This window comes from Chionomys nivalis, chromosome 21 (assembly GCF_950005125.1).
Source record: "Chionomys nivalis chromosome 21, mChiNiv1.1, whole genome shotgun sequence".
NCBI lineage: Eukaryota > Metazoa > Chordata > Mammalia > Rodentia > Cricetidae > Chionomys > Chionomys nivalis.
In genome coordinates this window covers 23,349,854-23,421,942 of record NC_080106.1, presented here as the reverse complement: position 1 = coordinate 23,421,942, position 72,089 = coordinate 23,349,854, and the positions used below count along the sequence as shown (strand labels likewise).

The 72,089-nt window shown below is 43.9% G+C and overlaps 1 protein-coding gene across 1 annotated transcript; it reads right to left on the bottom strand.

Annotated features, from left to right (window-relative positions):
- Positions 1 to 33,547: 33,547 nt before the first annotated feature.
- LOC130863788 (cytochrome b5 type B) lies at positions 33,548 to 70,600 on the bottom strand. Its single transcript, XM_057754068.1, has 5 exons — positions 70,370 to 70,600; positions 49,945 to 50,073; positions 49,457 to 49,486; positions 42,401 to 42,429; positions 33,548 to 37,615 (listed from the first exon to the last, which is right to left on the bottom strand). The coding sequence occupies exons 1-5, from the start codon at positions 70,529 to 70,531 to the stop codon at positions 37,525 to 37,527; spliced, it is 441 nt and encodes a 146-aa protein (XP_057610051.1). The 5' UTR covers positions 70,532 to 70,600; the 3' UTR covers positions 33,548 to 37,524.
- Between the last annotated feature and the right edge of the window lie 1,489 nt (positions 70,601 to 72,089).

The following is a 72,089-nucleotide window of genomic DNA, read 5'->3' as shown; positions in this document are numbered from 1 at the left end:
CTTCAATAGCTGGGAGCTGGGCAGGTTGGCTCTCTTGTTCTTTGAGTTGGCATTCCGAGCAGTCGGTCACAAGAACACTGGCAGAAGTATTTTCATTTCGAGAACTCCCACGGATGTAAAAGACAAAGGTTGAAGAACAAGTCTCTATTGTGGACGGAGGGCGCTTAGTAACAAAATATAAAGCTTACCCTGGTCAGATGCTGGGCTGGGAAAATAACTGTAAAGGACAACATGGGGAGGCGGTGCAGGGAGACCATTAACTGAGAGTAGCTAATGGGAGTGGAGCAATGTCAAATTCTGCGCTGTGTATAAAAACAGAGCGCACATCTGTTTTCAGGGCATATGCATGAATGCATAATTGTAAGTCGACAATGTAAACTTGAAAAAAATACAGATAAAGCAAGCTTTCTGGGTCTGTGGATTTGGTCACACGTGGGTCAAAATATTAAGACAAAAACCCACATCTGTGATGAAAATGCATAAACCTTAAATGCTTAGTATTTCCCTTTACCAGTACAGTATAATGGGAGTTGGGAAGATGGCCTGGTGGTTCAAGTGTTTCTTTTTTTTTTTTTGGTTTTTCGAGACAGGGTTTCTTTGTGGTTTTGGAGCCTGTCCTGGAACTAGCTCATGTAGACCAGGCTGGTCTCGAACTCACAGAGATCCGCCTGCCTCTGCCTCCCAAGTGCTGGGATTAAAGGCGTGCGCCACCACCGCCCGGCCTGGTTCAAGTGTTTCTGTACAAGCATAAAGACCAGAGCTCAGGCCCCCGGGAGCCAGGAGTCTTAAAGTTACTACTGTTCCTATTGCTGTGATAAGTACTGCGACCAAAAGCAACCTGAGGAGGAAATGGTTTGTTTTTTGTACACTTGCACATCACAGTCCATCCAGGGAAGTTAGGGCAGGAAATCAAGGCAGGAACCTGGAGACCGGAGCTATGCAGAGGCCATGAGGCCATGGAGGGCACTGCTTACTGGCTTGCTCTCCATGGCTTGCTCAGCCTGCTTTCTTATAGAACCCAGGACCACCTGCCCAGGGATGGCACCACCCACAGTGTACTGGGTCCTCCCACATCAATCCCTAATTAAGAAAATGCAAGACAGGCAGTGGTGGCACACACCTTTTTTAGTCCCAGCACTCAGGAGGCAGAGGCAGGCAGATCTCTGTAAGTTCGAGGCCAGCCTGGTCTACAGAGGGAGTTCTGGGACAGCCAGGGCTACATACAGAAATCTATCTTGAAAAACAAATAAACAAACAAAAATGTCCTACAGTCTTGCCCACAACTTGATCAAATGGGTCAAAATATTAGAAAAAACACTGTTTGACCAATAGCTTAGGTGTATTCCTAGCTAGCTCTTACATCTTAAATTAACTCATTTCTATTAATCTGTGTATCACCACAAGGCTGTGGCTTACCAGTAAGGTTCCAGGTGTCTGTCTCCTTCGGCAGCTACATGGCATCTCCTTGACTCTGCCTACTCTTTCTATATATCTCTGTTCGAATTTTCTGCCTGGCTACACACATACTCATAAATTTACTTATGTGTACTTGTGTGAAGTAGGGGAGGAAAGATTTCAAAATCAACAAAATGTCAAGTTGGGTGTGTATGGGAGTTCTTTATATTTGTTGTTTCTGTATAAGCTTGAAATTGTGTCAAAACAAGAGTCCCATAGAAGTCTTCTGTCGAGGACGAGAGAAATTTCTCTCCCTCCTTCACAGCAGGTAAAAACAGAAGCAGTAGTCAGCTGGCTGCCAATCTCCCCTGTGACCAAGCTGCCCCTGTCTCAGTGCTGGATGTGACAAGTGTCTGAATGATAACATCTGCTACCAGATGGTTAGGAGCCCCAGAACCGTCCAAACTTGGAACTGTCCTTGTGTCCTTGTGAGCAAACTTCACGCCTTTCTTATGTCCTTGTGTGAGAACTTTGCATCATCCCTGTTAACCCTCAGAATGAGACCCTAAAAGCTGCCTCAACTTGATTCTGTCCTTGCCTTGGATCTGGGGATATCTCAGTGGCTGAGAAGTGACTTTGCCAGCCTGGAGACTGAGTTCCTTCTGAGCTGGGCCACAAGACAGAAATCTTTCTTAACCCCCGAGATCAAAGGCAAAATTCCCCCACATTTCCAAGAACGTCTCTGAATCAGAGGCTCAATATAACTTAATCTGTGCTGCCCTGGAGTGAGAAACTAACACACAAACACACACACACACACACACACACAATGCCGCTCAGCCCAGGCATCAGACCACTGGAAGAAGGAGGACAGATGGCAGCCCCACAGACTTCAGAAGCAGGCCTTCCAAACAAGGCCGAGAAATGCCCAAGTTAAACACATGGGGCCTCCGGCTTTCAGAACTCACTAACTCTGAACTCTACAGAATAGTTTCAATGCCAGTCCAGCCTGGGTATCACCATCTGCAGGCCAGAGCCAACCCACGGACTTCCAATTAGAAGCAAGAGGAAGTAGAGAGGGGAGGGCACTCAGCCCAGGGCTTCAAAGCATAGGGAGTTCAGGGAGATCCCAGCAAAAGCATCAATCACAGAGCTCCTGGGGAGAGCATCCACAGTGAGGATCTTTCTAGTTCTCACGAAAGCGCTCACTGACTGTGATGGCCCACAGCCCAGATGGCCTCCTCCTGAGGACAAAGATGTCCTCCTTTTATGCACATGGGGGTGAGATCAGCCTGCAGCTGGTCACCATTCACAGATAGCATCCCTGGCTTTCCTGACTACCTGACACAGACCTGCGAAACACAGGCTCAGCACCAAGTGAGGTCTCAGCAAACCCCTTCATCTTGCTTATCAAGTACTGGCCTAAACACTTTATAATTCCTGTAGCAACCCTGTGTGCCAAGTACTTTTGTAATCCTCCCTTGACAGATACAGAAACTGAGGGACAAGTGGCCTGAGCGTCCCACCATAGCAGCAGCGTGTCTGAGATAAACCTTTTACTTTTTTCAATTTAGTATTATTTTTATTTTAAGTAAATTAAGTTGTGCTCACAGCGTTGGAAGCTCCCAGTCAATCTGACCCTGCTGCTTTGGATCTCTTTCAAGGCAGCAGTCATGCAGGGAAATGTGTTGAACCAACTGGCTTACATCATGGTAGCCACAAGGCAGAGAGGAAGAACCCAGCTACCTACAACTCTCTTCAAGAACAAGTGCCCAGTGACCTCAAATGTCTGACCTCTTAAGGGAACCATGCCTTCAGCAGGTGGGCCTTTGGGGAATGTTTGAGGCCAAACTTTTTCCCGTAAAGATTTATCTATCATTTGTGTGTGTGTGTCCACCTGCATAAGTTCAAGTCCACTGTGTGTGCAGGAGCCAGCAGAGACCAGAAGAGGATACTAGATCCCCTGGACCTGAAGTTATGTGGATCCTCGGAACTGAACCCCTGGGTCCTCTGCAAGAGCAGTCGATGCTCTTAACCTCTGAACCATCTCCCCAGCCCCTGATAAAAAAAAAAAAAATCACACTATATTCATACACAACAGCCTCATTTTGAGCGTTCCTCTCATTGATTTGAAGTTTCCCATTTGATTCTTTGTTATTAATTATTCGTTGTTTCCTTTGTAGTGCTGGGAATCGAGCCCTGGGCCTTACACACACATGCTAAGCAAGTGTTTTGCCCCTAAACTACATCTCTATGTTACTATTTCTTCATCCCCAGTGCTAAGGCTCAAACTTCTGGGGCTCCCTTTGGCCCTTCAGCTTTTGGGAGCTAACAACTTCCTGTTATTGCAAGACTCAGGATCCTTTTACTCTGGGCTTCTTTTGTTAATTTTTAGCCCCCAAATAAGTCCTTTTCAATGCACCTTCTGTTTCCTCCTAGAACTAAGAATGTTGTTTAAAAAAGAAATCATGTACAAGGTCTCTATTTGGCATAAGCCAAAAAAATTGAAGCCTTGATCATAGAATTTGGGGCAAAAGACAGTCTGAAGAGAGACGCTATTTTGGAAGGGTGAGGTGTGGGGGTGTCTCTCAATGCCTTAAAATCCAACATCAAGACACATCACATTAATTTGATTTTCTTCAACAGACACTCACTAGGAGCCTGCTGCGTTCCAGAAACACTGCTCTGATTGTGGGAACCCAAAACCATCAAGTGCAGGCCCCAAGTCCCAGAACCTCACTGTCAGGGACACTCAGCCCACGGCAGGATGAAGGTCTTGCAGTGCAATTAAATGTGACAGGCAGCCAAGCAAGGCAAAGCCAGAAAGATAAGGGCCTAATCAGAGGGCAGACAGGACAGCGGGAGAAGGGCAGGCCCAGCCTCTGCTCTATCGCTGGGGATCTGGGAGGACCTTGTGGGGTGAGGGAGGCGGTCACACAGGTCCGTGGGCAGTTCAACTCCAAGCCACAGCAGCCCCTCTCTGTAGCCACCTCTGAAAACCCCAGACGTTGTTTTAGTGCCTGCCCTGGACTGTCATGGGATTTCTTCCCCAATTTGGCTTCTGCTGGCCAGGAACTGAACACACCCACTTCCCAAACATAAATAATAATAATAATAATAATAATAATAATAAAACTTAAAAACTTAAAGTCAGTTTCAGTCAGGCCTGGAGGCACAGGTTTATAATCCCAGTCACCAACAGATCATAAGTTCAAGGCCTACCTGGGTAACTTAATGAGATTCCATTCCAAAAAACAAGAGGTTACCAAAAAAGCAGGCTAAGAGACAATTCAGAGGTACAGTACTTGTACGAGACTCTCTGTTCAACTCACAGTTCTGAAAATAATTAAATAAAAAATTAGCTTGGCATAGCCATCAGTACCCCCAGCACTTCTAGGCTGCGGCAGAGGATTGCAAGTTCAAAGCCAGCTGGGGCTTCACAGAGAGACTCTGTCTTCAAAAAGCCAAAATAATAATTATAACTAAAATTATTATTATTAAAGTCTTCTCCTCAAGGAAAGTAGCAGTTGGGGATATGAAAACATGAATTCGGAGTTTGGTTTCTGGCCTCAAACTCTCTGGTTTCACCGCTACCTGCCTGTGGTTCGTTAGTGTTGACTGTCAGCTCTTGGCGAGTTAGTTTTTCCCCCTGTGAGTGAGGAAGATACCAGGGCCTCCCTTGCTGGCACACCAAAGTTTTACTCGGTGGGAGACTCCATACAGAGTGCTAAGTGTCACTGCTGCCTGGGTGTAGATGCTGCTGTTCTAATCAATTTGATGTCAAGGTGTGTAAGTGCTTGGTGTTCAGCCTGGCAGAATTCTCTATATTCAGTCTTGAACGAGTCCCCTCGGCTGAGCCTCAGCTGCTCAGCCCTAACAGGGAAGGATGGACCAGTGCATGAATGAGAAGCTTGACCGTGTGTGTGTGTGTGTGTGTGCCGCGTGTGTGCATGCGCGTGCACACACGTATGGGCACACGTGGTGGTTCGAGGACAACTCAGGGCTATGTCTCTCCTTCCCCTGTGGGTTCTGGGGCTCAAACTTAGATGGTCAAGCTTGTGAGGTAAGCACTTTTACCACAAAAGCATCTTGCCAGCCCCAAATTAGGATTTTTAAATTTTACTTATTTGTTTAATTTTATGTGTATGTGTGTGTGTGTGCATGTGAGTGCAGTTGTCAATGAGGCCAGAAGAGGGCATCGTATGCCCCAGAGCTGGAGTTGCAGGCAATTATTAGCCATTTGACATGGTGCTGGGATCCAAACTCCAAGCACAGCCAGCATTCTTCACTGCTGAGCTATCTCTCTGGCTCCATAAGTTATGATTTTTAATAGGTTTCTTCTTCTGCAGAACACTTCTGGATTTAGCGAAGAATTTCATAGAGAGCAGTTTCCATGCGCCCCAAGACCAGGGCCTTCTTCTACCATCCTATATTGATATATTTGCTATGAGTGATGCACCCAAGTTGATGTAGGATTCCTATCATTCTAGCCTCCTTTTTGTGTCCTAGAATTCCATCACCCAGGATACCACATTATATTGGATTGTTGTTTTTTTTTTTTCTGCTCTAATATTTATTTTATGTGTGGGGGTGTTTTGCTTGCACGTGTGTCTAAGAGGACACCTGACTATCTGGAACGAGAATTATAAGCAGTTCTGAACCACCTTGTGGGTGCTGGGAATCAAACCCAAGCCCTTTAGAAGGACAGCCAGTGCTCTTAACTGCTGAGCCATCTCCTCAGGCCCCTCGGATAATTTCCATACGTAGGTTAATTAGTAAGCACACCTACCAGGATGTAGGAGTCGTGGTCACAAAGGCACATATTCCTGCCTTTCTTTATGTCCCTCCACAGCACACACGCATAGGTCAGGACCGTGTTGTTCTTCCCAGCAGGCAGCAGGTGAGCACAACTATGGACAGGTAACGAAGATAACTTAAAAGAAATAAACAACCCAGGCCTAAGATGCAGTGCACACACTTCAAGCTCAAGGAGCACACATAGCCAGGGCTAACAGGAACTGGTGACGGAGAAAATACTTCCTTCACCTCAGAAACTGGTCCAGAATAATGTTCGCTTGATGCCAATCATCAAGAGGGTTTGGAGTGGTTTCTGGTTTCCTTTCTGAGCATTTATGGATTGTTGCTTAAAAGCAGCTTTGAGGCCAGGCCGTGGTGGCACACACCTTTAATTCCAGCACTGAGGAGGCAGAGACAGGAGGATCTCTGTGAGTTCAAGGCCAGCCTGGTCTACAGAGTGTGTTCCAGGACAGCCCGGGATACACAGAGAGAAATCCTGTCTCGAAAAACAAAAGGTGCTTTAAAAGCTTGTGTCTTAGCCGGGCGGTGGTGGCGCACACCTTTAATCCCAGCACTTGGGAGGCAGAGGCAGGCGGATCTCTGTGAGTTCGAGACCAGCCTGGTCTACAAGAGCTAGTTCCAGGACAGGCTCCAAAAAACCACAGAGAAACCCTGTCTCGAAAAAGCAAAAAAAAAAAAAAAAAAAAAAAAAAAAAAAAAAAAAAAAAGCTAGTGTCTTATGCCTTCAGCTGTCTGTGGATAAACTAGACTATGGGTTCTTCAGGGTCTGTGCTGCAATTCTGCGTTTGAATCTGATTCTGTATTGAGAACGTCTGTACACAGGGCTGAAGAGAATTGGAGGGAAGGCCTAGCAGTTAAGGGTGCTTGCTGTGCACCCAGCTAAAAAGCCGAATGTGTTCCAGGGCATGCCAGTAACCCCGGCAGTGACAGAAGTGGGGAGGAGAGGATTACTGGGCTTGTTGGCTGTCTGTGGGTTTAGGGAGAGACCCTGTCACAAAGAAACATGAGGATGGCAAAAGAGACACAAGGTGTCTTGCTTCTGTATATAAACAGGCGTGAACACCACACACATACACTATAACCCAGACAGACAGACAGACACACACACACAACAGGCATGAACACCACACACATACACTATAACCTAGAGAGACAGACACACACACACATAGTTATTCAAGCCTGGCATGGTGGTACATGTCAAAACCTTTTTTTGCCGGGGGTGGGGGAGCACTACCACCTGGCAAAGAAGGCGAATATTGAATCCCCTTGGAACTGGAGTTACAAGTGGTTGTGAGCCACCATGTGGGTGCTGGGAATTGAATCTTGGTCTTGGCAAGAACAACCAATACTATTTATTTATTTACTTATACAGTGTTCTTTCTGCATGTATGCCTTCATGCTATGCCAGACAGGGCACCTTGCTGAATGACTTTAATCCCAGCACTTGGGAGGCAGAGCAAACAGATCTCTGTGAGTTTAAGACCAGATTGGTATACAGAATGAAGCCCTGTCCAAAAAAAAAAAAAAAAAAAAAACCCACAAAAATCTATACAGTAGTGAAATATGGCAGTGCAAGTCTGGAATTCCAGCAGCATTTCGGAGACTGAGGCAGGACAGCAAGTCTGACATCAGCCCTGGGTTACATCCTAGCAGTCAAGGCCACCCTGAACTACAGAGGGGAGAGGGGAGGAAGAGGGGGGGAGGAAGAAGGTGGCAGTTGTTGATACAGCTCAGTCGGTAGAGGGCTTGCCTAGCAGTCCTCTGTAATCCACCCTGAGGTTTTATGTTAACACAGGCCTGTAATGTAAGTACAAGGAGGTGAAGACAGGGATGACCAGAAGTTTGAGGCCAGTGCAGGCTCATGAAACCCTGTCTCAAAATAAACAGATAAAAATCTCCACATCGTCTTGGAGTATAGCTGACGCAGCACAATGGTGGAGCACCTCCCAAATATACATGAGGTGCCGGGTTCACTCAAGCACCAGGTAACAAGAACAACCACAAGACAGGGGTCCTTCCGGGCGTGGGACTGTAGCATAGTGGTAGGACTCTTGCCTAGCGTGCGTGAGGCCCTGGGTTTGATCCCCAGCACTTCCTCAAAACAACAATAATATTCTCTGATACACAATAACGTTGACAATAAATAATAATTAAAAACAAAAGTCATGACGAACAGTGAAGCTACAACCCTGAAGGTTGTTGGCAGGAAACCATGAGTCCTTCCAGGTTGACTCTGTCTGTCACAGACAATCACATACCACACCGTCAGTATGCAGCCTAGATCCCAGGCACTATGCTGTCCAGTGGGTTCTAAAATTTTTTGGTTCCGCCGGGCGGTGGTGGCGCACGCCTTTAATCCCAGCACTCGGGAGGCAGAGGCAGGCGGATCTCTGTGAGTTCGAGGCCAGCCTGGTCTACAAGAGCTAGTTCCAGGACAGGAACCAAAAAGCTACGAAGAAACCCTGTCTCGAAAATCCAAAAAAAAAAAAAAAGAAGTTTTAAAATTTTTTGGTTCCATTTTTATTTATTTATTTATGTCATGTTTGAGTGTGTGTGGTGTGAGCACACGGCACAGCATACCTGTAGAAGCTAGAGGACAGTTTGTAGGAATCTGTTCTTTTCTTCCAACATGCGGGTCCCAGGGATTGAACTTGGGACCTCAGACTTGGCAGCAAACGCCTCTACTCTCTGAGCCATCTCACCAGCCCAGGCTTTTATTTCTTTACAGTAACATCTCAGACATTTTATCCTGGTGGTAAGCACTTGTCCTTTTTGTTTTTTTTTTTCTTTTTCCTTTGTTTTGTTAACCGGTTGGTTGGTTTGGTTTGGTTTGGAGAGGCAGATTCTCACCTTGTAGCCCAGCCTAAGCTGGAACTTTCAACAATTCTCCTGCCTCCGCTTGATTGCAGATGTGCCCTACCACACCTGCCTTGCAAGTGCTCTTCCTTTACAGATCAGCAGAGCCCCAACTCCCTTTCTGGTGACCTGGGCTGGGGAAAGAGGCCTCTGAGGCCCCAACACTTTTTTTTTACTCCTCCACGGCTGTTTTGAAACATCTCCTATGACTGTGGCGTTATCCGTCTAGATCGGCCCCACCCACCCTGCCAGTACCGACCTCCACTAGCCAGCTATGAAGACTGCGCGCTGACGAGGTACGGTCAGTTTCTTCTTGCCTTCTGCCTTTCGGGTGCTTCGTTCCAGGCAGTGAGGGTGAACAGGGAAAGGCGCATTTCCAACTGGCAAATTGGAGCCCAGGTTAGGAAGCAGGCAGGGTCAGGCACGCGAGCCACTTCTGGTCACACCCGGGTCCCTCTCTCCTCCGGGCAGTGGGCCACAGCATCTTTGCTGACTCCGTTCCTCCCGCCTCAGTTCCAACCCCACTTCCGGCCCCAACCTTTCAGAACAGCCTTCCTAAATTGTCCTTTGCAGGCTAAGGTGAGTTTGCCACCATGACCTCCATGACCTTGGGAAGTCCGCACCTCGTGGCGGCACCGGGTGCCTTGATGTCACCTTCCACAGGCAGAGGATCCAGATGAGGAGCATCTCCTGAAGACGGAACGAGTCTAGGGTGGGGGTTGGCAGTGATGACACAGGGAGTGAGTCACTTACAGGTGTCTCGCATAGTCTTGGAATTCGCAACCCAGTGCTGGGACCAAACCCAGAAACGCCAGTTCAGGCCTTTGTTGTGGATGGTGGGCGTGTCCATTTGCTTTGAGGCCTAGAGGTAGACTGTCCTCAGAGTCTCTCCCCTTGGACAGGATCAGTGTCTGCCAGGGTGTTTCGTCCTCACCACGACACAATGCCTACGAGAAGCAAAGGATGGGGATGTTTTCTGACTCACAGTTCAGAGGCTACAGATCACTGTAGTGGCGAAGACATAGTCCCAGCAGTCAAAGCTTAAGCAGGCTACCATAGCAGTTGGTAAGCAAAATGTTGAACCCGAATTGGATCGACCTATATATAACCCTCAAGGCCCACCTTTATAGTCCTTGGTCATCTACCGAGGCTGGATATCCAAAAGGCTTCACAATCCCCCAAAACAACGCCACCAACTGGAGGGCCAGTGTTTAATAACATTCAAATCTCTAACAGAGGGGTAGGAATACGGGAGTGGCTACTGATGTGCACACTTCCTTTTTGGAGCAATGGGTGTATGGAATTAGATGGGTGCTTGGCAGGTATTATTGCAAACCACTGAGCCGTCTGCCTTAGAATAGTACATATGGGGGCTGGAGACCTGGATTTGTGCCCCATGCCCTGACTCCTATGGAAGTAGATGCCAGAACTTAGTCCTTGAAAGCCAAATCTGAATGCCTCCACTTCTGTTGCTTGCTTGTTTTTCTTTCTTTTTCTTTTCTTTCTATTTCTCTTTTTTTAAAAAATATTTGTTTATTATGTAGACAATATTCTGTCTGTGTGTATGCCTGCTGGCCAGAAGAAGGCACCAGACCCCATTACAGATGGTTGTGAGCCACCATGTGATTGCTGGGAATTGAACTCAGGACCTTTGGAAGAGCAGGCAATGCTCTTAACCTCTGAGCCATCTCTCAAGCCCCCTCTTTTTTTATTTTGCTTTATTTATTTTGAGACAGGGTTTCTCTCTGTCGCCCTGGATGTCCCGGAACCCACTCTCTAGACCAGGCTGGCCTCGAACTCACAGAGATCCCCCTGTCTCTGCCTCCTGAGTGCTGGGATTAAAGACGTGCACCACCACCACCAGGCGAAGATTTATTTTTCTTGTATGTGTGTGAGTGCTTTGCCTGCATGTGTGCCTGCGCACCAGGAGCATCTCTGGTGCCAAGGAAGCCAGGAGGGGGTGCTGGATCTTCTGGAACTAGAATTACAGAAGGCGGCGACGTGCCATTTTAGTGCTAGGAATTGAAACTGGGTCCTCCGGAAGAGCAGCCGATTCTCTTAACTGCTTAGCTATCTCTTCAGACCAGTCGTTTGCTTTCCAAGCCAAGGTTTCTATGTAGCACAGGCTGTCCTGGGAACTTGCTCTGTATATTAGGCTGGCCTTGAACTCAGAGATCCATCTGTCTCTGCCTCCTTGAACACTAAAGGTGTGCACCACCAGAACACTAAAGGTGTGCACCACCACCGCCTGGCAACCTCCACTTCTTCATAACAGACTTACAACTCCACCTGTGGATGGCTCAGGGTTTGTCAGTCAACCTGACTTCAATCATCCAAACACAGTAAATTTCCCACCCTAAGTAGGAAAGATGATCGTAGTTAAGAGCCTGCTGGATAGCAGCAGGTAAACTCCCTCTCCAGACAGCTCCAAGAACCGGGGGGAGAAGACAAGTAGATGGTGTTCTTTGTAACCCTGAGTGAATCAGCTGTTGATCGTGCTGAGGGCCAGGCTCTTCCTATGAACTGCCGTTCCAGGCCTTTCCTGACACAGTCCTGGTGAGCCAGGTCAGGTCAGCCCTCCGAATGCTACTTGTTTATGGGACGCTCTCAAGATCTGTGAGGTCTGAGAGATCCCTGCATGGCACATGGAGTCCTGGCTGCTGGAATGATGGCCCAGGAGGTCTTGCTGGAAGCATGGGTACCCTTCTCCCAAGCCCTCGTAGGTTGTAATTGTCACCAAGAAGCAGGGACAAGCTTTCACTGTTCCTTAGAACTTCTGGAGCTGGAGAAACAGCTCAGCAGTTAGAGTACACATTGCTCTTGGACCCAAGTTCAGTTACCAGCACCCATGTTGGGCAGCTCACAACCGTCTGTAAGTTCTACCGCTAGGGCACCCTCTATGACCTCTGCGGGTAGTACACTCATATGCGCATTCATACAAACACACGCACAACTAAAAACAATGAAAATAAATCTTAACAAAAGAAATAATTTGCCGATCTTGGTCTCTGGGTGCTCCTCTATGAAACACTAATAGCCCTCACCGGTTTCTCACGTCAAAGGAGCCCAGATAGATGGTGTGAGCTCTGCCCTCCAGTCCACTCTAATTGATCTCACCCTAGTTTATTTATTACTACATAATGATTCTACTTATCGGAAGACCCGTACTCTCTCTTTCTTCTTTAGCGTCGTGGGCCTTGTTAATTTTTTTACCTTTGAGGAAAACCTTCCAAAGACACACTTGATCCTGACTGTGCTCAACACACCTTCATAGTCTCGGCAAATCAGCAGACACCCCCCCACACACACACAGAGTAGCTAAAATCCAGTTCTTAGGTGAACTTAGGGCCTCCTCAATGTGCTGAACTGGTCTCACCAGCCTCAGCGGATGTGGCAAGAATTGGAATCAGACAGACAAGGTACCGGATGCCAACTCTGTCACTTGTTAGCTATGTAACCTTGGGCAATGTATCCGAGAGCTCTCTGACTGTCCATGTCCTTATCTAAAACCAAAAACCAAACAAAAGAAACAAACCATAAGGAATGAAATGCAGGCTACTAGCCTGAGTATGATGTGGTTATTGTAGGCTGAAAGGGGATCAAAGGCTTGCGACTGGCATTTAACAAAGTATCAACTCTCCATCTCTCCTCCTGCTGTTTGCCACGGATGTTAACGCTCTGGCGAGACAAGATCAGCCATGCACTTGCTCCTAGGTCAGTCTCCAGCAAGAGCAGGAACAGACAGCTTGGACAAGGAAGAGAGCTTGCAACGTGGCCACTGAAGGCACATTACGCAGGCTAGGAATGTAGTTCAGTTGGGAGAGTGCTTGCTTGGCGTGTACAAAGCCCTTCAGTTGATCCCCAGCATGCCTCAACCAGATGTGGGACCACACGTTGGCAGTCCCAGAACTTAGGAGGCAGAGACAGGAGGACCAGATGTTCAAGGTTATCTTTGGCTACATAGTGAGTTTAAGGCTATCCTGGGATACATGAGACCCTATCTCAAGAGAAATAGAAGTGGCAGGTACGGTGGTGCACACCTTTAATTCAGCATTTGGGAGACAAGGCAGGTGCATCTCTGTGAGTTCAAGGCCAGCCTGGTCTACACATAGAGTTCAGGGCAGCCAGGACTGCAGAATGAGACCCTGTTTTAAGATCAACAAATGAGTAGATGTATTAAGAGAAAGTCTCTATGAATCTTTTCTTTCTTTCTTTTTTCTTTCTTTCTTTTTTTAAGACAGGGTTTCGCTGTGTAGCTCTAGGTGTCCTGGAACTTTGAGTTTACAGAGATCCTTCTGCCTCTGCCTCCTGGGTGCTCGGATTAAAGGCATGTGCTGACACCACCCTGGATTTTAACCACCATGAATTTGTAACAAATTAGGTACAAGGGGAGGATAATATTTTTAACAGTGTATGTCTACTTGAAAAAAATCCCTGACCCTCTGCCTGCCTTGCTCCCGAAAAGGACCAAGCTACAATCGCCCCCTCTCACCTGGACCACTCATCCACCTCCACATTTACATGCTCCTCTCATTGAAGACCAGCTAAAAACGCAAAGAGCATCCTCCTCTCTCCTCTCCACTGTCTGTCACATTGTAATAAATCACCGCCCTCCACCTCCTTGAAAGGCTCACAAAACCCCCATGTGATGGAACCCCTGCTTGCTTCTCAGCCATCTCCCTTTCCTCATTCTGCCAGACTTGAATATTTTTTTTTGAAGCAAGTCAAGTGCACAGAAACCTAAAACACAGGCTCCTTCCAGAAAACACTAACTCCAGGGTGATCATGCGACCTAGCAATCCCCCCCCTCCTATGAACATGCCATGAGAACTGAGCATGCTTAGCCAGGCACCATGGCACATACCTGTAATCTCAGTGTTCAGGAGGCTGAGACAGGAGGATCATGAGTTAGGTCTCAGGGCCTTTACAGCATTAGTTCCCTCTGCCTGGAGTTCTCTTGGCTGTCCTGGAACTTGCTCTGTAGACCAGGTTGGTCTCAAACTCACAAAAGCTCCGCCTGCCTCTACCTCCCGAGTTTGGGGATTAAAGGCGTGCACTGCCACCACCACCTGACAGCTGTTGTCTTTTTAATACCGCTGCTCATGCATGGGGGGATATTTTGCAAGACCTGCAGAGGAAGCCTGGAGCCTCAGATAGCACCAAATCCTGCATGTGTTTTTCCTATATGTCCATATTGACGATAAGACATAATTTATAAAGAGATTGACGATAGCCAACAATAAGACAGAGCAGTGTGCTACGATAAAAGTTGCAGAACTGTGGCTTCTCCTCAAAATGTCTGCCAAGGGAGCAGCAGGGAGCTAGCAGCTACCCCATGGGCACACTGAACAAAAGCAGGGTCCTGAGTTGGGTGGACAGAGTGACAATGCTCCTTTATCGTGTCACTAAGAATAGTGCACGGTGTCAACATCATACATTGTTTATTTCTAGGAGGGTCCCTTTCATTTCTTTCACAGCTGACCTTTAACTGGCTACAGAAAGTGAGGCAGAGAGCGAACAGATAAGAGAGGCTGTTGGTGGGTCTCTGTCCCAGCTGCGATATATCCTCAGAGATATTTCTCATCTCACCCCTGCCCCCAGGTGCCAAGAACACAGCCTGGTACGCAGCTGGCTCATAAATCTGTTTGTTAAATGACTGACCCCCTCCATCTTGCCATGGAAGCACAAGCTGGTGACGTCAAGGTCAGGTCTCTTCATGTCGGAGCTTCTAATAGTGAGTGTCTAGACAGTTCTTTTTATTTTTGGCATTTTTGGCAAAGTGACTTTCTTCTGGAATTTAACAAAACCAGACAACGCCTGTCTCCCTAGAAGCTCCTCCAGAGCTGGGCCACCTCAGCTTGAATCTGTAGAGAACTCTGGTGGCCCAGCTCCTCTGTAATAGAGACACGTAGATATAACATAGATACGACAAATATCCCTCTGGAATATTCTGCTGCTGGAAAGAGTGGCATTGGGGCTGGCCCCGAGCCCTCATCAGAGGCAGCCTTAGCTAGAAGCATGCCTGGACACATGGGACTGATTCAGACAGGAGACACGCAGAAAATGCTTCCGGAACCAGGGCAAAGACTCTTAAAAGCCAGACTGAAGGAAATCTGGGGTAGGAATATGGGGACAGAAAGGGCCTTTCCTTAGTTTCCTTAACCCAACAATCTCTCTCTCTCTCTCTCTCTCTCTCTCTCTCTCTCTCTCTCTCTCTCTCTCTCTCTCTTTCTCTCTCTCTTTCTCTCTCTCTCTCCCCGAGTTGGGTTGGGGGGTCTTTAGGCAGGACTCTACCTGAGCTACACCACTGGTCTCAAAGGGTCCTCACTCTAGAAGTTAAATGTTCAGTTAGAGGCACGGAGGGACGAGGACCCCCCCCCCCTTTTCAGTCAGGATTGTGGCAACATCTGTGCCCCAAAAGGTTAAGAATGGCGTTTACGGAAGACATATGATTAGACCAGTCACCGTCCTAAACATGACCCAAAACTGCCACAATCACGAGAAAGGAAAAGTGTTTTGTGCTCCAAAGAAAACAAAGCCACTTCCAACAGGAATTGGCTGTCATAGTCTCCACACTCAGGGGAAAAAAAAAAAATCAACAGAGCATCCGCCCAGCCTGCCCAAGGCCCATCCCTTAAGCCCAGTCTCCAGGGAAGGCAGTGTGCCTTTGTTTTCCAGTCTGTGGGCAACTGGCTTGGCCAGGAACCAGAGGTGAGGAACGTTTATGGAAGAAAATCCCGCAGGGTGCTGAGCCGTGCAGGCTGGAAGCTGCTCGCGGGTGGGCTCAGGCCCCGGCAGAGTCACCCCAGAGCCCACAGAGCAGTGGGAACAAAGGGCCTGCTGCAGAGGCAGCGTCCTGGCCTGCTTTCTTCACGGAGCTCCTGCCAGGAATCCGGGCAGCTTTCCTACCCCCACGTCCCATCCAGCGCCATGATCTTACTCATGGGCCTTGGTGCTTTTAGAATTCGGTTTGGGACCTTTCAAAATTGGCACGGCCATGTTTTCTCCCTGGGGGCCTCCTCAGCTTTCAGAAGCTCCTTTGCTACGTTGGTATTCAGGGACACTCCCTTCCTCTGACCCTTCTTGGCTTTGGAAGAGGAGGACCTGGGAGGTGGCAGATGTCCCAATAAATGCTGGAAGGAGCCCCGTGAGTGCGCGGGCGGCCGAGCCAGAGAGCTGCGCCAGCACTCAGGGTAACCTCCGGGGAGGGCGCAGTCCACACACATCCTGGCTTCCAAGAGCGGACCTTGGGTGTCTGCCCACAGTCAGACTCTCAGGCTCAACCCCAGGCCTTGAGCCCCAGGGGCCTGAGAGTGGGGGGAGTTGTCCCTCAGCGTGGAGCCGTCCTTCTGCACTTGTGCACGTTTCTCTTTAAAACACTGCAGAGACGCTTAGTCTCCAACTCCAAGGTTCCCCATTGCCATAAATTGCACCTTCATCACCACGGCTTATCCTTGGGGCACCAACTTAATTCACAGGGAAGTCACCATAGCTAAAGTGCTTGCACCCATATGCCAACTTTCTTTCAGTAGAGTCGGCCAAGGACCGCATTCTGTCTCCACACTCAGTCTGTAAAGTCACGAGGGTTTGGGACAACTACATAGTCTCTTTCTTCTTCACAGGGCCTTGGCAACCTTCTCAGCTCCTGTGCACCTCAGGGAGTAGATGAATGGGGGCAATGCCTACAGCCTCTGCAGGAGCCAGGCTCATGCTCGCGCAGCTGGCACTGACTGGCCCCATTGCCCAAGCTTCTGTCCCCCTGGCTGACAAGTGGGAGTCCTGGTGGGAGGCACATAGAGAAGATGAGAGAGCCGAGGACAGGACGGAGTAGTAAGTGATGTAGGTGGAAGACCCTGATGGCAGCTCGCCCCCACAGTTCTTCCTGGTGATCACCTTGTCACACAGCCCATTTCAGATCCATATAGCATGCCTTCAGACAGATTTCCCCTGGACCCTTCCTCCGCTCTGGGCATGGCACCTTCGCTAAGCTCTCCCTTAGATGATCCAGTTGTTACTTTCCAGAACCAGTTCTGGGATCTGTCTGATTCACTGACCACTGTTTCCTCAACAACACGCTGAGCAACGTCTGGCAGATCCGAGGTACTCGATACGCCTGCTTTGAATAGGTGATTTCATTTATTTTATTTTAGTGCTGGGCTGGGAGTTGAATCCAGGTCCTGAGCAAGCATGTTGTCACTGACATGCATCCCCAGTCTTGGCAAATGAATGAATAAGAAAGCCGTTTGAGGCTGGAAAGATGGCTCAGCGGTTAAGAAGGCTTGTTGACCTTGCAGAGGAAAAGAATCTGGGTCCCAGCAGTTACACCTGGTGGCTCACAGCCACCTGTCGCTCCAGCACCAGGAGACCCAATACTGTCTGCTAGCCTCCTCAGGCACCCACCCACGTGGGCATTCCTGCATACAGACACACACACAATTTAAAAAATTATATCTTTGAAAAGGAGGATACTAGCTGAGTGTGGCGGCGCACACCTTTAGTCCCAGCACTCAGAAGTCAGAGGCAGGTGGATCTCAGTGAGTTTGAGGCCAGCCTGTCTACAAAGTGAGTTCTAGCGCAACCAGGGCTGTTACACAGACAAACCTTATCTTGAAAAAAAATGAATGCTGTGTTTTTATTTCTGTTTTATTAAGGTATAATTCATATATCATAAAATTTAAAATTCACCCTTTCAACAATACAGTTTAGTGTTTTTGGTATACTCACAAGCCGCAGTGACCACGACCACTAACTGGAGAAAGGCTTTACCACCCTATATTCACAAGCAGTCACCAGCCCGTGTGTCCCCTCCATCTCTGGCAGTCCCAATCTGTGCTAATCTGTCTATGAATTTGCCTATTCTGGATTTGGCCACACAAGCTGGATCTGATTATATGTGATTGTTTTGTGTCTGATTTTTTTGTTTGTTTGTTTTCTTTCTTTCTTTCTTTCTTTCTTTCTTTCTTTCTTTCTTTTTTTCAAGTCGAGGTTTCTTTGTAGCTTTGGAGCCTGTCCTGAAACTAATTCTTGTAGACCAGGCTGGTCTTGAACACACAGAGATCCACCTGCCTCTGCCTCCCTAGTGCTGGGATTAAAGGCGTGCGCCACCACCCGGCTTGTGCCTGATTTCTTTTCTTTCACTTAATGTCATGGTTTCAAAATTCATCCATGTTTAGTATGCATCAGTGTTTCACTAATTCTTATAGCTGAGTAATTTTCCATTGTGCACATGTATGCATATGCACACACACACACATGGGCTTATACACTATATTTCATCTCTGGATATCTGAATAATGCTACTGTGAACATCATACATACTTTATATGAACATATACTTTCTTTTTTGTTACTTTTATCCTGTGTGTATGGGGTTTTTGCCTACATGTGTATGTGTGCACCATGTTCATGCTGTACCTGCTAAGCTCAGAGGGGTGTGTAATTCCCTGGTGCTAGAGTTACAGATGGTTGTGGGCTATCATGTGGGTGTTGGAAATTGAACCCAGGTCCTCTATAAGAGCAACAAGTGCTCTAAACTGCTGAGTAATCTCTCCGGGCCCCATCCCACCCACTCCCACACTGATATTTTGAGACAGGATCTTGCTGTGTAATCTGGTATGTCCTCTAACTCATGATCCTCCTGCCTCTGCCTCCTGAGCACTGAGATTACAGGTATGTGCCATAGTGCCTGGCTAAGCATGCTCAGTTCTCATGGCATGTTCACAGGAGGGGGGGGGGAACTGTTAGGTCACATGATCACCCTGCAGTTAGTGTTTTCGGGAAGGAGCCTGTGTTTTAGGTTTCTGTGTATTCCACACAACACTGCCTAGTGCTTTATTTGTAACGTGGCCACAGGTATTGATATCTACATGGTGAAGTGGCCAAATAGACCAGGACATGGGACAAAGGAGTCTCAACAATTCTAGATTGCCCTTAGGTATTAGGTACCTAATTAGGTATTAGATTGCCCTTAGGTATTAGGTGATCAGACTACATAAATGAAAATGCTCACAGTAGGGTTGCTGGTTAAAAAAAAAAATGGAGACAACCCAGTGTCCATTGAGCATAGATTGCATAAATACCTTGCGAACTCTGTCCATCAAAGAAAAATAAATGAACTCTAGCTACCCAAAGGAGCCTGGAAGGGGCGGGGCTCACATAGTGTTGAAAGAACCAAGTCCCAAAAGAACACTCGCGTGATGATTTCGTTCGTATAAACTTCCAAAACAAAGGAGACAGAATCATGTGGCTTAAGGTTACATGTGTAGGTGGAAAAACTATTAAAATGATTCTAACAAAAAAAAAAAAAAACAGGATATCGGTTACCCCCGGCAGCAAGAGGGAAACCCATGTCAGGGAAGGGCACGGGAAGCTTCCGCAGACCACAGCCAATTGAGTCCTCAACCTAGGCTTGCACACTCGAGGGCTGGTCTAAATAATTGCAGCTGGAGACAGGCTTGCCCACTTCTCTTCCATTCTGAAAGTCTGAGTTGATAATTCAAAGTCTAGACAGAACAGAACCCAGATCCCACTGTCAGGAGGCCTGGGTTCCAGATCAGGCGCAGCACTCGAGAGTGGTGTGGTCACACGGCCCTTGGTTTATCTCCGCCTCATATTTCTTCTCCCTCAGGTGAGAGGCAATGTCAGGCCACTCGCCCTCCCAGGCTTCCTAGGCCTGGGTGCTAGGCTAAAAGTCTACTTGTGTTATCAAGAGTCATTCTGTAGCTCCAAGGTAGATTGGAAAAAAAATGTTCAAAGCCAGAGCCTGCCTAAGGGTAGATCTGGGAGTGGACCCGGGGCTCTCCACCTCTCAATGGGAGGTTGCTGTCTCCAAAGGCTGCACCCCCCCCCTTCTCCATGCTGTGAATGGCTGTCTCCATATCCCAGTCAAAGTGAGAAAATGACCACGACTCTCAGGTTTGTATCTTCTCCACGTGAGACACAGACAGCAGACCCTAGCAAGTCTGGATACAAACCCCAAAAGTCCCGGGGACAGGACTGGTACCGGCCTTATCCGGATCAAGTGTCCACCTCTGATCCAGTCCACTGTGGCAAAGGAGCAGAATCCCATGCAACACGAGACACAAACCACAAAACTGAATGTTGGCTCTGAGCCCACGGACGTCTGTAGAACGGACGCATCCACATTGCCTCACTGACTGTGAAGGGATTGGGTTGAGTAGGAACTGGCGTCCAGCGGTCTGTTCCCTGCTCCCTGTTCAAGGCTATGCATGCGTCTCTACGGAATCAGACGCCTGTTTGAATGGTTCCTGTCATAGTCAGGGTTTCTATGGCTGTGAAGAGACACCATGACCACGACAGCTCTCATAAAGGAGGATAGCTAACTGAGGTGGCTTCCAGTATCAGGCTGGTGAGCTGTGCAATCCCTTTCCTCTACTAACACAGAACCAGGATCCAAATCGAGGCTGGCCTGACTCTAGGGCTATTCTTAGTCATGGTCTCCCTCACGGTAATATCTAACTTGCCTCATGCGGTTGCAATGCTATCAGCGGGAACACACCTTGAAGAGTTAGGTGAGATGGAAGTGTAGCACACCACACCTGCAAATTCTTCTCGTGCGTTTCCAGTTCTGTACAGCTGCTCAACAGGGCAGGGCTCTCCATTGCCAACCAACCACATTCCACATTTGGCTTCCTAATATGGTTGCTTCCTAGGTCCTTTCCTTCATGAGAATTGAGACTTTTTAAAAAATCATTACAATTTATTTACTTATCTGTGTAGGTCTGTATATATGGGTGTTCTTGTGTGAAGGTGCACGTGTACCACGTTTAGTGTATAGAGATCAAAAGACAGTTTTCAGGAGTCGCTTCTCACCACCTCCTGCCAAATGGGTCCCAGGAATTGAACTCAGGTTATTGGTCTTGGCTGTAGGCTCCTTTGCTGTGAGTCCTCTTACCAGCCCCTTTCATGAGGATTGCAGTTTCCAGGTTCTTGCCTTTGTGTGTCTAATTCCAACTCTCTGTGCTCTCTTACCACATCTGCCCTGACTAGACTTACTCCAGAAGAGTTAGGGCTATCTTGAGATCATTGGTCCCTGTATTGGTTTCTTTTCTGTTACTGTGATGGTTACCATAACCAAGTCAAAACATATCAAAGAAAAAAGTTTAATTGGGCTTTTGGGTCCAGAGAGTTAGAATCCATGACGGCAGGGCAAAGTCACAGCGACAGGTGGCTGGAGCCACAGCTGAGAGCTCACATCTTGATCCACACGCAGGAAACAACACAATGGGAGTGGTACAAGTCTGGAAGCCTCAAAGCTTGCCCCCATGGACCAACCTCCTCCAAGGCCACACCTCCTAATCCTTCCCAAACTGTCCACTAACTGGGGACCAAGAATTCAAATAAGAGCCCATAGGGGCTATTCTCATTCAAACCAGGGTCCCCAAAGTCCATTGACTAAAATTACACCTCTTCCTTCATGAAGCTAATGGTTGCTTTCTTCTAAACCCAGGTTTCCTTGGAGTGAACTCATCATCACTAAAATCCCTCCCTAAGACTCTTACTGGAAGGAAGCCCTCCATGAACAGTCTTTTATCTGGTTTTTAATATTAGCTGTGACTCAGTTCTAGACACTATAGAGTTCTTCCAGAGAAGTTTCCATCCAAACCCGCATGGGAAACACTGAGGTGGAGAGAAGAGAATGGGCTCTACATGGGTGACAGGGGAATTTTGTAGAGTTTACAGAAGGAAACAGATCCTGGCTAGCAAGATGGCTGACAGCTAATGGCATTTGCTGCCAAGCCTGACAACCTGACCTCAGTCCCTGGTTTCACAGTGGAAGGGTAGAACCAAATCCTGAAAGTTGTCCTCTGACCTCCACACATGTGCCATGGCACACACACACACATTCCAACTCCCTATTCACAGATAAATAAATACAATAAATTTTAAAATAACTTTATTTTATTATTTTTAATTATGTGTATTTGGGTGGGTATGTTCATATGAGTGTTGGTGCCCTTGGAAGCCAGAGGCACTGAATCCACCTATGAATGGAATAACTATTTTTTTAAATTAAAAAAAGAAAAGAAAAGAAAAACACATTCCTATAGGTTCATTTGGCTTTCTGATAAAATGACCATGATCCACCATCTGTAGCCTTCCAGTCAAGGTATGAAAATTGAGGCAAAAAAACACACGGACCCCGAGTGCACAGCTCAGTGGTTTTGCCCAAAGTAAACACCCTGACAGAACACCACCAAATCAAGAAATGAGTAACATTCCAGAAGCCCCTCTTGGGCCCTCCCAGCCACACCCCACCCTCTCCCCGAAGGCAGTCACTGTAATTTTAATCCTCTGACCTCCATATTTTTATATATCTGATGGCCCAGATAATTATCTCTAGAGGCCAGAGTTAATCAGAATCTGGGAGCATTATTTTCCCATGAGTCATTTCTCTTCGGCATAGTTTATCAGTGAGGATGCTTCCAGCTGTAAGCAACAAAAACCACAAACAAACAACCTCAACAATAGGAAGATTTATGCCCTCCCCAGAAGTGGAAGGCTTGCTATAGGGCAAGCTTTGGGGTGAGTTACTTGGCTGCACTCAACGTTTGCTGATTTCTCAAGCTAGCAAGATGTTCACATTAGTTCTTTCTTGGGGCTCTCTTTTTGGAGAAGAAACAGCTCCCAGATGGCCCTCCACACACCAAGAGAAAAAACTGGGCCGCATGTGCAATCCACCAGACCAGGTGGGTGGGCTTATTCCAGCTGTCTTTGACTCCCCACTTGGGCTGGAGTAGACCTCGGTGTCTACTCTGTATGAAAGGCCATGTCACGAAACTGAAACGCCTTCTTTGCATTTATCAACATGCTCCCTATTGCTAAATGGTAACGAGGGTCATAAACAGAGATTTGTGGCTGAGCACACTGCTGGAGATTCAAGGTTAGGGGTAAGTAACTGTGAGGAAGAAACAAATTGACCATGACAAAGTCAACACAGCAGCCCTTGCCCTCTCTCCTCTGAATGCTAATGATCCTGTCTCCGAGCTGCCTGTTTGGGCACTGAGTCATGAAGATATTTTCTGAAAGTTATTGGAATAGTGTCTGGTACCAGTTATGCTAAACACAGGACATAATGTCTCAGTCTACACTCAGGACAAATTCTTCCTCTTTCAAGTCACATGCTGACCCGCAGCACATAGGAGGCGTGCCATTTAAATGCTACAAGATACACCATCGTGATCAGGGGCTCCCCAAAAGATTCCGGAATCTTTTCATTGACTTCAGTATGGTCTAGAATGTTCCCTCATGTTAAAAAGTCCAGAATTTTCTTTTTAAAGCTTATGGGTAGGAGTCATATATGTCTGTATTTATATTTATTCTTTAAAAGATTTGTTTTATGTGTATAGATGTTTGCCTGCATGTATGTCTGTACATGCAGTCTCCTTAGAGGTCAGAAGAGGGCATCAGATCCCTGGGAACTGGAGTTACTATGGTTGTGTGCTGCCATGCTGGTACTAGGAACTGAATTCAGGTCCTCTGCAAGAACAGCAAGTATTTTTGACTGCTGAGCCATCTTTCTAGCACCATTAATATTTCTTTTCATGAGGTAACAGGGAATATATTATGTTTTTTTTTCAATGTGGAGTCATAATCTTATTAAAACACTGAATGAAGCCAGGGGTGGCAGTGCGTATCTCTAATCCCAAAACTCAGGAGGCAGAAGCAGGCAGTTCTCTGAGTTTGAAGTCAGCCTGGTCTACAGAGTGAGTTCCAGGAAAGCCAGGAAACCTGTTTCAAAAAAACCCAAAAATAAATAAATAAATAAACTGAGCAGACACCAACTGGAAGAATCTGTCACTGAAGATGTGAAAGACTCCCTCATGAGTAAATAGCAATTAAACTAATGGCAATACAATAGTGATATTTTTGTGTTAAATAACAAAATTTGCACATCTGTGAATGATGATATAAAAAGCAGATAGCTTTTAATGGTAGTTACTGTGCTATATACATATGTAACATTTTATACAGATAAGTGTATGTGTTAGTGAGGGATCTCTAGAAGAACAGAACTGACATAATGAATATATACATATTATAATAGATAGATAGATAGATAGATAGATAGATAGATAGATAGATAGATAGAGGCTGTGGTTCAGCTAGTCCAACCAATGTCTACCAATGGAAAGTCCAAGAATGCAGTAGTTGTTCAGTCCACAGGGCTGGTTGTCTCAGCTGGTCTTCAGTGTATGCCGGGACCCTGAAGAAGCAGGCTCTGGTGCCAGTGAAGGAATGGACTTGCTAGCCAGAGAAAGCAAACAGACAGAGAGGAAAGCAAGCTTCCTTCTTCCATGTCCTTAGACAGGCTGCCAGCAGAAGGTGTGACCCAGATTAAAGGTGAATTTTCCCACCTCAAAAGATTTAGATTTAAGGTGGGTCTTCCAATTTAAAATGATTTAATTCAGAAAAAAATCCCTCCAGCTACTTGGGTTTTAGTTAATTCCAGATGTAGTCAAGGTGACACCAAGAACAGCCACCACGGTGCATATGTACCAATAATGTCACCTTTTGGGTGAAAACGTTCTAAGGGGCTGGGGAGACAGCAAACTCATTACCGACTGAGTCATCTCAGGGCAGGCACAAATGTTTTTAATATCTTAACTTACCACATTTATAAGGAACTATCAGCACATGGAACCCTCTGTTATGTAACATTACCATTATAAGAAAGCATATCAATAACACGCTTTATTTAAATGAGCATATTGTTTCTAACAAAGTAAAAATTAGAACACTGTGGACCTGGAGAGACGACTCAGTGGTTAAGAGCACTGCATACTTTTCCAGAGGATCACATGATGCTCACAACTGTCTGGAGCTCCAGTCGTAGGGAGCCCAACACCCTCTTCTGACCTCCTCAGGCACCAGGCATGCATTGTGGTGCACAAACATGCATGCAGGCAAACACCCATGCATAAAAATGAATAATAAAGTTTTAATGTCAAAACCATAAATATACATAAATGTAAATACACACATATATAAATATGTATATGTACATATCTGTGTATACATATGCATGTATTGTGTGTATATATACATATATGAGTGTATGCACACACATATAAATGCTGTGTGATAACCTTCCTTGTATTAGCTGTTATAATATCTGCCGTTTGATAGCCCCTATGTTCGGATTTGCATTTGTGTTAGGATTCAGCTTTTCCCCAAAAGTGACCTCAGTCTTGCATTCTTCATTCTTATGTCACCGGGGAGTGTCCCTTTTGCTCATAGCTCCATTTGGCCTCCACGCTTTTGTGAAGAAAATGGGATTTTTCTGGAGAGATGGTTCAGTGGTGAAGAACATTGGTTCCTCTTGCAGAGGACCAGGGTTCAAGTCCCAGCACCCACATGGCAGGTCAAACTGTCCAGTACCAGGGGATTCAATGCTCTCCTCTGACTCCACGCACACTGGGCACATACAAGGCGCACAGGTACATGTGCGCATAAAAACACTCACACGCATAAAATAAAACACCCCAGTGTAGTCGAGGCTACCTCTTTTTTTTTTTTTTTTGACATTTAAGTTGCATAATTTACTTTTTCATCTCCGGGTATATCTTCAGATTCAAATCAAATATGGAAATGAAATTGAATGAGAATATTTAAAATCTGGCTGTTAAATTCTCCAGGATATTCAAATCAACAATCAGAAAAACCTTGGCTATATTTTCATTTCTAGAACTTCATGCATATAATTGGCTTTGCCAGTGCGAACTCTCGAGGCTACCTCTTAAGAACATTCAGGATCCTCTTCACAGTTCAGTAGATGTCATTTGGAATCTCCACAAGGTCAGGAGTGCTCTTCCCCACCCTGCCAGCAGAGGGCACATTCTCTGCTTCCATTTTGTTGTAACTAGCCCCAAGCAACAATACAACACATTGTGTATCCACTGACAAGGCACCTGCCTGGGTATAGTGAAGGATCTCAAAAGAGATGCTCCGGCCAACCTCTGCCCTCGGTGAAACTCCAATGTAGACGGGAAAATAAAACACACTATTCAAGGACCAAACAATGAAAAGCACAGGACAGTGGCAGGTTAATAATGGAGAATTCAGTCAATCTGGACTGGAGTCATTTGGGGTTTCACGGAGATTGGGACTTGGGTTGGACTGTGAAACCGAGGCATGACTCAGCCAGGCCCACGTGGGAAACGGACTGCTTATCTCCCACTTCTGTCTTCCTGCCTCCGGCAGACAATGCTAATCAGTGCCCACGTGGATGCACTGGCCCATCAGGCCCGATACAGCGCTCCAAGTAGCCTAACCCGGAGCCAGAACTATTGACAAAGACCCTCAGGAGGCAGGGGTCAGGTGTAGGTGGGTGATATTGGCTCACCAGAGAAGTCTCTGAAGGAGAAGCGCGGGGCGGAGGTGAAAAGCAGTAGAAGCAGCTGGGGAACTTGAGGGAGAGAGTCTTCCTACATTTCACTAATGAACAGTGAGGTTTACCCTAGCAACTGACAGGACTGGACGACTCTGGTCTCCAGGGGCGGCTTCCGGTCCACGTTCAGCTTCAATGCAAAGAGGCAGCAAGCAAAGAAAGAAACCACTTCGCAAAGTTACTTCCATTGTCCAGACTCAGACCAGAGAATTCCACGTGGAAAGGACCAGTCTGCCACGGTGGAGGACTTGTACACCATCTTACCTTTTGAACTACGGATATGTGTTGTCTACCAAAGCAAAACGAGGTTTGAGAGAAGGCTCCGGGTTAACAGCACTCATTGCTCTTGCGGAGGACCTGGGTTCAGTTACCAGCACCCACATGGTGGCTCACAACCATCTGTAACTCCAGTTCTAGATCTGATGACCTCTTCTGACCTCTTTGGGCACAGGGCACACATGTGGTGCACATACATACATGTGGACAAAACACTCATGTACATAAAGTAAATAAATGTTTTTTTAAAATGAAATCTTATTTTATTTGCTTATTTATTTTTGAGACAGGGTTTCTCTGCATAGCTCTGACTATTCTGGAAACTGCGCTGTAGAACAGTCCGGCTTTGAACTCAGAGATCTGTCTCTGCTTCCTGAGTGCCGGGGTTAAAGCCGTGTGCCACCACCAGCTGGCTTTAAATGAAACTGTAAAGAAGGGACTGCAAAGCTTTTAGGAAGGCGCTACAGCTCTTCTGCCAACGTTCGTCTGGAGTGAGGCATGCTGGGTGAGGTCACAGAGAATGCCCAATGTGCTGAATAAACAATAGCTTTCTTGGGGCTCAGCAAGTTAAGACCATGTCCTGCTCATCCAGAGGACTCAAGTTCAGTTCTCAGTACTCATGCGGAGTGGCTCGCACTCCAGGAGGATCTGAAACCCCATACACATACACATAATTAAATGTAATAAAAATAAATCTTAGAGAAAACTAAACAATGAATACACTATACAATAAATACATAAATAATAAAATTAAGTAAAAATAATCTGGAAGAACATGCATGGACTGTAGACAGAGTTCTCCTGTCTTGACCACCTGTTCCCAAATAACTGACACAGAGACTTAATATTACTTAGATATGCTCTGTCAATAGCTCAGGCTTATTACTAACTAGCTTTTACATTTTAAGTTAACCCTTACTCCTTATTTACACTCTGGCGCATGGTGGTACCTTTACTGGCACAGCACGTTCATCTGCTCCCTCTGTATCTGGCTGGCGACTCCTCTCGCTACCCTTGTTCCTCCCAAGATTCTCCTAGTCTGGCTCTCCTGCCTACCTTAAACTGGCTATTGGCCAGTCAGAGAGACAAATCTTCACAACGTACAAAGGGATTATTCCACAGAGATAGACAATGCAGGCAGTTACATGTTTACTTTGTATTACATTTCTGTGTTGCGTGTAGAAGGGGCATGCATGTGGAGAGCAGAGGACAATGGGAGTGAGTAGACCACCTCCTCTACCGAGTGGGCTCCAGGATCAAACAGTGACAGGTGGCTTTACCTACTGAGCCATGGGTATATTCACTTTTTAAACACTTTCTTTAATGGTTGGGAACATAGATCAACAGGTGGTGTACTTGGCTAGCATGCAGGAAGCTCTGGGTTGTCCTTAGCACACATAAATTGGGTGTTGTGGTGCATACCCAGAATCCCCAGCACTCAGGTGGTAGAGACAGGAGGACCCTCATTTGAGCTATCTTTGGCTACATAGAGTGTTTGAGATCAGCCTGAGACATATGAAATGGTCTTTCCAAAAAGAGGGGAAAAAATGTCATTTAGAAAAAAATCACATATCTGAGCAGACTTAAGGTTTTTTTTTTTCTTTTCGTTGAAACAGGGTCTCACTATGTAGCAAGTCCTCTGAGCTGGGGGTAGCGGCAGCTGCCGCATATGGTCAGTTAATAACTATAAGATGCATACGATGCCCTTGATACAAACTTGGATGTCAGGGCAAGACAGCCTGGGTGCAGATTCTGACTCAATTCACCCTGTGAATGTAAGTCATGTGACCTTTAATTCTCAGTTTCTCTTTCTATAAATGAGGGATGGTAGAAGTACTTTGGAGGATTGTTAGAGAACGAGGCAATGTATAGTAAGTGTCTTAGCACTGTGTAAGCGTGATCTCATTTTTAACAGAATAATCACAGCTAATTGTCAGTTCAGGTGTAGGCCTTACTCCAGGACAAAATATTATTTTGGCCAGTGTGCTTTATACTAAGACAGAAACATGACAAATTGAACTTGACAATTTTTTGTCTTATTTTCACTAAAAAAAAATGTATGTGTGATTTTGAGATCATAGCTCACGTAGCCCAGGCTAGCCTCAAACTCACTAAGTACCTCAGGATGCCTCTCTCCACTTCCCCAGTGCTAGGATTACAGGTGTGCAGCAGCATGCCCGGTGTCTCAGTCGGGGTCCCCACAGCTGTGAAAATACACCATGACCAGAGTAACTAGGGGGAGAAAGAGTTTATTTGGCTTATGCTTCCACATTACAGTTCATCATCAAAGGAAGTCAGGGAAGGAGCTCAAAGAGGGCAGGAATTTGGAGGCAGATGCTGATGGAGAGGCCATGGAGGAGTGCAGCTTACCTAGTCTGGCTCCTAAAGGCTCGCTCACTCTGGTCTCTATAGAACCCAAGACCACCACCCCAGGGGTAGCGCCACCCACAATGGGCTGGGTCCTCCCACATCAAACACTATTTAAGAAAATATCCTGCAGGCTTGCCTGTAGCCTGATCTGATGGTAGCACTTTCTCAATTGGGGCTCTCTAAAAGACTTTAGCTGTGTCAAGCTGACATAAAAGCAGCTAGCACGCCCAGCTTGAAAATTTTATTTTGAGCCAATGCAACACATGTACATATTTATAAAGGTTAAATAATGTCGGTCTCACGCTAGAGCAGACTGGTTCTTCAAGCCCCCACATGAAGAGCTACACATCAACCCACCACGAACCCTCCTGCAAGTAGCTAGGATTATAGCTATGGTATCAGGCTGGCACCTCCCCAGTTCTGTTAATTTTTTATTTTATTATGACTCTGTATATGTGAGCATGGGCACACACAAGTGTGGAGGCTGGGGCAAATTTCTGTGCTCTCCTCCCACCTTTACACGGGTTATCGAGGATTGACTGTTAGGCTTGTGTAGCGTGAACTTCTGCTCACCAAGCCGTCTCACCTGCCATTTTTTAAAGTATTTATTATAATATGTGCACCGGTGTTTTGTCTGCAGGCATGTGTGTGCACCACGTGTGTGCCTGGTGCTCTCAGAGGGTGGTGGAACCTTGGGACTGGTTGCGGTTTTGAACTGCCATGTGGGTGCTGAGAATTTAAGGTGGGTCCTCTTGAACAAAAGGCAGTGAGTGCTCTTAAACAGAGTCATCTCTCCAGCCTTGATTTTTGCTTTTTTTGTTATTTTGTTTTGCTTTTTTGAGACAGGATTTTTCTGTGCAGCTCTGGTTGTCCTGGAACTCTCTGTAGACCAGGCTGGCCTCGAGCTCAGTGATCCCTCTGCCTCTGCTTTTGGAGTGCTGAGATTAAAGGTGTGCACCACCACTACCCAGCCTGATTTTTGCTTTTTTGAAATGAGGTCTCATACAAACCAGGTGATCTCTAATTTATTATACAGCTGAGGATGATCTTCAACTCTGATCCTCCAACCTCCACCTCCTAAATGCTGGGATTAAAGGGGTTTGCCACCACACCCAGGTTACCCCATAAGGAGGTACTGTGTGTGTCAAGTTGACAATGGTCAGACCTGTGATGGCTATTTTTGGTTGTCAATTTGACTACATCTGGGATTAACTAAAACCCAACCAGTAAAGCACACCTGTGAGGGATTTCTCTGAATTAAATCATTTGAAGTGGGAAGACCCACCTTTAATCTGGGCCACACCTTCTGCTGGCAGCCTAGATAAAGGACATGGAAGAAGGAACCTGTCTGCCTGCCTGCTTCCTTTCTCTGGCACATTCCTTCATTGGCATTAGAGTCTACTTTGGGATTCCAGCATATACTAAAGACCAGCTGAAACATTCAGATTTGTGAGCTGAACAACCACTGAATTCTTGGACTTTTTGTTGTTAGACAACCATTGTTGGACGAGCTGGACCACAGCCTGTGAGCCATTCTAGTAAATCCCCTTTACATATGTAGATAATATAATATATAAACGCATTCTAATAGTTCTGATGCTATAGAGAACTTTACACGCCCCTTTTTCTTTAGGCAGGGTCTTACTGTGTAGCCCTGGTTGGCCTGGAACTTTCTATGTAGGTGTGCTCCACCATGCTGTCTCCCAATTCTTGAGCCACAGGAAAGCTTTTCAACCCTGTTAGGGTTTCTTACAGTATTTAGCTCCACCTTGGAAACAATGTGCTTTTGTTGCTTTTGTGACTGCTTCCTTTCTCATTTTAAATAAGGATGGGTTTGCACGTTTACACTGCAGTCCCACATGGCTCCTCTCTCTCCTGTAGGCAGCAATTTTTCTGCAGCATTTACCTTAAGCCTATTCTAAGTACAGAACACATATCCTTGGACACCAACTTGGGGTATTTGCTTTGTTTTGGCAGGATTTCTACTATAAAGCCTAGGCTGGCCTCAAATTCAAGATCTTCCTGCCCCAACCTCCCAAGCTGAGGCTACAGGCACTCATTTGGATAGCCAGAGTATTTCCTTGATACCAGTCTATCTGAACACTTCTTAACCATAGCTTGCAAATGTGTGAGGTGGGAGAGCTGGAGGTCTAGGCCAGCTTAGGAGTATGGCAAGATTCTTAAGTAATAAAACACGGGGGCTGCAGATGCCACTTAGTGGTGAAGTGCTTGCTGGCGTGTATGAAAGCCCTAGCTGGATCCCAGAACCAGGAAAAAAAAAAAACCTGTTTTGCAAGAAAATTAAGTTATTTCAAGCCTATTATCGTTACAGAAACAGGTGATTGCATCAATCTATGATCCCAACACTAGGAAGGCTGAAGAAGGATGTTGAGTTCAGAGGCCATCCTGGGCTACATGATTAGGCTTTGTCTTAAAAAGCAAAAAAAAAAAAAAAAAAAAAAAAAAAAAACAGCTAGCCAGGTTCAAATTCTGCTCCCCACCCCCGTGACTTTCTGACTGAATAGTAAAATCTGAAAAACTTGGACATTCCATTTCACTCGGGAACTACAGTAAGAATAAAGAATAAAGGTGTGGCAGCGCACCTTTAATCCCAGCACTCGGGAGGCAGAGGCAGGCAGATCTCCGTGAGTTCGAGGTCAGCCTGGTCTACAGAGCAAGTTCCATGACAGACTCCAAAGTTACAGAGAAAGGCCTATCTCAAAAAAACAAATAAGAATAAAGATGAAGCCGGGTGGTGGTGGCGCACTCCTTTAATCCCAGCACTCGGGAGGCAGAGGCAGGCGGATCTTTGTGAGTTCAAGGCCAGCCTGGTCTACAAGAGCTAGTTCCAGGACAGGCTCCAAAGCTACAGAGAAACTCTGTCTCAAAAAAAGAATAAAGATGAGCCATCTGAAGCCATCAGTCACTTGGTAACAACACAGCAGGTGTCAAATGATAATTACAACTGCATTCATAATTCATAGAAAAACAAAGTAGTCTCTTCTTAGTGCTTTATAAAAGAACTGAGTTGTTTGTCTGGTTTCAAATTCTTTTATGTGTATGGGTGTTTTGCCTGCATATTGTCTGCATCACATACGGACAGTGACTGTAGAGGGAGAGGATGTTGGACTGCTAAGTTGTCTGTACTTGGGACTTGAACCTTTGGAAGAGCAGCCAGCACTATTAACTGCTGAGCCATCTCTCCAGCCTCAAGAATTAAGTTTTCAAAATGCACGTAAGTAAAACAAACCAACCGACCCACAGCCAGGCAGTGGTGGCTCAAGACTTTAATCCTAGCACTTGAGAGGCAAAGGCAGGTGGGTCTCTGGGTAAGGGTAACTTCAGAGCAAGTTACAAGACAGCCAGGGCTACACAGAGAAACCCTGTCTCGAAAAACTAAAAAAAGAGAAGGAAGAAAATGTCTAAGTGACTAAAATGAATAAGCTTTGAGCACACAGAAGAGACAACGACCTAGCTAAGTGCTGTCAGATGTACGCTATCTCCAGACTGAAGTACATTAGGTATAGGGCTTTCTTACCTTTTTTTTGTAAATGGAATCAGTCTCAGATTATGATGCATCAAGCAAGATTTGTCACGCAACTACCAAACAGCAGGAAGAGTACCTGATAATGAATTCTTATTAGTATCAGAGATTAAACATTAGTTCAAATGTTGGCATTAAGAATGGGGCTATCCCTTCCTGTCACTAATCCCTGATTCCTGCGGTAGTGGAATCACCAGGTCCTAATGAGTGATGTGCTCTGACCTGCTGTTGGTCATGCTAGAAGGCTATCAGTGTGTGATAGAGGTAATTATTAAAATGGTTTATTTCCCTTGCTTCACACAATCACTAGAGCCTCAACCTCTGTGTCTAAATTTCCCCAACAGTTTAGCTAGTTCCAAGAAAAACAATCATTTGAGGCCCAGCATTGCAGATAATAAAACATTACCTCATGTTGGCTTTTCTTTACCAGTAGAAATACAACTCCAAAATGTTTTCTGGTTCCTACTTCACATCCCTTACCATGGCAGGACCTGGGTAGCTGTATCTTCAAACTATCTAATGAGAGGTCCACCTCCAACACAGAGCCCTGAAGAGCCACAGCACTACCTCAGTTTAAACAAATGTTGGCAGAGATACAGAACAACTTTGTGCACCCCAACTGTTACATTCAGTGTACCTGAGAAGTACAGCACCAACATGTCTTTAAAAAAAAAAAAAAAAGCCGGGCGGTGGTGGTGCATGCCTTTAATCCCAGCACTTGGGAGGCAGAGGCAGGTGGATCTTTGTGAGTTCGAGACCAGCCTGGTTTACTAGAGCTAGTTCCAGGACAGCTCCAAAGCTATAGAGAAACCCTGTCTCAGAAAAAAGAAAAAAAAAAAAAAGTTGATAAAAAAAAAAAAAACCAACAACTGTAGTCAGGACGAGAAAAGGAAAACAGTGTCTTTATTGTGTAGTTCTAACAAACATTCACTGTGTGCACATTCCAGTAGAAAGAGACAAAGATCTTTGTTCAAAATAAGCTGCAGTCAAATAGGTAAACAAACTCCATCATTGAATACACAGAAGGAATGTTAACATTAGTCACCTGCAGTTGAGGGTGCAGTAAAAAGTGAGCTACGTAACTGAAATGATGTTCTGCCCAAACTGCCCATGTAGGTGGCGTAGGTGTGGGCAAGGGGTGGCCACTGAAATTCACGAGTAAGATACTGGGCATAAGGCAGGTGGCTGACAGACATCTCTGCTTCTTCAGAGACCCCCTCCTAGGTCACCCCCACGAATTCCAAAGTTGGCCAAATGTGACGGAGCTCTCTGTTACTTTTGGGATATTTGGCAACTGAATCGCACAGCCTCAAAACTTCAGTTTCTTGTTGAGACATGACATGTCTGAATCCATTTCCCTTGGGATAGAAGGCAAAGAACATTCATGCTCTGTGCTTCAGTCACCACAGGTGGACTTCAGCCTGATGGGCATCACCTGGGATGAAGAATGAACGCTATGCGTGACGAAACATCCAGCTTGTCAAAGCACCTTTCACTGCTCCTCAGCAGCTAAATGAGCACAACCCAGCATCATAAGCAACAATGGCAGCTGCCCAAAGAGCCTAGCAGCTCAAAGGACAGTTTTGGACAGACTTGTCTCTGCTTAAGTAATCACACAAGGAGTTTGCAAACACAGATCATAAACTTTGTCCCGCTTTCTTTACAAACGTGCAGTCACTTGGAAAGGAAAACCAGCTCCCAGGGCCAGGTAGGAACATTTACAGAATGGGCATTAACACCCTGTGTCTTGGTAGCACGAATTCCCTCTTTTGTGTTCACCAGCTGTTAACTTGCATGGTGTGTGTGGGCAGTTGGCCACTTCAAGAATTAACAACAAACCACCCCACAGGTCGGGGGTGCTGTCAGCCAACAGGGACTAGTTCCCCTTGCTCTCAATGATGTCTGCATGGCCCACAAATGTTAAGGCTTCTTTGACAAGTTCAGGGTTTTTTTTAATGCATTTGGTGCATATGCTGTATTGCTTTGTTGAGGAAAAGCCTCAACAAACTCTCACGTAAAACCTACCTTTTCCCCTGTTTATGTAGGCAACAGAATTACAGCAAACAGACATGAAAGTGGTTTTGTGGTTGTTTTGAGACAGAGTCTCACTATGTAGCTTTGGCTGGACTGGAGCTTGCTATATAGACCAGGCAGACCTAGAACTCAAGAACTGTCTGCCTCTACCTCTTGAGTGCTGGGAATAAAGTCACATGCCCCTATGCCTGGCCAAAAAAGAAGCAGCATTTTTTATATATGTAATATAAAATGACATCACATTATCAGTAGTTCAAAAAAAGCCCTGGGTATTATATGGATTTCATAAATGGCAAAGACGAAAGCATAAAAATCTTTTCCTTTCGGCTCTCAGTAAAACAGCTCAAATAAAAGCAGGGGAATCACAGACGTGAAATAAAAAAACACGATTTTTGTATTGATGCTTACCATAGAAATACCAAAACACCTTAAAATAAAATAAAAAATACAGCTCTTTTTTGTGGGCGGTGTTGAGATGGGGTCTCTATATAGTTCTGGCTGTCCTGGAACTCACTATGTAGATCAGGCTGGACTTGAACTCAGAGATCCACCTGCCTCTGCCTCCCAAGTGCTGGGATTAAAGGTGTGCGCCACTACTGCCCAGCCAAAACCAGTCCTTAACATTTTCTATGATCAGATGTTTTCACTGGATGTGAAGAGATGCCAAGAAACATTCACAACTGATCCAAGTTATCTTCAGGCTTAGGTTAGCTTCAATGCTCCCTTCCTGTACCTCAATGGGCCCTTATTCTTTCCATCTACCCGACATATCCCACATAGCTTGGCTCTCATAGCAAGGGGACCCCAAGCCCCACTGCACACAACCTTCCTTGCTGTTAGATGGAGGTGTACTCAGTCATGCCACTTTCGTTACAGAGTAACTAGTGTTTCACTCTAGCATGTTACAGACATTATTAAAGACAGAAGTTTGATTAAGTCTGCATCCCTGATACATAAAAGTCATCTAGAAATTACTCTAACGTATCATATCCAAGTATGCAAGGAAAAGGCTAATGATATTTGGATGAATTCTGAATTCATTCAACCGCTGAATCTCAGGATAGAAATCCTGGCCTGAACTTTTTCTTAAATAGTTTGCATGGGCAGACTGGTTTAATGTGCAGTTTCCTGTACTGTCAAGTCCCATGGCAAGCTGGAAGGGAGACAGGAGACACTTCCCAGCATCTGTGGTCCTTTTAGAATTCAATGGCTTCCTGCTAGATATGACAAAGGCCCGGAAGCAGACTGGTAATGAACAAAGAATGTGGAGGACAATCACAGATAATGAGTAAAAAAATAGCTGGGAAACTCAGGTATCACCACAGGGAAATGAATAAAGTCAAAGATGCCAGGAAAATGCCTGAACCAATGAAACAGTAATTTTAAATGATTAACTACTTTCCAATGAAATACATATCCAAGGGAGGGGAAAAAGCTTCCAGATTTATCACTATAATCCTCAGAAGAAAAGCAGAACAAAATCAACAAGTTGGAGCCATGGAGGCAAACACAGATGAAAACAGAAGTCTTGGCAAGGTCTCGGATCTCAAGTGGCATGCCCCAACAATGACATTTACATGGAAGTTATTTTACTGAGGTAAGACCAAACAGAAGTCTCTTACTTTGATAAAACAGAATCAAAAATTTGTTAATAAGCAAATAAAAAGGCAACGAGAGCCTTCCATGAAGCCACAGGGGCAGCATCCCAGGCTTTAGTGAAGCGCCATGGGAAGACTCATCTTTCGCTAGCAAAGACAGCCAGGGTGAAGACGGCTGGAAACTGGTGTCTTTAACTGCTGTCCTGTAAGTGGTGCTTTGTTCTTTTTAAAAGAGATTATTCTGAATTCACCTTAATTCGCTGATCCCTTCTTTGGCTCTTCTACACCTGAGAAACCAAAGGGATGCAGAGTTTTATAAAGTATTCTTGGGAAGAAAGGGGCCAGATTTAGGGACAAGAGGAGCCATCAGCTACACTAACTGGGAGGGAGAAAACCACATAGTCCTTTTTCTTTAATTTTTATTTTTTTGTATACTTTTTAACAATTACATTTGTTTAGTGCACACTTGTGCCTGTGTGTGCTCTGTCCGAATGTGTGCTCCTGTGTGTATAAACACGTGTGTATGTGTACACTAGGGCTACAGCATGTGTGTGGAGGTCAGAGGACACTTTTGGTAATTGCTTCTCTCTTTCTACCCGTGTGGGTCCAGGAAATCAAACTCAGGTCAGCAGTCTTTGTGGCAATTGCTTTTATCCAATGACATATCTTTCGGTCCCTTACTTTTAATAATCATAAATAAGATCATTTGGGAGCTGTGTTTTAAATAAGAGAGACATATCTTAACTTCATGAATTAAACTCCTTATGATAAAGACAAAATTAAATCAGAATTAAAAAATAAATTTACTTCAAAGAAAATTGGGAAAATATTCAAAATTAGAGTGCTGTTCCCTTAAATATATCTAATGCAAAGTCAAAGTAAGAGAAATCATATATTGTCCCCAAAGGCCATGTCACTACAACATCGGAACTCTAATCATAGGCATAAACTCTTGAAATGAAGGAAACAAGTGGAAGCCAGTGAGAAGAAACCCTAGCAAGGACACAATGTGAGTAGGTGCTTTGGGCATCAGGTTCTGGCTGGTGAAGGACCCTGCTGGTCCTAGACTGAGGAGGATAGATATCTGGTCAACATCTTGGCTCCAAGTGGGGAGGAAAACAACTGGCAGGATTTAAGGAGGGAGCATCGCTGCAGCCTCCACAGTATGTGTCTACTTCTTGCTCCAGGAGCATGCGCTCCCACACTCCAACATGGTCGCCTCAGGAGGATTTGCTGTCGGTGGTGAAGTGACGATACAGGAACCCTACAAGAATGGCGCCCACCACGGGGAGAATCCAATATGCCCAGCAACTAGAAGCAGGAAGAAAAAGCAATGAAGTTAAGGATAGTTTATCCAAACAACAGCACCCCTGTTTTAAAGCTCATGAGAAAGGAGTCTTGATTTGATTTATCTTGATTTTCTCTTAATTAAACTTTTACTATAGTGCATCTGAAAGGAAAACAAACAAAACCCAACTCTACACTTATTTGTATCTGTGCACTTATGTGCTCAGGCATGGCATGATGTGCAGGTGGAGCTCAGAAGAAAACGTGGGAACTTGAGTTACCAGACTTGGCAGGTGTCTCTACTTGTCGAGCCATCATACAGTGCCTAAAGTCCTTCTTTTAAAAAGGGTGTGAAAAACAAAAAAGAAGTAACTTTCAGGGTAAGGTCGTGTATGATTGTAACCTCAGCACCCAGGAGGGAGAACCAAGAAAATCTCTGAGAGTCCAAGATCAGTGACACCTGTTGAAAAACAGCTGTATCTCAGTGGCAGAGTGCTGACCTGCCATCCAGAAGCCCTGAGTTTGAACCCTAGCGCCACAACACAATGAAGAGAGAATGCATAGTATGCTATCAAAACAGATACACAAGAAGCTGGACATAGTGGTACATGCCTGCAAACACACACTCTGGAAGCTGAGGCAGGAGAATTGCTGTAAATTACAGGCTAGCCTGGGCTACACTGTAAATGCCAGCCCAACCCCAGTTACGTATCAAGATATAGTAAAACAAGCAGAACAAAAAAGAAACAGATACACAGACACCACACACACACACACAATCCCAGCATTTGAATGCTAAGGCAGGAAAATCAGGAGTTTGAGGACTAGGAGATAGTAAGTTAAGGACTTGAGTGTGATCCCTAAAACTCAAGTAAAACTCCAGGGAACGGTGGCTATGCTTGAAATTTCAGTGCTGGGGAGATAAAGATGGGCAGATCCCTGGGACGCCCAGTGTAGCTGAACTAGTGAGCTCCAGGATAAAGAGGTCTTCTGTTCACACACAAGCATGCAGAGACACACAAATATTAAAACAAAACAGTTCACAATCATTCTGGCATTCCAAAAAAGCTATATGTGTGTGTGTTTCTTTCTAAGTGTTTCTATGAGACATACTGATTATTTCTGGGTTACGGGGTTATAGATATTAGAATTTGTCTTTGTGACTTTTTTTTTTTACAAATTATTATACTGCAATAATTAATTTTTATGTGTATGGTGCTAGGAGTCAGACCCTAATATAATAGTATTATTATTACCTACTTTATTATAAGTTTAAAAGTAACAAATCTTTGCCCCCCAAGTAAGAAGTTGGTAATGGGAGTCAGGTGCCCATGCTTTCAATGTCTAGTTTTATTTGTTTTATTTTAAATACATTATATCTATGGGTGTTATGCCTGTATGACTGTAGCTGCACCATGTGGGTTCATGGTACCCTCACAGGTCAGAAGAGGGCATCAGATCTCCCTGGAAGTAGAGTTGTGGATGGTTGTGAGTCACCGTGTGGCTGCTGGGGAACAAACCCAGGACTTCTGCAAGAGCAGCAATTGCTCTTAACTACTGAGCCACCTCTCTAAGCCCTTAATGTCTAGTTTTAATTTTGGACACTAATGAGGAAATAAAATGAGTGCATGGGTTGTTCTAAAAGAAGTTAACAAGTGTCAATGCCATGAGAAGTACTGCAGGTGACTTCCCTTAGGAGTTTCAGAGCAGACACTACTCTCCTTAAAACAATTCTCTCCCTCTCTCTCTCTTTCTCTCTCTGTGTATTATGTGCATGGGTGTTTGGTCTGTATATAAGTCTCCATACACTTGCATGCCTAATGCCCAAGAAGGCCAGAAGAAGGTGTCAGATCTCTGGAACTGGAGTTAAAGATAGTTGGGAGCTGCCATCTGAGTGCAGGGAACTAAACCTAAGCCCTCTAAAAGAGCAGCAAGCACTCTTAACTGCTGAGCCATCTCCCCAGCCTCCTTAAAACAGTTCTTTAAATGAGCTTATTACTCTGCCCAGTTTAAGCTGTGAGGCTTTTGTGACCCAAATGACTTGGTTGCCCATCTAAGACATATATCCAGTCTTGGTATGAAAAAGTTCCAAACCAACAAAGCCAGCTGAGATTGTTAACAAGAATTATTCTCCTTGCCTAGACAGATCCAGCCTGGTGCACACAAGACGACAGAGGTAAGTTACTACCAACAGACGAGACTGACAGGCAGACAGGCAGTTTTGCTTCAAGTCAAGACAGCATGCACAGCAGAAACTATGGAACATGGCAACTTTGAAGTCACTGAGGCTTCCTGAAGAGCAACCACGGAAGACTAGAGTCCAAACATAGGACCCCGCCAAGAAAACACTCAAGGGAGGACTGCAGAACAAGAGAGAATGGTTGCCACCAAGTCTCACACCGCTTCTGCTACCGCTGAAGCGTGAAGACAAACAAGAACTGTATTTCCACTGTGCTCAGAGACAGAGCACCAGCAATAATTTTGTGCCAGAGACAGGTTTTTTTTTATTTCTGGAGACTTATCCAGGTTATTGAAAAAAATTGTGATTTGTTAATTTTTATTACTCAGTAATGTTTTATCATGACTATACTAGAGTTCATTTTTATTACTAAAAAAATTTAAGTTTTTTCCAATGTTTAATGTCTATTCAAGACATTATTCAAATGTTGCTATAAACATCCTTTTTTTCTTTTTGAGATAGGGTCTGACTATATAGCCTTGACTAGCCTGGAGCTCACTATGTAGACCAGGATGATCTTGAACTGACAGACATCTACCTGCCTCTCCTCTCAAGTTTTAGGACTAAAGGTATGTTATCATATCTAACATTTTTTTTTTAATTTTTTACCATTTATTTAGTTTATGTGTATGGGTGTTTTGTCTGAATGTATACATGTGCACCACATGAGTTCCTGGCACTCTCAGGTCAGAAGGTGTCAGATCCCCTAGAGCTAGAGTTACATAGCTAACAGGGAGCTGTCATGAGGATGCGGGAACCAAACCTGGGTCCTCCCCAAGAGCAGACAATGCTCCTTACTACTGAGTCATCTCTCCAGCCCTAGCTATAAACATTTGTGTCTCTGTTTCCTTGTACTTTTCTCTTGGACAATAGCCTTACTATGTTGCCAAGATTGGTCTCAAAACTCCTGGGTCAAACAATCATCCTAGCAGCTGGGACTACAAGGCAGGCATACTACGCTTTGACTTGTGACATGTTTCTATTGCAGATCCCATAGAAATGCAACTGTTAGGTCAAAAGTTATTTACTAGATACTGTCAAAATGTTCTCAAAGTGAATGCTCCCAGAAGAGGATTAAGAGACTTGGTAACTAACTTACTTCCTAATAAGCAAGTCTTCTTATATGTAGGAACATGTCTACATATTAGGTGTGAAATAGACCTATAATTTTTTTTTGTTTTGTTTTGTTTTGGTTTGGTTTTCAAAACAGGGTTTCTCTGTGTAACAGCTCTGGCTGTCCTGGAACTCACTTAATGTAGATCAGGCTGGTCTCGAACTCTCACAGAGATCTGCCTGCCTCTGCCTTTTAAGTGCTGGGATTAAAGGCGTGCGCCACCACCACCTGGTCAGACCTATCATTTTAATGATATGACATTAAACCTTTATCCACTTGCTTGTATGATATGGGATATCCCTCTGTATGCTGTGAATATATTTTATTACCACTGGTTAATAAAGAAGGTGCTTTGGCCTATGAATCCAAACAGATAAAGGGAGAAAGAAGGCAGTCTGGGAGATGCCGGCAGCCACTAGAGAAGCAAGATATAGGGTAACAAACCACAAGCCTCATAAAATATAGAATAATAGAAATGGGTTGATTTAAGTTGTAAGAGCTCGCTAATAAGCCCGAGCTAATAGGCCAAATAGTTTGTAATTAATATTAAGCCTCTGAGTCTTTTTTGGGAACTGGCAGGTGAGAGAGAAACCTCCAGTTACACTTGTATTTGTGTAAAGTATTTAAATGCAAATCTTTTTGCATATTCTATTGAGATATTTTTAAAACTTTATTTGCAGGATTTTTTATGTATTTTGGATAATAATTCTTTTAAAAGCAACAGACTCTTTGAAACTTTCACACACTCATGTTGTATTTTGATGATACCTATCTACTACAACCCCTTCAACTCTCAAGGTCAGCAGCTCTCACGCTGTCAGCCTTGGGGGTTGAATGACTCTTTCACAGGGCTCACTTAAAGACTATGAGAAAACACAGATATTTACACTATGATTCACAACAGTAGCAAATTACAGTTATGAAGTAGCAAAAAAAAAACCAATTTTATGTTTGGGGGTCACCACAGCAGGAGGAACTGTACTAAAGGACCACAGCCTCAGAGAGGTGGAGAAGCACTGCCCTCGGGCCTCCACCTTGTGTCCCTCCCAACTTCATATCCTTTGTAAAAATAATTAATACCCCTCCCTCCCCAAAATAAATTACTGCTGCTTGTATCTGCATAGATCTTTGCTTTGGTTTTTCTTTTTAAAAATTTTATGCACACAGGTATTTTGCCTACATATCTGTCTATAATGTGCATGCCTAATGCCCCATACACCAGACCAGACGAGAGCATCAGATCCCACCTCCACCCCGCACGGCCCCAGAGCTGGAGTTAGAGATGGTTGTGAGCCACCATGTAGGTGTAGGGACTCAAACCCAGATTCTCTAGAAAAACAGCTAGTGTTATTCACTGCTGAGCCATCTCTCCAGCTCCAAACACACACATACGCAAAAAGAACCTCTTGAGAGACACTATGTAGAGCATAAGGAAGTCCATAAGGGAGATACTAACCTTTTGCATGTACTGCTTTTTGAAGGATCCTGAAAAAGCCACATGTTCAAAAATAACAGAAAGAGATCATTAGTACAATGCACATAAGTCTTCTTGGATATCCAGATAAACTATAAATATTAACAGAATTTCCTTCACGAATGTGATGCCTATAGTTTCTAGATAATGGATAGACTTGGAATCGTTTATTTCTAATAACATTTTGGTATTTCTTAGTGAATAATCTAAGAGAACATAGAAATCTAAAGAGAACATAGAAATGACCTAAACTTTTTACATGTAAAAATATCAATGATAAAAGTCTATTTAAGTCAAGTCAGGAAGTGGTGATGAACACCTTTAATCCCAGCACTCAGGTGGCAGAGACAGGCAGATCTCTGTAAGTTCAAGGTCAGCCTGGTCTATAAATCGAGTTACAAAACAGCCAGGGCTACACCGAGAAACCCTGTCTTGAAAATAAAGCAAAAAAAAAAACAAAACCTCTTTTGAAATGGACTTAAATTTTGGGTCACGATGACAAGCTATTTAACTGGACTTAGCACAGCATAACTAAGATCACAGTTTCTGAAAACATTTTTAAGTCCTCAGATCTCTTCTCCTGCAAAATGATAAGCTGCCAAATGCTCTCGGCCATGCCAACTACTACCTCATGGCTTACAGAGATGACCTGCTTACTCTTTGAAACTGAAACTAAGTAAGGATTTGGGGGATTATTTAACTTGTTTTTCCTCTTAGGACTTATTTAATGTTATGTGTATAAGTGTTAGCCTGCACATATATATGTGCACCAGGAGCGGGGTGTTGGACACCCTGGAACTGGCATTAAAAACATTTGAAAACCTCCACATGGTTCTTGGGACTAGAACCTGGGTCCTCTGCAAGAGCAAGCAATGCTCCTAACTACTGAGCCATTTCTCCAACCTAGGATTATTTAACAATTAAAAGGGGAAGAGTTGTTAAAGGAAAGAAAATACTAAACAAATCTTTTTTTAAAAAAAAAAAAAAAAGACAGATTCGCTCTGTGTAATCCAGGCTAGTCTTAAACTCAAGACCCTTCTTCTTTTTTCTTTTTTTTTTTTTTTTTTTTTTTTTTTTGGTTTTTCGAGACAGGGTTTTTCTGTGGCTTTGGAGCCTGTCCTGGAACTAGCTCTTGTAGACCAGGCTGGTCTCGAACTCACAGAGATCCACCTGCCTCTGCCTCCCGAGTGCTGGGATTAAAGGCGTGCGCCACCACCGCCCGGCAAGACCCTTCTTGCTTTGGATTCCTAAGTGCTCAGATTACAAGTATGCAGTACTTCATCCAAATAATCTTAAAATTTAGATTTTTGGAGGCTGGATAGATGATTCAGCAGTTAAGAGCACTGGCTGCTCTTCCAAAGGACCTGGGTTCAAGTCCCAGTACTCATATAGTGGCTCACAACTGTTTGTAACTGCAGTTCCATGGGAATCTCATGCCCTCTTCTGGCCTCCACAAGCACCAGGCATGCATATGGTGCACTGACATGCATGCAAACAAAACACCCAAACATATAAAAAATAAATAAATAAAATCTTGGGAATAAAAAAGCAATTACTTACTGATGTATGTGACAACATGGATGAACCTTCAAAACATTATGCTAGTCTAAGTGAAAAGGGGCAGACACAAAAGACCATCTATTATATAAGTCCATTTATATGGACAATGAATTGAAAGAGAAGGAGATCAGCAGTTGCTTTAGGTTCGGCAAGAGGGGTTGGGAGGTAATGGAATACGGCTGGTAATAGGTTCATGGTTCCTTTTTATAGTGATCAAGTTGTTATAAAGTTGGTTGCAATTATTACTGAACAGTGTATTTGTACATGAACGAACTAAAAACAGTGTCATACAGATAAATACATACTTCAATCCTGAAAACACACAGATGGAATCTCTACATTTCAAACCTTCTGTACTCTTTTTACAACCAATATTTTGAATGTGTGCTAGCTACAGTAAGCCACGGACTACATCATAGTAAAGAGAAAGGGTGCAGCACCAAGCCTATGATATGCTAGATAGTAATCACTCCTAACAAACAAGAAGTAATATAATGTGTCATGTCTTTTTAACTAAATACCTTTAAATGTCTGTTTTAAGAGCAATCCATTCCCAGAGGAGAGAAAAAAAAAAAAGAAAAAAAAACTTGCCTAACATCCTGGAGAAATGAAAAGAGAAAGCATCCATTTTCTTCAGGACAGACACCAAAGTAAATGCTAAGCTGTGGCCCCCCTTTTAGTCAAAAATAATAAGAGAGATACATAAGGCACAGCTATTAACAGCCAAGTCCTAGTTTTGTTTAGTTTGGTTTCTGTTGTTCAATTCCTTCTCAATTTTATAAAACAAGAAAAAAATATAATAACTTTCTTGCCTTCTCACACACTTCCTATAATCCTTATCTCCATACCAAAACTCTGCTGAATCTGATTTAGACTTAAATGAAAGTCCTACAGGCTACAGACAAATTTAGTTTATTCTTTTGGTCTTCAGGCACATCTGGCTGAGTAAGTCCATGCCTAGATGTTAGTGCTCTCTGCCTTTCATATGGAAACTAAGATTTCACTTACATTAGATCATATCAAATCCTAAATTCTTCCAGCGGAAGGACTACCACATAAGCAATATGATGCTTCTTTATTTTCCAAGGAGTATACTTGCAAAACAAAATCTGAGTCTGCTATTATTTTAGCCCAGTGTTATTAACAATAAAAATCAACTGCTTGGCTGAGCATGGTGGCACTCCTGTAATACAGCACTTGGGAGGCAGAGGCAGGAAGATTAAGGGCCCAAGGCCAGTCTGGGCTACACAAGACCCTGTCTCAAAAATAAAACAAAAGAAAACAAACTGACTGCTCAAATAAAACTGATTCCTAGGCTAAGGCCGTGGCTTAGTCAGTAAACTGCCTGCTCCAAGAGGACCTGAGTTTGGATCCCCAGAGTCCATGTAAAAGCCAGACAAGCTGACATGTGCTTGTAACCTTAGAGCTGGGGAAATGGAGTCAAGCAGATCCCCAAAGCTCATTGGCCAGCTACTGCAGCCAATCAGTGAGCTCTGAGTTTAATGAAAGACTCTGTTTCAAACATAAATAAGTAAGTGGTGAGCAATATAGGAGGACACCCAATATTGACCTCTGGCCTCCACACGTATATAAACGCATGTTCATGCACTTGTGTACACACACATCCACAAAACATACACAAACACAACACACAAAATTTAAAATGAAACTCCGTCCCAAAGCACAAGGTATTAACAGGTTTAATTCCTCATAAAATGAATACACACACACACATATATTGTTTTTTGAATATACTTTTATGAACAATGATACTAAAGATGGGAGTTGTAGGGTAAAAAGTATTTCACGCTCAAGTGCTTTGGTTGGGTCACTGCTGTGGTAATGAAACACCATGGCCAAAAGCAATCTGAAGAGAAGGGCTCGTCTCGTCTGTAGTTCCATGTAACAGTCTATCATCAAAAGCAGGGGGGCAGGAACCTAAAGGCAGAAGCTGATGTAGAGGCCATGGAAGGGTGCTGTTTACTGGCTTACTCCACACGGCTTGCTGGGCCACTAGCCCAGGGGTGGCACCACAATGGGCTGGGCCCATCAAACTTTAATTAGCAAAATGCCCTACATCCAATGGAGCTATTTCCCTAGTTGAGGTTCTCTCCTTTCAGATGATTTTAGCTTGTGTCCAGCTGACATAAAACTATCCAGCACACCAAGTAAACTCTTTAAAAGGTTTTTCTGTCTATTTTATGTGTATGAGTGTGTGCCTGTATATGTGTGTCTCTGTGTGTGTACATGGCATGGGCCAATGCCCATGGGAACTGGAAGAGAACATTGGATCCCCTCAAACTGGAATTAGCAGACAGTTGTGAGCTGCCATGTAGGCTCTGGGAACTGAACCCCAGTCCTCTAAAAGAACAGCTAGTGCTCTTAAGTGCCATTTCTCCTGTCCCAAGTAAACTTTTTATAAATCTACTCATAACTGGAATTATATAGTATCTTCCAGCTCAGAGCTAACTCGGCTTCGTTGTTTATAGAATGAAGATTCAGATGAACTTAAATTCTAAAATCACTACTCCAGCAGTTTTCTGAGCCAAAGCATTTTAGCAAGGCCTTTAAGACCAGCAGGAGAAGAAACAAGCTTCTTGCCTATGAGACCTTAGGAGCACTGCCAGCACAGGCCCATCTCTTTCTCTTCCACTACTAAAACTAAAACTCTACCCTATAAAGCTGACAACTCTGTTTACAGAGTCAGAAACCCTGAACCACAAGAAAGGAAACTAATTAATAAAATGAGCTTTCTTCCCACTTTGTGACAGAGAATGTTTAGCCAGAGATAAAAAAGTGAAGGAAAGAGATGCCTATATCCTAGGATAGAAGTGCTACCTCAACCTCTGGGAGAAACCACATCATTTCTCAGCCTTCTGGCTAACATCAAGCATAGAAACCAACCTGAGGGATCAAGGACGTCTTCCTGGAAATGAAATCAGTCTGGAATATAATTCCATGAAAACCTGGTAGGTAGTCTTGAAATTTTTCCAAAAGGCTTTCTTTGCCTAATCTGCCTGAAGGGTAACAGCCAGCCTGACTGAAACAAACAACAGTCAGAATCATCCTAATGGAGACGTGTCCCTCGGGGACAAGGAGCTGGAGAAAAACAAGCTTGAAAGCATAGCTTTCGGTCCCTCCCTAACCTAGGAAGAGGCTACACTACATTTGTAGTTCTAAACGATCACACCCACTTGGTGAGCTGAGGAGGCTTTTTTCTACACTTCCGGCCAGAGTAGGGAGGGCATCAGGTTTATGTCAGCTAATCAATCTCTTCTGAAGTGTGCTTGGCCTCCTTCCTATCACCTAGGCTATTCAAAATACAAATCCAGCTGAACTCCAGAGATTCTGAACAAGGAGAGTGAAAGCCCAGGAAATGAGCACTTGTCTTTTATTTTCTTTTTCATTCCAGGGGATCCCAATTTAGGTTGATGCAAGGAACAGAATTTCACTGCTGCCCATTCCCACAATGTTCCTGCCTCCTGTATTACCAAGGAAGAAAACCAGCAACAAGAAATAATTGATAAATCTCTAGACACGCTAACTACAAAACTATGTTTCTACTGTTTTAACATAAAGAGTGCTTCATGATTGCTGTGAGGAAATGAGTGAGAATTTCTAAATTGAAGGTTTCCCCTGTAAACATCACAGTATCCTTTGACTGAAATAGACTGAGTGGCATTTCTTCAACATGTTCAATTAAGACCATGACTAGCCGGGCGGTGTTGGCGCACACCTTTAATCCCAGCACTCGGGAGGCAGAGGCAGGCGGATCTCTGTGAGTTCGAGGCCAGCTTGGTCTAGAAGAGCTAGTTTCAGGACAGGAACCAAAAAGCTACGGAGAAACCCTGTCTCGAAAAAAAAAAAAAAAAAACATGACTAGCTCAAATCTTACCTGAATATCACAAGAGGAGTTGAGAATGAGGCAGGTGTGAGGTGGGAAAGACAAAGGCAACCCAGTGCTTACAATGTTAAAGAGCCATGTCATCTGCCTTTCATAATTTAACAGTCCAGAGTAGTAAGGGAGCAGGACAGAGGCGTGGATTTATATAAAAAACCTGGATTTCAGGGCAACAGAAGGCAGACACTGCCAAGCAAGCAATCTCTTGAATTGAAAGAATTCTTGTGCCAAGGCCATTTTGAATTGCTGTGCCAAACCTGTTCATTATTTCCTGGCTCAATGAAGAATGAGATTCTAGAAGGAGGAAGAAGGAGTCTTTGCTGTGTGCATGATGAGCTAGGAACCACCTAGATTGCTCTCCCTTGAGGTCAGAGGGCAGTGAAAAATCTTCTAAAGGAGAAGTCACAGAAACTGTAAAAGAACAAGGGCAATGACACCACCCTGCTTGTGGGAAGTAGAAAAGGCTTTCAAGCTTCCTTCTTGGTACAAGATGAAGCACATTAAGGTTTTCAAACACTTAAATGCTGAATCTTTTGTTTTGGCTGCATCAGTGAGCAAACTGGGAAGGGCATGGGACAATCTGAGCATACAGCATTAAAAAAATTAATTTGGGGAAACAGGAACAGAAATAAAGGCCTCTGTTTGACACATAAAGAAGATGCTGTGCAGGAAAAAAATTAATCAGAGCATTTATCATCTGTTTTATAGAAGTAAGAATAAGATTGCTCCCAAACTGAACCCATAACCTAATTTCTTCCAAAACCACAATAAACACGCTTTGGAGTCTCAATAAAAATGCATACAAAGCATTAACAAAATGCTTCCTACTAGGCAGAGGAGATGGCTCAGCATTAAAGTCTGGCTTAAAACCAAAATGTTAAAATGCTTCCTTCTTTTTAAGACTTAACTATCCTTTTGTCCTGACATGTATAAAGTCCAAATTCCTTAAAAATAGAATTTTGGCTTGGATAAAAGTAATTTGAACTCACAGAGATTCACCTGCCTAGGCCTCCCAAGTGCTGGGATTAAAAGCATGTGCCACCATATTCAGGTTCTTTCTTTTTTTAGCCTTTATTTTTATTTTATGTGTCTGGGTGTCCAGCCTACATGAATATCATTTGTGTACCATGTGCATGCAATGCCAGCAGAAGCCAGAAGAAGTCACTGGATCCCCTGGACCTGGAGTTATAGACAATTATGAACTACATCATGTGGGTGCTGGGAATTGAACCTTGGTCCTCTGGAAAAGCAACAAGTGCTCTTCTCCCCTGAGCCTCTCTACTGCCCACTTTTACTTCTCTTATTAAAATTATTTTTAAAAGTCAGATAGTTGTGATGCACACCTTTAATCCCAGCACTCTAGAGGCAGAGGCAGGCGGATCTCTGCAAGTTTGAGGCCAGCCTGGTCTACAAGAGCTAGTTCCAGGACAGGAACCAAAAGCTACGGAGAACCCTGTCTCAAAAAACAAAAAACCACAACAACAACAAAAAAAAAACAAAAAAAAAAAAAAAGAGGAAGAAGAAAAAAGAAAGGAAGAAATACATGAAGCACACAAGACAAAGTAATAACTTCTTACCTTTTTACCACCTTTAGGTTTAAGGTCACTCTGTTTAAAAAAGAGAAAGAACAATGTTGAAGATGGATCTAAATGAACTCTAGCAATGTGTTCTGTTAGTTCCTATCTTTCAGAGACTTCAGGGTCTGAAGAAGGGGCCCAGATCCACCCTTTAGCATATCAGGATCTGCTACTAGAATGCCAAGCACAAAGGACTTACAAGCCCATAGATAATACCTTTAGCAGAGACTTGCAAGAATAATCAAACTACAATTTTAGGAATAGATGTCATTAATTACATAAATCAGTAAATAAAAGACAAAAACCAGTTCCCTTGGCTGTTCTGATACTGTGAGCCACAAAGGAGAGTTTGATGATTCTGCAGCAAACCAGGTATGCGAGCTAGGCAGAATAAACATCTACTCTGAATAAGTCATTCTCCCAGCCCGTTAGTGGCTGTCCAGGAGTTTTTCTCTGCGCAGGTGACTGAGTTATACGACAGTTCTTACCGGATGGACATCGCCAATGTAGTACTGCTTTAGCATTTCCCTGGCATCGGGGGAGTGGCCAACATCTTCAAAGCTTTCTGTTGCATCAGCACCAGCTTGTTCCAGCAGAACCTCTTCCCCACCAGGGTGCTAGAATAAAATGGCATTTGCTAAATACAGTTCTCCCTGAAATGCGAACTGAAGTTTTTCTTTCCATCCCCATTCTTCCTTTCCCGTCTCCATTTAATGGGACAAACTGTGTGCCACCTGTGTGGTTGCATCAGGAAGAATACAGCACCATTTTCTACAATATTCTGGCCCAAAATGTATAGAGTGGGCAATAATTGATTTGCTTTGTTAACATTAAAACTGCAACAAAAAGAACAACAATGAAAACTACATGTGGGAACTCCAGGATTTCTGGAATTCTTTATTCCATTTTTTTACATTTTTCTTTCTTCTTCCTCTTCCTCCTCCTTCATCTCTGACTCCTTTTTTCAGATGGGATCCATGTAGTTTGGATGACCTATAACTCAATATATAGCCCAGGATAACCTTAAAAGCCAGCTCTCCCTGTTTCCTGGGATTGCAGGCGTGGGCCTGAGGTGCTAGGCATTGAACCCAGGGAGGCCTCATGCATGCTAGGCAAGCACTCTCTCCCAAATGAGCTATGTCCTTTACCCATTCCCTTTCTTTCTCCTTTTTTAAAATACTTTTCTCTTGTGTATGTGTGTGCACGCATGAATTCCTCCTGTCTCAGCTTCTTGAATGGTGATGCATGCAACTTCTAAGTTTAAAACTATTTTCAAGGGGCTGGAGAGATGACTCAGAGGTAAAGAGCATTGACTGCTCTTCCTGAGGTCCTGAGTTCAATCCCCAGCAACCACATGGTGGCTTACAGCCATCTACTATGAGATCTAATGCCCTTTTCTGGTGTTCAGGCAAAACATATAGCCAGAATACTGTATACATTATAAATAAATAATTTTTTTAAAAAAACCTATTTTCAAGTAAAAAAAATAAGTAAGTAGGTAGGGTAGGGAAAACACATTCTATAATTATAAGTTACTAAGACTGAGATGTCTTTGGGTCCATACTTGTAAAATACAATAATGAGAGTACTTATCTTGACAGCTAATGCTATTACATAGCATAGCTACAAACACTTGGCACTGGGGAAGATGGCTCAGTAAGAAAAAGTCTGACAGACTGATTTCGATCCCTGGAACCTATGAAGAGAACCAACTTCCAAAAGGTGTCCTCTGACTTCCCTCCACACGTGCTTTGGGGCAGCATGCACACACACAACTAATGAACAATTTTTTTTAAAACTTGGCACCTGCCAAGAATGATGACGCACACTTTTCATCCCAGCACTTGGGAGGCAGATCTCTGAATTCCAGTCCAGCCTGGCCTACACAGTGAGTTCCAGGCCATCCAGGGCTGCACAGAGGCCCTGTCTCAAAACAAATAAACAAAAAGCAAATACCTGGAAATGCAAAAGCAACTCTGGTTGCTGCACACGGTAAACTCCATGCCTTTTGAAACTGAAGTACTACCTATTCCAAAACTGTATTTTCTAAACTAGCACTCAGTAGTCCCTGGCTTCAATACTTAGCAGACATTTACATTATTTGACACATTCACACATTTAACACAACCACCTCAGCAGTATCAATGTTTCAAAGATTAATTCAAGAGAAATACAAAACCTCTCAAAATCACCTGCCAGGCATGGTCACTCGCCAGCTCCCTGAGGATCAGAGTAGCTCCTATCTTCGTCTCTGCAAAGGTGCCCACCCTGGAGAGCCCAGCACCTAAACCATCTTAATGCAGGAGTTAAGAGTACTGTTCACCTGTTTTGTCTGGAGACAAAATAAAATCATTGCATAGGGAACTGCATCCCAGTTTGCTCTATGTCTAAACTACAGAAGGTAGTTCCTCTTTCGGCACATCCCAACAAACAGGCGTTCACAGTAAGAATATCTGCCAGGCCTGGTGGCACAGGCCAATAATCCTACCATCACAAGAGGTTGAGGAGGGTATCCCAAACTCAAGCCAGCTGGGACAACTTTGTCAGATCCTGTATCAAAATGAAAAGCCTCAGTGGTACACACCCTTAACCCCAGCACTCAGGAGGCAGAGGCAAGTGGATCCCTGTGAGGACGGTCTTTACAACTCAGTAGAGCTAGGAGGAGAGGCAGTTCCCACCAGAAGAGCACCCAATTGGTAGTCCAGTGCCAAATGGTCAGCCCTGAAAATATGCATGCATGCATACATACATACATACATACATACATATGTACGAGCAAAATTACATAGACTCGACAGGTTGTTTTTAGGAATATATATGAATATACAAATACATATATGCCTGCAATAACAACTGATGAAAAAAGAGGCAATGAATTTGAAGGAGAGCAAGGAGGAATGTATGAGAGGATTTGATGAGAGAAATGTTGTAATTAAAATATAACCTCAAAAATAAACAACAAACTTAAAAAAAAAGAAATAAAACATGATTAAAACCATGTTGCATTTAACATGGTAAGTACTGTTTGAAATGGAGTCTCTGAATAAAAGGGAGGCTGAATAAGCCTGGCCATGCAGCAGGACTGTTCCTTTCTGAGCCTCGGTACTAGAAAACAGGAAATGGTAAGTGTGTGGCTGGTAATTCACAATGAAAAAGTCGTATTAAAAATGTTTTAGAGGTGTCTTGAAAAAACAACAAAAGAAAAGTTTTAAAGGGGTTCAGTGGTTAAGTGCACTTGCTGCTCTTGCAGAGGACCCAGGTTCAGTTCTCTATATAGCCCTCGGTGTCCTGGACATCACAATGTAGACACCAGGCTGGTCTCAAACTCAGAGATCTGCCTGCCTCTGCCTCCCCATGCCTCACATGTAAAAGCTTATTTTCCAACAGGGCCCCAGACCTTAGCACAACTGACTCCATGGTGGACGTGCCATTCAAGCTGTAAAATAGAACATAGACAGCACTACCTGCCAAAACTAAAACAAAGGCCTAACCCATCAAAGTCCATGACTTTGGGCAAGCCAAAATGTCCTAACCTTGCTTTTTAGAGTCTGTAGTTCCACTTCTGGCTAGCTGTTCTTTTTTATTTTGTTTTGTTTTTCGAGACACGGTTTCTCTGTGTAATAGTCCTAGCTGTCCCAGAACTAGCTCTGTAGACCAGGCTGGCCTCGAACTCACAGAGATCCACCTGTCTCTGTCTTCCAAGTGCTGGGATTAAAGGCGTGCGCCACCACTGCCACCTGGGCCTGGCTAGTTGTTCTTGCTAACTGAAGTATGCCAACCCAGGACATGGTTTTTAAAAATATTCATTGCGAGAAAGGCTCAGGGTTACACTGGGATCCCGAGCACTTAGTATAGTTGCAGTCCAGCTAACAAAGACTTTCTATTGGATTAAATCCATGTTCCAGCAATCTTCTCTGGTGAATACTCCAAAACTAACTGATTGATTGTTAAGGTTCTAATTTTTGGTTTCGTCAATAATCACCATATTAACTACTTTGGTATTAGTGTGGCCAAAGCATACAACAGAAACAACATCAGGGAGGAGAGACTTCTTTTGGCTGCTCCAGAGGCTTTCTAGCCCTTCAGAAGAAGGAAGGCAGGGTAGCAGGGACACGTGATGCAGATTCACACTGCAGTGCTCTGTTCCACAGATCAGGGAGTAGGACTGGAACCAGGGGTTCGGATAATTTTCAAAAGGCCCACTGCAAGTGACCTATTTTTGTCAGCTTAGGCTCGACCTCCTAAAAGATTCACAGCCTCCCAAAACAGTGTCAGCAGTTGGCAGACAAGTGTCCTAAGCCTGTAAGGGGGCATTTCTAAGTCAATCCATAATAACTGTAAGATTTACACATAAGTGTGCAAAAGGAATGCTTTACAACACAGTATATTATACAAAAGCTAGAAGTCACCACAGTGGTCATTTTGGTGGAGAGATACTGGTTAGGAAGAAACACACCTAGAGGGCTACCAGAACTTGGATGGCAGTTTCACGAATGTATGAACTTAGGGAAAACTCATTGAGCATGCTTTTAGGCTTTGGGCATTTTTATGTTACAGATTTTAAAATATATCTTCAGAACTGTGCAGCTGACATCAAAAAGAGCAAACACCTGGACATGTCTACTGACTGGACACAGGTGGAATTCTTTGAATGTGTTTCACAGCATAGCATTTTCTCCAAGGAGTATTTTAGATGGAAGCCCAATTTACACAATCAAGTACAAGTGATTAAAGTGTTTAGCAATCTTCAAGAATCAATCTAAAAGCCATCCACACATACAACTGGACAAATAAGACTAGATGACAAATTGATAATACCAGTAGCAGGTACAAGGCAGTCTTAAATATTAAGAGCTACAAGTCCCTAATTTCAGTACACAGGTTTGGAGAGCATACTTGTAGACTGCCAATGTATAAAAATAAGCTGTTGTAGGCTGGGCGATGGTGGCGCACGCCTTTAATCCCAGCACTTGGGAGGCAGAGGCAGGCGGATCTCTGTGAGTTCGAGACCAGCCTGGTCTACAGAGCTAGTTCCAGGACAGGCTCCAAAGCCACAGAGAAACCCTGTCTCGAAAAACCAAAAAAAAAAAAAAAAAAAAAAAAAAAAAAAAAAAAAAAGCTATTATTACTCCTGACATTCACCAGAATACAAAACAAAACAGTTCCACCATTTTAAGCAAGCTTTTATTAAAAATGATAAATACTGACCAAGATGGAATTTGGCCAGGACCAAAGTTAGACACTTTGCAGCTGTGTGGCCGAGACCCGTGTTGGAAGGGCTTATACAAACAAAACCCAAAGGTCACCATACTTTCCCGTGAGGCTTTATTGTTACTTTCCAAGAACTCCAACTCTCAGAATCTCAGGAAGTTCCCTGGTCCTTGGGCAGGTGGGACTCCCAGGTGAACTTTGCTGTAGCTATTTTAAGAGGTCAGAGAAGGAAAAAAGAGCTAAGACCAGTGTACAAGGCACTCTCCCCACCTGACTCAAGGGCTGTAAGTCCTATGGCTGATGAGAGGACAGTCTACACCCAACATAAACATTACAGGAGATGGGACTAAGTTCAATTTTAGCCCAATCAGTTCTTGTCTACCAGTCTTTGTGCTGGCTAATCTTCACTGTCAGCTTAACAGGATTTAGGCTCACCTAGGAGACACACCTGTGAGGATGTTTCTATAACTCACCTAAAATCCACCCTGAATGTGAGTGACATGCTATTATATGCTGTGGCCCCAAAATGAATAAAAAAAACAAAATGAGAAAGTCAGATGAGATCAGCATTCACCTCTCTCCCTTCCTGACGGCAAACACCATGTGACCAGCCATCTCTCAGTTCAGGCATCACGCTTTCCCTGCCACAATGGACCATGTTCCCTCAAACTCTGAGTGAAAGTCAACTCTTCCCTAGCGCCAGCTATTTCGTCACAGCAAGAAGAAAGTAAGTATTAATACAGAAGTGCTGAATATTGGCCTGGCTAGAATAGTGAGAAATAAAAAGCCAGGCACAGTGGCACATGACTGCAAACCCAGGGCTCAGGAGGCAAAGATACAATTATCAAGAATAAGTAAGATCAACCGTGCTGGGCAGTGGCAGGTGGATCTCTGTGAGTTCAAGGCCAGCCTGATCTACAGATCAAGTTCCAGGACTCTCAGGGATACAGAGAAACTCTGTCTCAAACAAACTAACTAACAAAAAACAACAACAGAAGACCAGCCTCAGGGGGCTGGAAAGATGGCTAAGAAATTAAGAACATGTAACTGCTCTTGAAAAGGACCAGAGTTCAGTTCCCAGCGCCCACATTGCATGGCTCACAACCTCCTGCAACTCCAACTCCAGGGATTCGACCCCCTCTTCTGGATTCTGCAGACACCTGTACTCACACATTCACACACACACACACACACACACACAAAAAAAATTATTTTTTAAGATAGTGAAGACAAGTTCAGATGAGGTAACTTACAAAAGTGCCTCTGCTCTACTTCCCATTCTCCCCAGTTAAGCACAGAAAGGATAGAAATCTGAAATACTGCCATAAAAAACAAGAGAGGGAGTCCCTGAGATGAGAATGCAGGAGGTGCCCATCACATGACAGGACATTTGCACTGTGTAGGATCTTGGTATCTAAAACCCTTTTAGTACTTTTCACTGCCAGAGAGGCAGAAACCAGAGAGGATTCAACGTTGAACAATAGCATAAAAAACCTGGGGTGGCTGCCACATCTATGTAGCACTTGCTTCCTGTACTTTCTTTTCTTTTTTAAAGTATACGAATATGTGCCTGTATTTATGTCTGGGTACCACACATGTGCCTCGTGCCTGCAGAGACTAGAGGAAGGTATCAGATCCTCTGGAGTAGAGTTACAGATGGGTTGTAAGCCACCATCTGGGAATCAAACTTGGGTTCTCTGGAAGGACAGAAAGTGCTCTTGATTGATGCTGAGTCACCTCTCCAGCTATATTTCTTTTCTGACACAAACTTTCATTGTTCTTATAAAAATATTATATTTATTTATTGTGTGTGTGAGTGTGTGTGCGAGCACCTCAAGTCACTTGTATGGAATTCCAAGGACAACTTGCAAAAGTCAGTTCTCTCCTGCCATGTGGATCCTGGGAACTGAACTAAAGCTTCATAGTAAGCACCCTTACCCAGTGAACCATCTTGCTAGCCCAACTTTCATTTTTCTTTTTACTTCTTCAGAAGAAGAATGTCATAGTGATATATAATACCTTACATGCTAATTTAAAATATTTTAAATTGTCAAATAAAGAAAACTTTCTAAATGAGATTTTAACTTCATCATTGGTTGTCCAATTATTCAAGAACCCTCAACTACTAGGGGTAGAAAGATGGCTCAGCAGTTAAGAACACTGGCTACTTTTCCAGAGGACCTGGGTTCAATTCTCAGCACTCACATGGCAGCTTATAGTCGTCTGTAACTTCAGTTCCAGATCTGACACCCTCTTTCTGGTCTATATTGGCACCAGACACACAAAGGGTGTACAGACATACATGCAGGCAAAACATCTATTTGCATAAATCTTACAAATTCAAAAGCAACTCAACTTCCTCAAAAACTTCCACATTAAGGTTTGGTAATAACACTTGATTCTTTTCAGTAGGACAACCCTGCAATTATGCGCCAGACTTCAGTGTAAGGTTGTGAGGGAATGCTGATACCCTCCCCCAGTCTGACAACTTTGTCAACTACAGCTTCTGACAGTCCAAACCTCTTAGCAGCTTAAAGCCTGTAACAAGAAGGATACCAGTACTGTGCTATATTTAAGCCTCATTATTCAAACTAATTAAAAGCTATTTAACATGCAAAACCCCCATTAGTTGAGAGCTACAGACATGTTACTATACTAATAACACTCCAGATGGAATTGTCAGTTTTCTCATTCATTGAAAAGACAATCAAGGCAGCAAAGGGTTGAGACAGAGTGGAATAAGGAACAACCCTGGAGGCCAGAAATAGCTGTGACAATTTCAGTCTTGTAGACTTGATTTGTATTTTATATATGACTAATAGCTACTAAAACCATGTAATTAAACTACCAAAACCAAAGTCTTCAAGAAAAAAAAGTCAGCAAAGCATCAGAGTTTAAAAAATATTCTAGCTAATAAATGCAGAATAAGCAGTGTTTTTGTGATCCCAAATTAGGGAGAGATTTTGTTTGTTTATTGTTCTGAGATAGGGTCTATTTTGTAGCTCTGGCTGTCCTGAAACTCACGATATAGACCAGGCTGGCTTTGAACTAACAGAGATTCACCTGCCTCCGCCTCCCAAGTGCTGGGATTAAACTATATCCTGTTTAGGAACAGATTTATTTATAGTACCTTTACCCACTTGCCAACCCAAATGATTTGTATAGTGAAATATTTTAATTCCCATCTTAACTCTTTGTGTAGAGAGCATCTGTGACTTAAAGGTTTGCCTTACATTTTTGGCCTTTACAGTGTTGAAAACTGATAATGCACTCAGTAAAAAGCATACTTCAAATTTTTAGCTTTTTGAGACTAGTGATAAACATTATGATACTCTCTAAAGGAGTGATGTGGGATTCCCCTCTTTATGCTCTGATTGCCATTGATTACTAACGAGACTTGCTTTATAGCAGGGCAGAACTTAGTTAGGTGGGAAAACTAAACTAAATGCTGGGAGAAAGAAGGTGGAGTTATGGAGAAGCCATGGAGCCCGGGTAAGACACAGCCTCGTGGCGATACACAGATTAATGGAGATGAGTTCATTTAAGATATGAGTCAGCCAGAAATACGCTTAAGCTATTGGTCAAACAGTATTGCAAATAATATGATTTCTGTGTGATTATTTCGGGGCTAAGCAGCTGGGAACAAACAAGCGGCGGCCTCCTACTACAAAGGACACTTACAGGGAGCTACTTTCCAGTTGGCCATCCCATCAAGAGGACAAACAGCTGCAACTCAATAATATACTACACAGTATTTAACAATTATAGGAGACACTCAGTGCTGATACTTCTGATGTGAAAGCAGGACCTGAGTTCAAAGTCATCCTCACAGCAAGTATGCAGTCAGCTTGGGTTACAGACAACACATTGTAGTCGGGCTTTCTCATGAGACTGAGGCACCAAGATTATTGCTTGAGCCTACCAGTTCAAGACCAGCCTGGGTGTTAGGTAACACACTGAAACTTATAACAAACACCCAGCACTCAGAGAAACAGAGGCAGGTGGATCTGTGAACTCACGGCCAGCCTGATCTATATTGAGTTCCAGGACAGACAGGGCTACCCTGTCCCAAAATAAAACAAAAATGTTCTTTTTTACAACTCCATCCTCTCTCCTTCATTTGTTGAGTCAAGAAAGAAAATCAGCTCTCAACTTAAAGAGGGTAGGATAAATTCTTCTCAGCCTTTCTGGGTAAAAACGATGTTCTGTGGGGAGCCACAAGTTGTGTAATAACATATTCAGCTCAAGAGCAAACCAAAGCAAGGCTTAAGCCAGATCCAGGATTTTTTATTACTCAATATTTGCCCCATACATGACCCATGGCATTTAAAGCTCTTACCACTTTCAAGCTTGCAATGTGATACCCAAAACAAAAGTTTTACTCACCCTGTTCCCAGGAAAGCCAATGAAGGCAGTTCAAAGTCAAAAGCTCAACATTTTTTGTTTTTCTTAGGGAAAGGGTTTTTGTTTTTTTCTTTTTCAAGACAGAGTTTCTCTGTGTAGCCCTCGCTGTCCTGAAACTCCCTCTGTAGACCAGGCTGGCCTCGAACTCGAACTCACTCACAGAGATCAACCTACCTCTGCTTCCTTAGTCACGAGATTAAAGGCGTCACCACCCAGTCAAAAGTTCAACTTTTAATCCTTGCACATGTGACTGTAGGCAAATAATGCCAATGCTAATAGGTCAGAAATCCCTGTGCTGAACAACCCTACATCTAAGGCTCAGGGTACATCCTGGAAGGAGGCCAGAAAGATTACATGAGCCAGAGGGCAGGATACCTGCTGCTAGATAGACAGGGACTCTGTACACATGAAATCTCAACAACACAGTTGCCTAAGCTGAGACATATAATGACCAGACCAGTTGGCATGCCTACATGAACGGGGAAAACTACACAAGCCCCCACTCCTGGATGAAGAGCTACAGGTGATGAGCTGCTGAGAAAAGAATCAGTTTTCTCCAGGGAGGAGCCTCCTGATAGGCTACTCAGTCCCAAGTGTCAGTCCTAAACACATGTACGTATGAGCAACGCTAAAGGAGGGTAGCCTTAAAAAAAAGAAAATAAAAATAAACAAAAGGATTCTTTAAAAAAAAAAAAGTTGATTTCTTTAATTTTGCTTTGTTTTTTGAGGCAGGGTCTCTCTGTATAGTCCTGGCAGTCCTGGACCTCTGCAGACCAGGCTGGCCTAGAACTCACAGAGACATGCCTGCTTCTGCCTCCCTAGCATTGGGTTAACAGGTGTGCATCACCACACCCAACTCTCTGGGTTGATATTTTTTTACCATCAGTGTGGACTGGGGAGATTGCTCAGTCAGTAAAGTGCTTTCCAGACACAGACTCACCCATGTGAAAAGCTTAGCACAGTGTCATTTGCTTGTAATTCAAGAGTAGGGAAAGCAGACATGAGGATTCTGTTCAGTGACTGTCTCAAAACACAAGGTAGGACCTTCACAATGGCTCAGATGCTCATCAAACCCAATGACCTGAGTTCATTTCCCATGACCCACATAGTAGAAGGAGAGAACAGATTCCTAAAAGTCATCCGCGACTTCTACATGTGTGTTACGGCATGTCCATGTGAACAAACACATTTTAAATAAATAAAATATTTAATCACAATAAAATGTCTTTTTTTGATTGGTTGGTCAGTTTTTCTTTGTTTTTTTGTTTGTTTGTTTACTTGGTTGGTTGGTTGATTGGTTTTTTGAGACAGGGTTTCTCTGTAGGTTTAGAGCCTATTCTGGAACTAGCTCTTGTAGACCAGGCTGGCCTCAAACTCACAAAGATTCGTCTACCTCTGCCTCCCAAATGCTGGATTAAAGGCGTGCGCCACCACCCGTAATCATAAAATTTCTAAAGAAAAATAAAATGTATCAATGTAGCACACGACATTCACTGAAAGAGAAAAACAACCCAATAATCTAGTGACAGAAGAAAGCATTTGACAAAATTCAACACCCTGACAAAAAACCTAGAAAACTAGAAAGAAGGAAACTTCAGCAATATAATAAAGAGCACTTATAAAAAACATACAAAAGAATACTCAAAAGTAAAAGAATGTTCTTTAATCAGTAACAAGATGAGATGCCAGTTCAAGACTGCTGTTCAGTACTGTACTTAAAGTTCTAGCCAAGACACTTAGACAAACAGAGATCCAAGTAAGAAGAACGAAAGGAAGAAAGAGAAAAGGAGAAACAGAAGAGTTCAAACAATCTACAAGAAAGATATAAACAGCTCACTAAGTCAGCAAAGTTTTGTTGAATAAGCTCAAAAAAGTTTCCATAAACCTGCAATGAATGATCTGCACCCCCAAAAGAAAGAGAGAAAGAATGGAAGAGAGAGAGGAAAGAAAAGAAAGAAATTCTACTTAATAGCATCTAGAAGGATTACTACCTAATCCTTCTACCTAAGTTCAACCATAACCACGGAAATTCAGGTTGGCCTTGAATTTATAGTAATCCTCTTGCCTCAGCCCCTGAGTACTGGGATCATAGGCATGAACCACCACAGCTGACTTATATGATCCCATTTTTAAGGATAAAATTCATAGAGCAGAAATCAGAACAGTACTGAGGCTAGGAACATTGGGGAACTGTTGCTTAATGGGTACAGTTTCAGTTTGGAATGAGAAAGCTCTGAAGACGGATGATGGTTATAGTTGCAAAAGTGAACACACTTAATGCCAAACTATATACTTAAAAAGTTACAATGGTAAATGTTAGATGGAAAAATTTATCACAATAAGAATGCTTTTCACTCAAAGCATAAAGGGTTGATGAGATGGCTCAGTGGGTGATGGTCCTTGCTGTCAAATTTAATGACCTGAGTCCATGATCACCAGAAAGGTGGAAGAAGGAAGTGACTCCAGAAAGTTCTCCTCTGTCCTTCACATGTCACTGTGGTATAGCTCACCCACCCATCCATCCACCCACACACAAGTAAACATATAAATTAAAAAGCAAAAAGTTAAGGAAGACAAGCACAAAAGGCATTATGATTCAACTTACATAAAACAGAATGATTCATAGACATGATTGGAGATTACCATGAATTTGGAGAGTAGAACGGAGCGTTGTTTCTTAGTGCTCACAGAGTTTTTGTTCAATGTGATGAAAAGCTTTGGAAACAGACTGCAGTGATAGCTACACAATACAGTAAATGGATTGTACAAGTAAAAATGGTTAAAATGGAAAGTTAAAACCAGGCTTTGTATTCATTTTATATGTGTTCATAGGTATGCCTGTGCCTTTTGAACAGAGTGTTCCCCGGTCGTCCTGTTTTAGGTGTCATGTTCTGTCTCAGTTACATAGAAGGCTACTGTGGTCCCTATTCCTAAGAGTTTATAGTCTAGTGGTAAAGAAAGACATTAAATGAAATGATAATTCTGGGTTCTAGGAGATGGCTCAGCTGGTAGAACATGTGTGGTGCAAGTCTCACTACCTGAATTCCTGAGACCGACAGGGGAGGAGAACCTAGTTCACAGGGTTGTTCTCTGGCCTCCACACATGTGCTGTGTCTGGCATGTGTGTGCATCACCTTCAATAATTAACTAATTGAAATTGTGATATTCCATGAAGATCCCTATCTGTAGCAGTGAGGTCTGGAGGGGGTAAGGTTATCAGGTTCTGTTGGAATTCATAGACCTGAATTTGGGACTTGGGGTAGGTGACCTTGCCAGGTTACACCCTTTGGCATCAGACTTGTTTCCTGTGCAACACCCGTCTTACCAGTCTCACTCTTGTCCCAAGCCAACGCCATCATTTCCTCGCTCACTCCCTAGCTCTGTTATCTTTCTTTTCCCTGCCACACTTTAATCTTTGTATTTGGCTTTGGTGATATAATGTATTTGGCTAGAGATTGCTCTTTATCATCCAGCTTAATTTTTGCAGTTTCCTCAAGCTAATGTTTCTCAGGTCCATTTCCAAGTCAGGTGGTCTCCAGTAGAGTTCCATTTGCCACATTTTTACTGTATCAGGATGGAATTTCCATCCACAGACAACTTGAATCATTTTTTTCCAGCTAGAATTTTATACTGTAATTGTCATTCCTCACATTCTCTTGTCAGTCCATCAGTCCTGTTCTTTCCATAGACCTAATAATCTGGAATAAATTTCCATTAGTAATTTGTTCTTTTATTTCTCTTCTAAAGCATAGATTTTTCTGTCTTCTACCAGTAGTATTTAGTAGACTAATTGAATTTAGACTAATTCTGCTTCATACCACATAGTCTTTGGTGTTGATAAATTTGGTATTAGTTGAACTGACTAAGATCCTTCACAAGAGGATAGTACAAAGTTTTCTCATAGTTGTACAGTGTTTTGTTTGATTATTTTTGAGTGGGGCAAAAATATATAGACCACACAGTCAATTGTTTCTTCTTTTTTGTTAGTTTATATGGTAACTTATGTGAGATTTAAATGCAAGCCATCTGTGGTATCACTTATCTGAAATTCCTGTACCTATTAAGCTGGATTGGGAAATTTCTGAGTTTGAGAACTGTCTGAACTATAATAAAACTCCAAAACTATCACACAAGAGATTTATGATAAAGAAAGTGGGCATTATGTATTGTGTAATACCAGGTTTTACTTAATCGAAGTAGGTGGAAATCTTACTTGTTTTTTTTTTCAGTGTAGAGACTGAACTGGGGACCTTGGGTTTGCTAGGCAAACCTCTATGATTGAACTATATGTATCTCTAGCTCCTGTGTATATGATTTGTTCATTTTGTGTATATATGTGTGTCTGTGCACTTGAGTGCAGGAGCCAGTAGAGGCTGGTGTAGGGTGGGTCTCTTGGATCTGTACTTATAAGTAGTCATAAGTGCTCCTTGTGGGTGCTGGGAACCAAAGAGTCCTCCTCAAGAGAAGTAAGTGCTTTTAACTGTGGAGGCATCTCTCCAGCTCCTTGTGAGTTTTGTTGTTACTGAATTATGTTTTGTTGTATTTTTGCCATGCTAAGAATCAGATCTGTGTGTTTGATAAGCACACTGCCACTTTCTAGACCAAGGAAGAAATGTTTTATAGTCCAGTAGACTTAATTATTATAGATAACCAATCTAGATTACTGAGGCTAGCCCCACTTTCCTGTCTTATTTGGCTGTGATTTAGACAAAAGCAAAATTGGGGCTTATGTTAACTGTTGGTATGTATATTAAGCTTCTGTTTTATAACAGTAAGTGTATATGTTTATTTATATGTACATATATGTAAAACTATCTTTACCTTTTTTACTTTTGCAATGTTTAAAATTGACTCATCTATACCCTTAGCTTTTCCCTTTTCTCTTTTTTTGTTTTTGTTTGTTTTGTTTTGTTTTTTCCAAGACAGGGTTTCTCTGGCTGTCCTAGAACTCACTTTATAGACCAGGCTGGCCTTGAACCCACAGATTCACCTGCATCTACCCCTAGTGCTGGGATTAAAAGCATGTACCACCACTGCCAGGCTTGAGACAGGGTTTCTTTATGTAGCCATGGCTGTCTGAAACTCACTCAAACTGAGGGATATGCCTGCCTCTGCTTTCTGAGTATTGGGAGTTGAGGGCCACCCCAACCCTGGTCTACAAGAGCTAGTTCCAGGACAGGAACCAAAAGCTACGGAGAAACCCTGTCTCGAAAAATCAAAAAAAAAAAAAAAAAAGAAAGAAACTGCCTTGGCCTGTTGATAGGACCAAACTTAGGTAGACGGGGAAGATGGAACTGAATGCTGGGAGAAAGAAGGGCAGAGTGAGAGAGGATCACCATGAAGCCCCCAGAGTCAGACATGTTGAATCTCTCCCGGTAAGCTACTGCCACTTGACGATATACAGATTAATAGATATGGGTTAAATTAATATGTAAGAGTTAGCCAATAAGAAGTTAAAGCTAATGGGCCAGGTAGTGATTTAATTAATACAGTTTCTGTGTGATTATTTCGGTTCTAGACAGCCAGGACGAACAAGCAGCTCCCTGCTACAACACATCAGGTCCCACAGCCATTTAGTCCCAAATAAACACACACAGGTATAAATTAATTATAAACTAAATGGCCTACTATCTCAGGTTCTTATTATTAACTAATTCTTACATCTTAAATTAGCCCATTATTCTTGTCTGTGTTAGCCACATGTCTTGATACCCTTTTCAGCGAGACAGTCACATCTTGCTTGCTCCGCGTCTGGCTTCCTCTCTGTCTGGGTGATGACTGCAGACTGAAACTTCCCTCTTCCCAGAATTCTTGCTGCCCCGCCTCTACTTCCTGCCTGGCTACTAGTCAATCAGTGTTTATTTAAAATACAAGTGGCAGGGTACAGACCACTGTCCCACAGCATAAAGCCCATGAAACAGCTGAAAGCAAAATGATTTACATGTCAGCAAAGACAAGCAGATGTTAAAGAACACAAAATGATGTGAACGCTGAGAGAAGCACTGACCACTGCCTACAAATTTATAGCTATATTGCTTCACTCTTACCAACTTTACTACTGTATGATATTTGGTTTGTGATTTAACAAATAAAGCTTGCAGAGCTAAGTCACTAGATGCCATGCAGTGGTGGTGCATACCTTTAATCCCAGCGATAGAGAGGTAGAGACAGGAAGGGATATGGCTGGGTGGAGAGAGGAATATAAGGCAGAAGGAGACAGGAGCTCAATGCAGTCTGAGGTTGCAGTCTAGGCAGCCAGTCTGAGGATGCAGGCTGAGGAGGCAGTCTGAGGACAGGATAGCTTCTTGGTCTGAGCAATGGTAGAGGTAAGAATTCTAGTGGCAGGCCACTCTGCTTTTCTGATCCTTCAGCTTTTCACCCCCCCAAGGCTAACTCTAAGTTTTTATTATTAAGAACAATTAGAATTCATGCTACATACTACTAGGTATACGAATGGAAATTTATGTCTACAAAGAGATTTGTGCATGAAAATTCATAGCAGCTTTAAGCCTAATGGTCAAAAACTAGAACTACCCAAATGTCAACCAACAGGTAAATAGCATATCCATACAAAGAAAAAAAAAATGAACAGATAAAAGATGTGAGAGACATACACTATTCTACATTAGAAATCAAATCAACGGCTACACTAGAAATGGTAGAAATATTCTTCTCGATTTTTGGTGGTTACAAATGTTACATTTGCCAAAACTTAAATATGCAACTTTTTTTAATTTAATTTTTATTTAATATTTTAGGATTATTTAACATTTTTTTTATATTGAAAAAGAAATTTTTCCGCTTCCTCCCCGCCTCCCATTTCCCTCCCCCTCCTCCCACCCCTCTCCCCCTCCCCCCACTCCTCTTCTCCTCCCTCTCCAGTCCCAAGAGCAGTCTGGGTTCCTTGCCCTGTGGAAAGTCCAAGGTCCTCCCAAGGTCCTAATGAGGAGCAGAAGGAGGGAGAACATGAACAAGGAAGTCAGGACCACGAGGGGTGCACCCACCCACTGAGACAGTGGGGCCGATCTATTGGGAGCTCACCAAGGCCAGCTGGACTGTGACTGAAAAAGCATGGGATAAAACCGGACTCTCTGAACATGGCGGACAATGAGAGCTGACGAGAGGCCAAGGACAATGACACGGGGTTTTGATCCTACTTCATGTTCTGGCTTTGTGGGAGCCTAGACAGTTTGGATGTTCACCTTCCTAGACCTGGATGGAGGGGGGAGGACCTTGGACTTTCCACAAGGCAGGGAACCCTGACTGCTCTTAAATATGCAACTTTATATCCAATATCTGTATACTTCATTGCCTATATATAAGAGGTCAATAAAATTGACTTGGGGTTAGAATTTGAAAACTAGATATTGATACACCCCAAATGTTTATCAACAGGAAACTGCCTACATTAATTAGGTTATCTACAACAAATCCTCTCCAACAAAAACTAATCCCAGTATTGATATGGAAAAGTCCTTGAGCTACTGTGTGGTTTGAATGAGAATGCCACCCCCGCCACACACACAACACTCACACATGTGAATGCATTCTTAGTTGCCAGTTAGTGGAACTATCTGGGAAGGATTAGGAGGTATAGCCTTGTTGGAGCAGGTATGTGACTGGGAGTGGGCTTTGAGGTTTCAAAAGCCCACACGAGGCCTGGTCTTGCTCTTTCTCTGCCTGCAACTTGTGGATCAGCTACTGCTGTTATGTCATTCCTTGTCATGATGTTCATGGACTCAGCCTCCAAAACTGTAAGCAAACTTCCAATTAAAGACTTTTTTATAAGTAGCCTTAGTCATGATATCTCTTCACAGCAACAGAACAGTAACTAAAACAGATACACAGGTTAAAAAACAAATGCATGGGGTTGGGGAGATGGCTCAGTGGTTTAGAGCACTGACTGCTTCTTCCAGAGGATCCAGGTTCAATTCCCAGCATCCACATGGCAGCTCACAACTGTCTATAACTCCAGTTCCAGGGGATCTGACACCTTTATACCAACACACATAAAATAAAGTTAAATAAAAAAAAAAAATTTAAAAAAATGCATGGGCCAGGCTGGTGGTGCATACCTTTAATTCTAGCACTGGGGAGGCAGAGAAAGGGTGATTTCTGTGAGTTCAAGGCCAGCCTGATCTACATAGTGAGTTTCAGATCAGCCAATGCTTCATAGTGAAACCCTGTCTCAAAACAACAAAACAAAGAGCAAGCAAAACAAAAAAGCAATGCAGGGGATGAAGAGATGGCTCAGTGATTAATTGTAAAGGCTTACAGAGGATTCAAGTTTGGTTCACAGCACCCACATCAGGTGGCTCTTCACTGCCTGTAACTCTAGTTCAAGGAGATCCAACACCTAGCCTCCACAGGCACCTAGTGTGAGTTACCCACCAAGACAGATTTCCTGGATTCTGCATAGTTCTCTGGCCATTTTACCCATTTTCTTTTTTCTTTCTTTCTTAGGTTTTTTCGAGACAGGGTTTCTCTGTGTAACAGCTCTGGCTGTCCTAGAACTAGCTCTGTCTTGAACTCATAGATGTACCTGCCTCTGCCTTCCAAGTTCTGGGATTCAAAGCGTGAGCCACCAGCCACCATGCGATTCTCATTACCCTTCTCACCACCATTCTGGTCCTAGTGTGCTCCTTGTCTTAATTACAACATCTTCCTTAACTCTGCCTCTCAACCCTACCTTTGTCCTTCATCGCTGCTTTCTCAACAGACCTGTCAGAATGGCCCAATTAACTTGCATTATATCTTGCTTCTTCTCCAATGATTTCTCATCTCAGAACAAAAATCAAACTTCATTCTAAGACCATCAAAGCTGGAACATGATAGTCCCACTAATCATCCAACCACTGTAGCCTCACTGACTATCCCCAAACATACCAGACATAGTCCTACCTCAAGAGAATGCTCTCCCTGTAGACGTCATCTGGCTCTCGCCCTCACAGCACTCCTGGCCTTTACTCACCTTTATGACACTATCTCTGGCCTTCATACCAAAAATGTCAAGCCCTTGTCTCCACTGTCTCAGCACACACAGCTTACAGCACCCTCCTTCTTAGCACCTCTCTACTATCTAACCATGGGTTACAACTCATTCATTCACTCTGCTTACTGTCCGCTTCCCAGGCATTGCAGACTCTAGATGGCACAGATGTGTACCCACTACTGGATCCTTAGTTGCTAAAACAGTATCTGGCACCAACTACAGGTTTAATATTTGCCGAAGGCTTGGAATGAACAAAACATGGATAGAGATTATGATGAAAAAGGTTAGCCAGGAACAGCTGACTGCAAGCTGAGCATGGCAGTTCACGCGTGTCATCTCAGCACTCAGGAAGCTGATACAAGAGGACGGCAAAAATTCAAATTCAAGGCCAGTCTGGGCACCATAAAGCCAGCTTGGGATACAGGTAAGACCCTGTTTAAAAAACAAAAAAACAAAACAAAAAAAAAAAAAAACACGCCAGGCGGTGGTGATGCATGCCTTTAATCTCAGCACTCGGGAGGCGGAGGCAGGTGGATCTCTGTGAGTTCGAGGCCAGCCTGGTCTACAAGAGCTAGTTCCAGGACAGGCCCCAAAGCTAGAGAGAAACCCTGTCTCAAAAAACCAAAATCCAAAAAAAAAAAAAAAAAAAAGAAATGACAACAAAGAAACAGCTAACTGCAGATAAAAATCCAGATCTCAAGCTTCAAGCGAAGCCTTGCCTACCAGATTGACATCATCTCTAGCTACTCATTAGCATAATGTCCTCTTTGCAAACTTCACACTGAGACTCTGGAGGGAAGGGGTGGCTCTTGGAAAACAGTCCCGAGGCAGGGTTGCCCGGCATATGCAGGGCCTACACAAGCCATCTCCAACACCATACACAAAAACATAAATTAGCTGTTCTCAAAACAAATCTGTGCTATAAGATACCAACCATAAGTGTATTATTTTATAAAAAATAAATAAATAAATAAATAAATAAATAAATAAATAAATAAATAAATAAAACGAGCACACAAATCAAAGCTTCCAGCTCATCTTTAGTGACGGCTCATCACAGGTTCCCTGAGGTTGGGAATGACAGCAAAGGAACAAGAGGGGACAGTTCTGAGGAATGAAAATGCCGTTCCCTCGGAGGTGATTACATGGCTGACGGCCTGTCAAACCTACGGCTAGAGAGCGCCTGACAAGCATGAAGGACTGGATCCCTAGCGTAACACACGTGGGGATTACTAGTTCAAGGTCTACATAGCTGAGATGAAAAACACTCTGGGACACGTCAGGCACTGTCTCAGCAAGAAGGAAAAATCATCTGTTGTACAACAGTCACAAAGAGATCTTGGGTAATGAGATTTGATCTGAAGAGCTAAGAAAAACAGTTGGGGATCAGAGATTTAGCTTAACGGTAGAACACTTGCCTAATATGGCCAAGGCCAAGGTTCAATCCCCCAAACCTTAAAAATCTTAAAAAAAAAAAAAAAAAAGAGTGCATAGATGGTCAATGGCAAAAAGGGGATAATCATAACTTCTAGGTCAACTCAAAATAGTAGTGGAAAAGATTAAAAAAAAAAATCAGGCCACCATCCTTTAAACCAGGACTCAGGAAGCAGAGGCAGGCAGATCTCCCTGAATTTGAGGCCAGCCTGGTCTACATTTGCAGTTCCCAGGACAGGCAAGGACATACCATGAGACCTTGTCTTTAACAGCAACAAAAATCAACTGACTAGTCAGGAACTCTCTGCTCTGTTGGAGAGAGTGCTCACTGGTTAAGAGCAGAAACTGCTCTCTCCAGGATCCAAACTCAGTACCCAGAAGGCACATCAGGAGGCTTACAACTTCCAGTTACTCCAGCTCCCGGGGTTTGGACCTCTGGCCTCTGCATGCACCGAAATGCAGGCGAACAAGCCCTTGACACAGACATAATTTAATTTTTTTAATTAAAAAATAATCTCGGCTTCTCCTCATGAAAATAAAAGCCCCGGAGGCATTGTTTCCTAAGACATACTTTCTGGAAAGTTAGGGGCCGTTCTGAAATGGGTTTGAGGGGGATTAGGTCGTTCAGTGTGACCTTGGGAATTCTCGGCCTCTGCGAGCCTCAGTGTCTCTTGCTGGAAAACGGGTCGATGCTCTGGCACGTGCTCTCGCAGACTGCATGTGCTCCCGGCCGCCCGAGGCTGAGCTCGCTCCCGCCTCCCAGGAGGTCCCCCCCGAGGGTCGCGGTCCCTGCCCGGCGCGCGACGGCGGCGCGTGGCCCCCAGCCCTCACCCCGGCGGCCCGCCGCGGCCTCCCGCCTCCCAGACCCGCACCTCGCTAAGGAAGCGGGTGATATCGTAGACTCGCCCGTGGATCACCATCCACGTCTCCTCGGCGGAGTTTCGCTTCGCCACCTCCTCCAGTCGGTAGTAGGTGACAGAGGGGTCGCAGCCCTCGTCATTCCCGCCGCTGCCGCTGGCCTCTGGGGTCGCCATGGGTCCGGGTAGCTCTCCACCGCTATCCGGGGTTCGCCGGGAACTTCCTTCAGGACTGGCCCGCGCAAGGCCCTCGCCGGCTTCCGTAACCGGGTAGAGCCTGGTCCGACGCCCAGCTAACCAATCAGCGTCGTCCAGCCTCTCCAACCTTGCCAATCAGATACCGTGATTTTGGACCCGCGCCTAAACGTTGCCGGGTGACAGCTATCAACTCAGGATAGGATTCCGTTCCCTTTTCCCTCCCCTCCACCCTGGGTCCCCCGAATCCCCGGAAGCTCGTTCCCCCCTCTATCTTCGCGACCAGAATTGCAGCCCCGGGGTGACAGCTTTGCTGTCTCCAGACTTGGAGCCGTTGACTCTTGGTTCCCCTTAGGCTCCAAACGACTCGACAGTAAAAATGGGCGTGATGACCTCTGCCTTCCTTGTGGAGACGCTTGACACACTAAAAGGGAGTGTGTAAAGAAAGGTCAGAGCACACAGCCGTCAAGTGCAGCAGGCTTTGGACACCAAGGCTTTACCTCAAGTTTCCTCCACAAATGACAAAGTGATCTCTAATAGAATCCTTCAGTGACCACGGCCTGTCTAGACTTTTAGTTTCTATAGGACCTAAAATGGGACTTACTCTAGATGACCCCTGCTAGACGTCTAGGTATTTCGGAACGCCAAGTTAAAGTTCAGGGTTGTGAGCCTCTTATCTTGAATCGCCTTTAAAACTAATCGGCTGTACGATCCACAATCCCAGAGAACCTAGACAACAGAGAGGACCCCAAGAGAGACATACGTGGATCTAATCTACGTGGGAAGTAGGAAAAGATCTACTGAGTAAATTGGGAGCATGGGGACTATGGAAGAGGGTAAAAGGTGAGGGGAGAGGAAGAGAGGGAAGTGGAGAAAATTGTATAGCTCAATAAAAACAATAAAAAGATCTAATAGGCTGATCATCTTGAAATGTTTTGATTGTATCACTTTACAGCCTACCCCTCGGGACTGTCCATAACCTATTTGCAATCTCTTTCACTAATATTTTACTTAATACCTATTTATTTTGACATATGTCACTATGTAAGCCTGACTGGCCTGGAACTCACAGAGCTCCAAATGCCTCTGCCTCCCAGGCGCTGGGTTAAGAGTATGCGTCATCATGCGTCATGTCCACTTTCCTACTTCCTAATTATACAAACTCTGGGTTGTAGTCTGCTCTGATGGCCGTCATAAAATATTGACCAAAGCTAGCTTGGGGAGGGAAGGGCTTATTTGGCTTACAGGTTAAAAGCCATCGTCCAGGGAATTCAGGAACTCAAAGAAGGACCTGAAGCACAGACCAGAGGACCTGCTGCTTGCTGGCTTGCTTCCAGGCTCTTGTTGAGCTACCTTTGCTGTGTAGCCCAGGCCCACATGTCCAGAGATGGTGCAGCCCACCATGGCATGGGTCCTCCTCTATCAACTAGCAGTCAAGAAAATACCCTATAGACATGTGCACAGGCCAATCTGAGGAAAGCCAATTCTTCATTTAAGGTTCTCCCTCCCTAGACCTCCACTCCAGGGTCTTCCACAACCA

Excerpts from the sequence above, each read along its gene's own strand:
- LOC130863788 (XM_057754068.1), bottom strand. The coding sequence starts at position 70,531 with ATGGCGACCCCAGAGGCCAGCGGCAGCGGCGGGAATGACGAGGGCTGC. Across the intron at positions 50,074-70,369 it reads TCACCCGCTTCCTTAGCGAG|CACCCTGGTGGGGAAGAGGT; the intron begins GTGCGGGTCTGG and ends ATTTTATTCTAG. Across the intron at positions 49,487-49,944 it reads ACATTGGCGATGTCCATCCG|AGTGACCTTAAACCTAAAGG; the intron begins GTAAGAACTGTC and ends TTTTTTAAACAG.